The following is a 60,948-nucleotide window of genomic DNA, read 5'->3' on the forward strand; positions in this document are numbered from 1 at the left end:
TCTACCTCCACTTTTTGGTTAGTTCTTAAACATCAGTTTACTTCCCTGAGTCTAAGTTTCTTCATCCCAAACATGGGAAGAAAAAAACTCCGCTTTCTAAACCACAATGGTATTGTTAGGGTGAAATAAAATAATATACACCAAAGTATTTTGAAAATATAAAAATGATACAAATATAAGGTGTGTTTAAGTATATTTGTATACTACAGGTATAAAGTATTGAGATAAAATACATTTTTAATATTATAAGCAATAAGCAAAGATCAGGACTTGAATTTCTTGGCACTCTCTCTTTTGTTACCATATGACAAATGGCGTTAATTCAAGAACTAACTTTCCTAAAGACATACTATATACGTGGCTATTACTTTGGTAACTTTTCCTCAGAAGATCATAAACCACCACCTTCAGAAATGCCTAAAACCGATGTACTCAGTTGCTTCAGACTGATGTGGCCTGAGGTAACTCGTAAAGCCTTTCATGTCCAAAGCTCCCTCCTTAAAATAATTCACAATGTATTCGACAGCGTCCTGACTGCTTCCTTCTCTGTGTGCTGAGAGAAGTGGGGGAGGGAAGCAGCACTGATTAAATTTCACTTGGTCCCAGCGTCTGTGCATGATACATGTGTGCCGTGCATGTACAGATCATGCTGTTCACTTTAGCCTAAAGCTGCCTCCTTACACGTTTTAGGTTCTGCCTAAAGGTTGCTTCATACAAAGTGAAGTGTGACTTACTTGGATGTGTCCACAGGCCACCACCTGCTCCTGGAACATGTAGCTGAGCCCCAGCCAATCCCAGCAGCCGCCCCTCAACCGCTCACAGCGGCCACTGTTCAAACTATTCAAAAAGGCAAACACTAGGCTAGGCGCGGTGCCTCACTTTGGGAGGCCGAGGCAGGCGGATCACTTGAGGTCAGGAGTTCGAGACCAGCCTGGCCAACATGACGAAACCCCATCTCTACTAAAAATACAAAAATTAGCCAGACATGTTCGCAGGTTCCTGTAATCCCAGTGTCTCAGGAGGCTGAGGTAGGAGAATCGCTTCGAACCCAGGAGGCGGAGGTTGCAGTGAGCCGAGATCGCATCATTGCACTCCAGCCTGGGCGAAAGGGCAAGACTCTGTCTCAAGGAAAAAACAAAAAAACAAAAAAACAGGCAAACACAGAGCTGGAACCAGTCCTGCTGTTTCTGGATGTCACTTACATTTCCATTCCCCCCATTGCCACTTTTCTGTCCATACCCGTGGCAGCCCCAGAGTCACACCTCAGAACCTGTTGTGGGTCCTGGGAGCTGCCTGATGCGTGACCCATTCTTTTCTCAATTAAACTGTGTTATACTTAATTTGTCTGAAGTTTTTCTTTGAACGACGCAATGAGGAAGCTGAGGCTTAGAGAGCTCCTCTCTCGCCCACCTCCTAACCTGGCGAGTGACCGAGTGCAGACTGGAAGCCGAGGTTGCATCTCTTCAAGCACGCTGACTCCCAAGACCAGAAACAGGTAGGTGTTTAAAATAGCACCAATTTATACAACGCCGTAGCACTTGTATCATTCAGTTTGCTTTTCTCAGTTACCTTCATCTTTTTTCCCTGCTAGGATTCTTTTATATATGGGGCCACCCCCCAAATAGTCCTAAATCTAAACATTTTGCTTATTGTCCAAATAAATAAAAATAACCCAGAAATCCATTTTTTTTTAAATTAAGCATTTCTTGCCTAGACTACCTTATACAGGACATGTCACAAAGATTCTTTGTCACTCCATCTTCACGAAAGTGGGATGATTCCCAATTGATGTGAGAATTAGGAGCCTCAAAGGTTATCCCGCTCCTGCCCACTTTTCCTCAGGCGGCAGAGCCCTTCAGTTTGCCCTGTATGTTGGTAACTGGCTGACCAGAGGCCAGGGACCTTGGCCAGCCGAGAGGCTGGGGTGACAGTAGCTGGATGAGAAACCGGGCTCCCCCTGAGCCCTCCCAGTCCCCAGAGGCCCAGATGAAGCAACCAGAGAGAGGGAATCAGGGTTTCCACTACAGAACCAACTCGCTTCCTACATCGAAGAGGGGTAGCTGCCTGTCTCCTAGCTGGAGGGATTGCATTTCCTGGTTCTGATCTTGGAGATTAAACAGTGAGACCACCATTTTTATTTTACCCGATGGGGAGCCTACCAAAAAGGTTCTTCTAGGTTAACAAACAAATTTCTCCATTTAACAACGAAGCTTTAGCTAATGTTATTGCCACTAGCAACATGCCATCTTTTGAACTTAAATTTAAAACTTTGATACCTTTTTATGAAATAGCTTCCACATAAAACATAATTACTGTAATGAAGATGCATTGCTTCTCATTGAGGATTGCTGGCAACGATTTTGTTCAATTTGCTGAGGAATGTCAGGATGAAATGACAGGGGTAACCCCTGAAGAGAAACTACCAAAGATAATTCTTAAGGAGAGTAGATGAAACAAAGTAGGATGGTAGGCAATTATCTGTTGCAGTTAAGTATCATACATTTCTAAGACGGAAGCACAATGCCATCAGTCAGCTGAACTGGACATCTATCAAAGACAGCATTTTACTTTCCATCCTATTAATGGTGTCTCATAATAAAATAATAATTTGCATTTCTATTTTGCCTTTCATCTCATACGATTTTATAGATGCTAAATTATTTAGCTTTATAACAACTCAGAGAGGTACTATTTCTTGAGATGCTAACCTGAGGCGTTGATAAACTGAATGACCTCCCCAAGGGCACAGCTCCGAACAGATCCTGAAGAACAGCTTAATCCTGTCTCCCGGGGGCATTTCTGCTGCCTCATATTTTATGGTTAAGCTCATCTGAGCACTTTTCTCACCCACACAGATGTTTCTTTTGAAACTCCAATCAAAATCACCCCATCATTATGTGACATAAAGAATTATAGCCAAGTATATCCCTTCAGAACATAGCTTAGTCTCTGCCTTTTTTTTTCATTATTAGTGACCGGATCATCTGACAAGCGTTGAGGAACTGGCAGAGAATCTGGGATCTTTTAGAGGGACACCCTTCCACGTGCTGCACGAATATGTCGTCTCCTTTGCATGGTGCATAGCTGGGCTTCGCTTATGAGAGTACTTCAGGATTTTGTGCTAAATTTTGTAGTCTCTATATCGATAACGGAATAATAATGGCAGACATAATTTTGTATTCAGCCTTCTTGATTTAGATCACCCCAATTGAGCCTGGACGTAGAATCTGTGAAGCCAGGGAGAAAACGAGATTAGGATGGAGAAAGAGGGTAATGAATCATTTCCCAGGCTACAGAGGCTGAAGAAGAAATAAAATTGGGTGGGCATAAGAACATAAAACTGAGGACTGAAGACCTCTTCCTATGCACGAGCCACATCCCGTGTTAAATAATTAACTGGTTGGCCATTGGGCTGAGGCACTCCAGGGCCCTGGGCTGCTACATAGGCAAGTAAAATCCAACTCAGTCTAAATAGTAACCCAAAACTGAAGCTTGACCAATCAGAAGCCGCCAAATCCTCACCAAGTGGAGACTTTACCAATCAGAAACCGCTAAGGAACCTCTCTAGCTGGGGACTTTCCACTTTAACCAATCACGTTTTCTTTGTCCTGCTTCCAGAGACACCTTGTAAACGTTTTCCCTCCCTCCCTCTTAGAACCTTGTGGATTCATGAATCACTGTCAGCTCAAATAAACTTGTCAAATTTTTCATGTACCTAAATTTATCTTTTAACATCCCCCAAATATGTAAGCCTTGTTTGCATTAAGGATGAGAAACAGATTTCTATTTTCTAATCTAAACTTTTCTCCGTGAAACATTCTAGAATGTCTTCAAAAAATGATTTGTACTTAGATAATATTTCTGAAAAACAAACATAGACTCTTAATTGGTGCGCACCACATCCCAGTTTCTTACAGTGATTTTTTGGTTGTGAATTGGATTTTGGTGGGGGAGGTTGGAATGTGGAAGGAGATATTACAACAATCACTGTTCCTTTAGTTGTCTGGGAAGGTACTGTTAACTAACAGTGGCCACCCAAAAGACAGTGGTTACCCCATTGTGACCTAAAAGACAGTGGTAACCCCAAGGACAGCAGTCACCAGAAACACTGATTTGTGTTGGGGCAAAGGCAGACACACTATCCTGGGGTCCTGTGGGGTCCTGAAGTCAGTGTTCTCAGGGCACAGGAAAGTGGCCAGGGGTGCACTGAGCCAATATTAACTGCTGCAGGGATTGTAGTTCACACTGGTGTAATTGATATTGTGCGTAAGGACCTTCCCTCCCCTCTCCTCCCCTCCCCTCCTCTCCCCTTCCCTTTCCTTCCCTTCCCTTCCCGAGACAGAGTCTCACTCTGTTGCCCAGGCTGGAGTACAGTGGCTCTATCTCTGCTCACTGCAACCTCCGCCTCCCGGGTTCAAGTGATTCTTCTGCCTCAGTCTCCCAAGTAGCTAGGATTACAGGCACATGCCACCACACTCAGCTAATTTTTGTATTTTTGGTAGAGACGTGTTTTCACCGTGTTGGTCAGGCTGGTCTTGAACTCCTGACCTCAGGAGATCTGCCCTCCTCGGCCTCCTAAAGTGCTGGGATTACAGGCGTGAGCCACAGCACCCAGCCAGGACATTTTCTTTTCTGCTTTTAAAACATTATACTTATCTCAAAACACTCAATATAGAAAAAAAAAAAAAAAGAGGGAAACATCCCAAAGCATCTGGCCCTCCCTCTTCATCTTTCCTCCTTGCCACCCTTTTAATCAAATCATCCAGACACGGACCAGGGTCATTGGGCCTACACAGTTCTGTGCGGTGGTAACAGGAAATCACTTTGTTTAGAACAAAAAATCACTTGTGGTCACATCGCTTTGCTTGCTGGACAAAAATGCTTTAAAGATGATGTAATTAAATGTGTTTAAATAAACTCTTTACACGAGTGTGAACTATTTTTACATGAAAACAATTTTTTAACTGATCTCTCCTTCCTCTGTGCACACTTTCAGAACTCTTACCTACTTTCTATTTTTATAACAATTGAACCTGCTACCTAGCAGGATAGAATTGGTCTAGTGCTATCTCCTGAAATGTAATTACATATAGGAGGAAAAAGGCTGCTAGGCGTAGTATGGGAGATGCTGCTTCTTTTCAACACCATCACCGTCAGAGAACACACTGTAAAACTTGTTTTTCTACCATTTTCAGATTTCTTTTTGCTAGTTGCAGTATCTGAATTTGCTTTATTATTTACAAAGCTTGACGGTTTAAAACATGGTTTTCACCGACATGCCCTTGTACTTGTGTGGTGAGGTTATTGTCCCTGCAGTAAATTCAGGATTCAATTGTCCTGAGGCAGTTTAGCCAACATCCGATCAACACACTCACAGACAGCTTTCTAATCTCCAGGAAGGAAATGGCCCCAGGGCTGTTCGGGTTTATTTCTCTTTCTGAGCACTACCCTTTCAGTGCTTCACCCAGTTTTCTTTATCATAGCCAATGTTCCCTACGGGCAGGAGTTCCGTGACAGTGGGGTGTGAAAGCTTTGTATCCTAGCGTGGACATGAATCCTGCACCAGGGGAGCAACAACAGTGAAGGGAAGTGGGCCAGTTTGAGCAACATATTGACTGCACAAAAATCACAGTCAGGGAGTTTACAGGGGATGGAATCTCATCCAGCTAACCTGTTCCCGACACTGAAAACGCACACACACACGCATGCACACACACGGGCACGCACACTCACCACGCACACACGCGTGCACATGCACACTCATCACGCACACACATGCACACACGCTTGCGCATGCACACACACACGCATGCACATATGTGCACACATGGGCGCGCACGCACGCGCACGCACACACACGCACACGCACGCACGCACACGCACACACACGCACGCACACGCACGCGCGCACGCACACACACGCCACTGAAGGCCCGCCAGCTCCAAGGGTGTCTGGAGCCTGTGATCATCAGCACCAGAGGTCCAGAGACAAAACCAGCAGCCACAGCCAGGCCTCCAGGCTTCTTGTGGCTCCGCCCAGCACAGCGCTGTATCTGATGTGTCGGGCGGAAGCATCGTTGAAGACAAACATCCATTGTTAATTTCTGAGCAGTATCTGTTCGGCAGATGTGAGGTTATGGTCGGTCAGCGATGGCTGTCCACACATCGGCACGCCTCTGGACCCGCTGAATCAGACACCCTGGGGCCAGGCTCTGCGATCTCTGTCTTCCAAGCCCTGCAGGTGACGCTGGCTCACACTCCAGTTGAGAATGAAGGGATGGAAATTACTTTCAACTGAAAACTCCTGAGCAGCCAGCAGCCGCAGAAAGAAACTCCACCTCCACTTAAGCCGCTGCCCCAGGAAGCAGAGCTGCATTGATCCCCTCTGGGGGCACTTCCTGCTTGGAGGAAGACTGAACCCCTCCCCCACACTGAGCAGTGCAGTACAGGCCGGCCACAGTGCTCACGCCTGTCATCCCAGAGCTGGCCGGGGCTGAGGATCATCTGAGGTTGGGGGTTCGAGACCAGCCTGGCCAACATGGTAAAACCCCGTCTTTACTAAAAATACAAAAATTAGCCAGGTGTGGTGGCTCACTCCTGTAATCGCAGCTACTCGGGAGGTTGAGGCAGGAGAATCTCTTGAACCTGAGAGGCAGAAGTAGCAGTGAGCCAAGATCACACCATTGCCTGTCAGCCTGGGCGACAGGACAGACTCCATCTCAAAACAAAACCAGTTCAGATCAGCTGCCCATTAGTATCAAGACCAAAAGGACTTTCCACACTGCCCGTGATGCCTGAGTCCCTGTTTTTATTGTGTTTGCTGGTATATAAACCCTTTCCTCATTACTGGGTCTTCACGTATATGTGCATGAGCACAGACGGATGGACCTGCTCTCCCTCCTGTCCACCTGTCTGCTGTCAGTTCACTCGCAGATCCCAGACGTTTCAAGCTACGACAGCAGAGAAAAAAGCCAACAAGAACTGTTGCTCTCAGGCTGCTCGCCTGCACCATGGTTCCCACCAGCACTCCTGTTGTAAGTGACAGATGAAAACTCATGTGGAAGATGACCGCAGAGCCAACATTCCTGGAAGGACGCAGCCCTGGGGGCTGCGCTGGGGGCTTCACGTGGAATATCTCATCTTCCCCATACAATGACTTCGCAAGATGGAAATCATTCATCCACCCCAGCTGATCGATGGGGACAGGTTTGGAGAAAGCAGAGCCAAGGCAGGTGCTGATGACAACACGTGGGGAAGAGGGTGAGTGAGCTTGGCACCTGGGGCATGCAGGGAAGAGAGCGAGTGAGCTCGGTGCTGGGGGGCATGCAGGGCAAACACCGGGCTCATCAGGTGAGGGGGACACAGCAGACACGCTGCTGGGGGTAGAATTTTCTTTTGGTCTCAGATCTGATTTTGTGAAATGGGAACATGAGCAGCACCTCAGGTTTCTGTGCTAAGTGAAGCAATTCCTGTAGCGTCTGGCATGTTGGGGGGCTCCACACCTCAGAGTCCTCCTGCTGACCCTGAGGTCATTTCTCTCCCCTGCTCAGGGGAGCCCAGGGGACCTTCAGTCCAGACCTGACCTGCCCCTCACCTGCTGAGTAAGTTCAGGTAAACGATTTACTAGCTTTCTCTCTGGGCTTCCCTTAACTATAAAAAACAGGCATTGCGGGTGTTTGGGTGGAGGCCTATGCATCTCCCATTCTCTTTAGATTTGAGGCCTCAGTCAACAAAGACTTAGTGAGCACCTACTAGGTGCACGGCACTGTGCGCGGAATTCGGGATCTAACACTGAAGCAGGAAGACATGAGCTCAGTCTTGGGGCTGACAGTTTATAGGGGGAGAAACACAATCGTCAAAAAATCACAAAGCCAACATTTGATTACAAACTGTGATAGGTTTGCTCTGGTTACCATACCAATCTCTCACAGACTGGGTGGCTTAAATCACAGCCATTCAGTTTTTCACAGTTTCAGAGTCCGAAAGTCCAAGATCAAGGGACGAGAGGGTTGGCTTCTGGAGACAGCTCTTCTCTTGGGCTGCAAATAGCTGCCTTCTCACCATGCCCTCCCATAGCAGAGGGGAGGGAGGGAGAGATGGAGGGAGAGAGAAAAAGAGAAGGGGAAGGAGAGAAAGAGAGAGGAAGGGAGAGAGAAAGAGGGGGAGAGAGGAGAGGAGAAGAAAGGGAGCTCACTCTCTGGTATCTTTTCTTTGAAGGAAACTAATCCTATTGGATTAGGGCCCTGCCCTTGTGACCCAACATAACCTTAATTACCTCCCTACCCCACATACACCCACTCTGGGGGTGAGCACTTCGGTCTGTGAATTATGGGAGGACACATACATTCAGCCTGTAACTGGTGGTATGAGGCAAGTTCATCGTTCTGTGTCAGGACCAATCTAGTTTATCAGGGCTCAGTAATTCAAACAACTTTACTGTGATTTGAGGAAAATCTGAGTGACTGAAAAAGAGCACTTAGGCAAACTGGGTGATTTATTTGCCATCTGTCTATAATATCAACTGAGCTTAGAAACCCCATACTCTGGTATCTAATAACTCGGTTCTGGGCATCTCTACAGACCTTTAATATGTCCATGTTTCCAAGCCGAGGCAGAATGTAGAGGAGAGAGGTGTGGGAGGTCGTGAGGGCTGAAGTTCATGGGCAGAGGAGACAAACAGGGCATTGCCCTTTCACAGTCATTGTGGTGTCTGTGAGTGACAGATGTGTGGCCCAGTATCAGCGTATGTGACAGACTCAGATCTGAAACAGACAGCCCCCAATTAGGTTTCAACTCCATCTCTCACTGTCTCTGAGACTTTGAGAAGTTTCCCTAACCTAGAAAACCTCTCCCTCCGTATTTACAGAATGGGAGAAAGGCCAGTGCCATGAGGTTGCTTTTAGAATTAATTGGAGTAGCACATGCAAGCCCTCGGCTTTGGGGCTGCTCCGCTGTGTGGCTCCCAGCACATTCCGGTCACCTGTCTGCAGCACGGCTCAGATTCCTGTCCTGAGCCGGTCAGAGTGGCACTCCGGGGTGGACTGTCCCCACAGGGCCTTCAGCCAGCAGCAGCTGGAATGGGCCCCATCAGTGAGACGGAGGACGGAAAGGGAGAGTTGCATTTCCAACCCTGACAGCTAAAGAGCAAAAGATGACAGGGTCCCAGAGACCTGTAAGCACAGACCTGCCAGCTCTTTCCTTCCTGGGCTGTGGGCTTTCTATTTTTGACAAGCTAAGAGAACGATATTGGGCTTCCCCACAAGTGACTGATTTTCTATGAAGGCAAACCCACCAGATTAACACCTAACACATGCACTCAATCATCTGGCAACTGGACCAGACCCGAGCAGAGGTTTTGTCCGTAAGATTTCAGGGCAGCTTTTTTATGGTCAGAGTCTTGCAGAGGCGATGAATTGCAGTGGCCACTTAGAAAATTTCCAAATCAGTAAATCCTAATTGTTTCAGGGTCAGTGAGGCCTTTTCTCACCTGAACTGGGATCAGATTAGCAGCAACAACAATGAATGAGTGATGGAGACGGCATCCAGCACCCACAGTACACACAGAATGGTTATGTTTATCTTCCATCTCCTATGCCAGCTTACTGACATGGGGCACTGCAGTTACCAGAGCAAACCTGGTGAGTGGCAGAAGCCTAGAGGCTGCAGACCTGCCTTGTAAATGGGGACATCCCCAGCGCTGTGAGAGTGGTTTTTCTCACACCACCTGGCTCAGCCATCTGGGTTGAAGTCCGCTGTGCATCACCACCTTCCCAGGCATCTCCCTGTGATGTGCTCTGATGTGGGCGGGAAGGAAGGCTCACCCGTGAGCATGAGCACTCAGAGGCGCATTGCTTCCATCAGTGACAAGACAAACCATTCCCTATGTTATTTTTCTGGCCCGGGAGAGCATGAAAAATAATAGCTCATCAGAATTTAAGTACACAGGGTCCTGACGTGACATTGTACAGTCACGTTTGTCCCTTCCCATACAGGACTTGTCCCCTGATGAGCACATGGGACAATTGTCCAAGCAGAATGAAACCAGTTGGGAGAAGCCACCACACATCCCCTTCAGAAAGAGCAACTCTCTCCCATGCCTGACTGACTTCCTGGTGTCTGGAAATCCTCTGAGTGGAGCAACTCAATTGACTGAGATTATCTCCATAAAGTCCAGGTGAAGGTGAAAATAACAATCTCACCATTTACTGATGGTCAGTTTCCTGTCCAATAAGAAAAGAATAAGACTTCAGGGAGGCAGGGCAGGCAACAGGCAGGTCTGAGTCCATTTCTCAGCTGAAATCTACAAGAAACTGAGGACCTCAGTCCCCCAACCGTGATACAATGCAGTCCTGCCGGTATGCTTGTAGGTGTGCTTGGAAGTAGACCCTTCCCCAGCTGAGTCTTCAGATGAGCCCTCACCCCTTGCCAGTACCTGAGTGTGGACCTGTGAGTGAGCCAAGTCAGCCATGCCACACAAAGATTCCTGACCCACAGAAACTGTGGGATGATAAATGTGCATTGTTTCAAGCTGCCAAGTTTGGAGGCAACTTGTTACATAGCAGGAGATAACTACTACACCACCACCACCATGATCTGTTTTTTGGTCTTTGAACGTATCTCATTTATTCTTTTTTTAAATTCTGTTTTCCCTTCCAAGATTGCCACCCAGTGTCTGTCCAATTCCTCACCCACAAGTCAGTTTCTACTTTCCCTCTGAGCCCTTCTGATTATTTCCACTCATGATGATTTTTCTCTTCCACAAGACGCAGAATTTGTTGTCTCAGCTGTGCCATTCCAAGATCAGGGTTTCTTTAAGCATTCCCCCTGGCCTTGAAATACCACAGCTCAAAACAAGATACAAATGGGATTTACTTATATTTATTTTTTTTCTGTGCTTCTTATCACTATATTACATCCCCTTTCACTCTTTTTTCTTTTATTTTTGAAAATATAATAATTGTTATCAACTAAAGTCACCATGCTGTACAATAATATCTTGAATTTCTTTTTTTTTTTTTTTTTTTTTTTTTTGAGACGGAGTCTCGCTGTGTCGCCCAGGCTGGAGTGCAGTGGCTGGATCTCAGCTCATTGCAAGCTCCGCCTCCCGGGTTTTTACGCCATTCTCCTGCCTCAGCCTCCCGAGTAGCTGGGACTACAGGCGCCCACCACCTCGCCCGGCTAGTTTTTTGTATTTTTTAGTAGAGACGGGGTTTCACCGTGTTAGCCAGGATGGTCTCGAACTCCTGACCTCGTGATCCGCCCGTCTCGGCCTCCCAAAGTGCTGGGATTACAGGCTTGAGCCGCCGCGCCCGGCCCCCAATATCTTGAATTTCTTTCTCCTGTCCAATTGAAATTTTGTATCCTTTGATCAACATTTCCCCAACCTCCAACTCCCCCATTGCCAGCCCTTAGTAACCACTATTCTTCTCTCTGCTTCAGTGAGTTCAGCTTTTTAAAATTTTCCACAGATAAGTGAGGTCATATGGTGTTTGTCTTTCTGTGCCTGGCTTATTTCAGTTAATATAACATCTTCCAGGTTCATCCATGTTGTTGCAAATGACAGGATTTTCCTCTTTTTTAAAGCTGAATAGTATTCTGTTGTACGTATGTACATGTTGTCTTTATTTGTTCATGCCTTGTTGGACACTTAACTTGATTCCATATCTTGGCTAGTGTGGAGAATGCTGCAGTAAACATAAGACTACAGAGATGTCTTTTAACATACTGATTTCAAATCCTTTAGATATAAACCAAGAAGTGGAATGAATGGATCCAGATGGGACTGAATACCAGACAGACAGGTCATCAACACTAGTAGCATTTGCATTTCTTTAGAAGCAAAGCTGGAGAATATTGGAGGTTAGGACTTGGATCAGCATTGGTTGTCCAAATAAAGTAAGCATGAGCACGAGAGTCTGGTGAAAGGGAGGAATAGCCACTGGGAAGGGTCCATGAGAGGGAAGCAAGTGTGAGTGAGGGCTGTAGACTGCTGGGGATGGGGTGGGGGGTGTGCTGACACCTGTGATATGTGTGTGTGTGTGTGTGTGTGTGTATAACATTCCCTCTAAATCTCTAAGTTACCCATGGCTTCCCAAGAACCTGGTAACCTAGTGGAATGCAACGCTTTAAATTCACTCAGTACATATTCATTGAACCAGTGTATGAAGCTAGAATCCCTGTTCATCCCTTTCTTTCTTTGCAATCTTTAAAAGCAAAAAGACATATATTATTAACAGCTCATTTATAGAGTCAATTCTATTTCTAAAGAGCTAGAGCACATTTTAAATGTGTTACTTTTTTTAATGTTTATTTCTATGGGTATTTAGGCTTAGTTTATATTCAATTTAACAGGGAAAAACAGAACAAATTCAATAGCAATGCAAAGGTAATGTAAATAGTCTAATAACAAGGTATTATTTTCATTTGGCCCATATTAAAACTAGATTTAGAGGAACCATGCAGATTCACACTTAATAACAAATATATGTGTATATTAATTTTCCATTTAGAAACACAAAATGCTTTCTAGGTAAGGTATTTCACTGCCTGATATAAGGCATAGTTCTAATTACATGAAGGTTTAGGAAAATCAGGCCTAGTCAAGTAATATCAACATATTCAAACGGCTTTAACTAAATTAATTGAGTATAATAGACTAGAATTGTATAAAAATTGATATTTGGAGTTTTTATTGTTGCTGCTGTAATTTTAAAAATGCCAGGCAACTGGTTTGACGAAAGTTCTCACTGCTTTGGTTATAGCCAAACTATAGGGGGGAAATGTCCATTTTAACTGTTAGTTGTTACAGGCTAATGGTTCATCACGTCCTTAATAGAATTAGACCCAGATGTTTTAGAGAAAAGCATACCATTTATTCACACTATATCCACATTAAAAGAAGAGAAATAGCAATTTAGTAATAGTCAGAATTATTTTACCAACGCAAGCAATCAGTTTGGAGCATTTGCTACCACCAGAGTCCTTAGGAGATTAAATCATCAGTTCTGCAACCACTGCAATGATATTTGATCATCTCTAACATCTACTATACTCTCTGCTTGCAATTCTTTTCCAAATTAATTAATTTAGCCAAAAATCTCAGGAAAAAAAAAATTTAGCCTGAATGTAATCCTCTATTTTCCCATAATGAAAAAGATAGAGAACTAGTCTAAAACAGAAAAAATAAACACACGCAAAACACTCGCTTTTATACGTGGAAAGTTAAGCTAAGAATATTTGGGGGAAATTGGCAGACCTTAAGTCTTGAATTTTCTGGGACCTTCCCTCTATTCTTTCCACTTTCAGCTAGCATCTTCCATGCGGTGGTATATACAGCTTGATGGGGTTTGAACTACACATGTTGCTCCTCTTATTATAAATGCCTAGTCCTTAGTTGAAACTATTTGTCACAATAATATCCTGTAGTGAAGACTTTTACAAGATAATTACATGGTGAGTAAACAAGGCAGTGTTGTCTTTTATCTGTTCTAAATGGGATGTCTTCTAATTTTATCACCTGCCTTTTGTTCATATATTATCGGGCAGGGTAAATAAGAATCACCGAACAGCCTTTCTAAATCATTTGTTATTATCCACACTACTATTTCTCTAAACTAATGAGCAATATTTAGTGCTTATGATCTTCCCACTTTATAAACATCAGCTTTCATTGTTTCTGCATTAGGTGGAGGAAATATTGAGCCCAGCTTTCCCTTTGAATGCTTACAAGGTTGCTTGCAAAATATTCTTCCGATGACACAGACTGGAGAGAACTGTGTCTTCAACCTATTGCGTTTCACCCAGGGATGCTCACTGCTAGCTGAGGGTGGCCCAAAATGGAGGCCAGAAATGAACTTCTTCTCTACTCTTCTTTCCTTTTATCTTCTCCTTTCCTTTTTCCCTTCCCTTCCCCTTCCCCTTCCCCTTCCCCTTCTCCTTTTTCTTTCCTTTTCTTTCCTTTCTTTTCTTTCATTTTCTTTCTTTTTTTCTTTCTCCTTTCCTCCCTTCTAACATTTATGGAGACATTACCATGAACACACTGAACACTGTTGTTAATTCCATCTTAAAAATAAGGAAAATAAGGTTTTAAGAAGTTAAGCAACTCATCTGATGTTACACATCTGAGAGGTAAGAAAGCTGTATTGAGGCCAGGATCACCTGACCCTCTGATACGGCCTGTCACTCATTCACTTCTTGTCTCTCAGAGACCTCTTCACGAGCCAGTCTCACCGCTCGGAGGAGCACAGAAGTCTCATTGGAGAATATCTGAGTAGTACCAGATAGGGAACCTGTCCTCAGAAAGCCACCTTCCTCGCCCAGAAACCCCTAGGCTACTTGATAGATCACCTGTCACACCCATCACCTGTGCCGGGGGTCAGTGTCTCCCCACACTCGCAGCTGCTCTCAGTGACCAGAGCAAAGTCTGACTTTGAAAGCTTATTTCAGGTGCTATGCAAGTGACAGCGCACCGGCAATGTCTGGCTGGCCCATTCTCCCGTTCCTTCAGGGGTGGTCAGCCTGTTCTGAGAAGGAAGCCCTGCCCCCATTCCTCCATCCCCACACCCCCGTCCTCCTCGGCTCCCAGCTCTGCCCCTCCCTTTCTGGCATGCTGGTGGGTTGAGCATTTTCTGCCTTCTGGGGAACACAGACCTTTTTGAGTTGTTGGAAAGTTTCTGATGGGGTCAGCTCTGGTTCTCATGGGCCATTAAAGTTGGATTGTTGTGGGCTAGAAAGGAGGAGAAAAGTTCATGTCCTAAGTGGAGGTGTGAAGCGTGAATGGGGACCGGACCGTGAAAGGGTGTCCTGAGCAAGCGAGGGGTCTACCAGATGGAAGCCAAGAGGTCCGAGCTGATGTGGAGAACGATGGCCAGGGAGGGGCCGTCCCACCGCTTGTGCAATGGTAAGAAAATGTACAGAGAGAAGGACAAACCCCAGGAGCTTTGCTCAAATACCCAGCCGCCCCGGGACTCCCAGACATGCAGGCCCAGCCTACAGTCAGGCACCCACCAGGCCAAGCTCCCATACCTGGAAGGGGGATTTTGCCCCATTGCTGCTGGAATTTCTCATTGGTGGTTTATTATGATGGAGCTTGGACAAACTTCAAATGGGCACTGGGTATATGTAACACTGTATGTGAATACCATTCATTTTTTTAAAGTATATAATTCAAATAAACATTTTTTAATAATGAAAAAAAGAAATACTATTAAAAGCACCAAAATTGTGTTATACTATTGCATGTACAGTGAGATAAAGGTGAGAGCCTTATTTGGTGTACAAATACTTAACTCTAAAGTCGTGAGTGTAAAAAACAAGAAATACAAAGCCATACAATAACTACAACACAGAGACGTTGCACTAAAGAGCAAAAGGCAACAGTGAAAACAAGGTTTGGAGATTTTATAGCATTTCTGTAATACTGCAAATCCTCAGATTCCCTGCACTGGCTGCCAGGGCCCCTGGCCAGGTGATGACCGTGGTGCTGGGGTGGTGGTTAGATAGCACCTCCAGGCTAGTAGTGGGTATTTGCTAACTATTGGAGTGGAGATGGTTACCAAGCAGGCCTGCCTTTGAAAATCTTGCAGAGGTATTTTCTTTGTACCACAAGGCTAAAATTAAGTTAAGCAGTGCGATGTTTTGTGATATCAAAGTGTGGGTTTCTCGGCCAAAGAGTTTCCTAAAACCGTCACTGCCAGATTTTCCCAGGGACCAGCACTCCGGAGGGTTAGAACAGTTACCCAGCTGCGATTGTCTTTCGAGAGGTCAGCCGTGTGTGTGTGTGTGTGTGTGTGTGTGTGTACACAGATGTGTGTGTCACAGGAGATGTGTTTTTAAACAAGTTATTTGCAGTTCCTATTCCCCTTGAGAAACTTGGCTTCCTAGCAAACTGCAATAGGAGAGGCTGACTAGAATTTCTCTAAGATAAGTTTAGCTCATTAAATGATTATCTTGTTGTAACTACAACCCAGACACTTTGTAGAATATTGCAGAGTTACGTAGAGAAGGGATACCTGCTGTCAACTGAGGGCTTATGTTCCTTCCAAATGCGTGTGTTGAAACCCTTACTTCCAGTGTGACGGTATTGGAGAGGGGGTCTTTGGGAGGTGATTTGTTTATGAGGGTGAAGCTCTTATGAATGGAGCAAGTGTTCTTTCCTTCTCTCTCTGTGCTCTCTGACATCACGTGAGGTCACAGCAGGAGGACGACCGTCTGCAGATCAAGACTCCAGTCCTCCCCGATGCTGAAGCTGCTGGCACCTTAATCTTGGACTTCCAGCCCGCAGAACTGAGAAATCAGCATCTGCTGTGTAAGCCGCCAGTCTGTGAGATTTCGCTATGGCTGCTTGAGCAGACTAAGATCATACCTGCCATCGGTTCCAAATAGGAAGTGCCTTCCCACTCTCAAAATAAACACTTCATGTACATTTAGTGAAATTTCCTCTATCTCAATGTCCATTGGCACCTGCAGGTCCCTTTAGAAATGATTTGAGCCATGCTCCTCGTCTCCCACCCGCCCCGGACTCTGCATCCACACAGACACTTCGAAATGAGAGCAGGGGCTGCAGGCAGAAGCAGGAGGCCACCCCTTCCTCTTGTTGTTGATGTGCTTCAGGTAAGTGTTCTTATCAATACTTTGGCTAAAAGCTTTGTCGTTTATCCAAAGATTTGTGTCAACTATTCCTTCACACATTTCTTCCTTTATTTATGCATTGATTCAACAAATTCTGAGGGTTCTCTGTGTCCTGAACACACGCTTGAGGTACAGGATCTATCTTAATTTTACTCCCCATATGCCATTTGAGAAGACTGAAGTTCAGAGAGGTCATGAAACTCACCTCACGCCCAGTAGTCAATCCTGGAGGAGTCAGGACTTGAACTCAAGTGATTCTGATGCCAAGGTCTATATCCCTACCAGAATAATGACTTCCACAATATCTCAGCCTAACAAGCATAAGTACCTGATGATTACCCACCAGATATTATTTGCTATTTTAAAGAACATTTTATGATAGAACATTTTAAACATACATATATTAGAGAAAACAATTTAGTAAATTTTCGTGCACTCACAACCCATCTTCACCAATTTCCAATATTTTTCTTTCTTCTTTCATCAATCTCTATCAACCTCCACATTTTAAGCTTTAAAACTTTAAAGCAAATCTCAAACAACGTGTCACTTTTTCCACAAATGTTTTATTATATTCCAGAAGATGTTTTTATATTTAACCGCAATGCCATTATCACTCTCAAGAAAATTGGCAACAATTTCTTAATATTGAATGCCCAGTCTGTGTTCAGTTTTCACTGATCGTATCAAAATAAATGTCTTTTCCCCACTGGTTTGTTTATATCAAAATCCCAACGGGGGCCACATTGCATTTGTTGATTTCTTACCTTTCCTATCATCTACAACAGCTTCCATTCCTTAGCTCCACTTTTTTTTTTTTTTTTTTAAAGCATTTGTTTGCTGGGTCTTTGGAAGAAATGAAGAAACCGAGTCATGTATCCTGTGGAATCTCCCACATTCTGGATTTGGCTGTATCCCCGTGGTTCCCTGTCTACAACGTGGTTGAAGTGTGAGTCTGGTGTCTAGGACATATAGAGGCTCCTCTCCGTGGAGAACTCTGCCAGGCATTCCTGTTCCTTTTTCTTTCTTTTCTTTTCTTTTCTTTCTTTCTTTCTTTTTCCTTCCTTCCTTCCTTCCTTTCTTCCTTCCTTTCTTTCTCTTTTCTCTTTCTTTCTTTCTTTCTTGTTTCACAGTTGTCACCCAGGCTGGAGAGCAATGGCATGATCTCGGCTCACTGCAGCCTCTGCCTCCTGGGTTCAAATAATTCTCCCGCTGCAGCCTCCCGAGTAGCTGGGATTACAGACATGTGCCACCATGCCCCATGCCAGCTAATTTTGTATTTTTAGTAGAGACGGGGTTTCTCCATGTTGGTCAGGCACCATGGTCTCAAGTTCCTGACCTTGTGATCTGCCCGCCTCGGCCTCCCAAAGTACTGGGATTACAGGCAAGAGCCACCGTGTCCGGCCGGCATTCCAGTTTCTAAAACCCATGACGCACAATGGATTCCATCTATGTTCTAGCCTGGGCATGCTGTCACTACCTTACGAAGATAAACCCTTTTCTTACTGTGCTTTGACTGGGGCAGTGGATACATAAATGTCACACATTTTCAGTCCTTTAAGCCTAAACAAATAAGTGCAAATAAAATCAAAGTGTTTTCATTTTAAATTCCAGCTTCCACGGTCGGGCTGGAGGATGGAGTAGGTGATAGAGCAATGCAGGATCTCCCTGGAATCAGATGTGAGCCTCTTTTTCTTACGCAGCTTTTCCCTTGGAGATCTTTTCATTTCTTATGCATTCTGCTCTCACCTCCATGGTTGGTCTTTATTTCAGACCTGAATCCACATCAGATCACATCCTTCTCCCTGACTGTTCCATCGCAACTTACACCTAATGTGACTACAATCAAACTCAAGACAATTCTCCCCAAACCAGGTCTCACCCTAAAACTTCCCTTGCTTATCAGTGGCACCATCTACAAAAGGCTCACAACCTTGAAATACTGGTTTTTTTCTTTTGTTTCCACATCCACTCACTCACCATTGTTCAAGTCAGCATTTCTTTGTACATTCAGGAAATGTATGTGCCATGAATGAAGCAAAGACCGATCCAAGAACAGATGAGGCATGTTGTCTTCTCTTCCTATGCCTTCTGAGAATGCCTTGACCAAGGGACGCTCATGGAGATGAGGAAGAACCAGAAAGTCCTGAGGCTGTTGATGAACAAGCAAATCCAAATGCGTCCCTCCCTTTCAGAATTGCCAGCTACCTGATTACTTCAAGAGTTAACACCAAATGATCAAAAATTATTTTCAGAAACCAAATTATTTCCAAGACATAGGCTTTCTAGCATTGAAAAGGATCAGAAGAATATACTAAGTCCTAAAAGCAGTTTCCAAAACAGCTCTAAAGGATTTTGGCTGATTCCTTAGAATAAGCAGATGGCTTGCCAATAGGATGATTGTAAATAACTCTAGTCTGACCTAGTGGTTTTGATTCAAGATTTGGGGCATTTATTACTGAACAAAAATGGTTCTCCAATCCAGAATAGAATGTGGTTGATATGAATGTTAGACTGTTCTACATAGGGAAATCGTTACCTAGGAAACCACTCGTGTTCAAAGACAACCTGACTTTTGTGCATGTTTTTTGAATGTCAATACTACACCTTTGAGTGGTTTCACCTCAGCTATTTGTTTTTGCTTTTCAGAAAAAGTTGGATACCTTTAGGTAAAAGTATACAGCTGTGTAACTATCACCACAATCAAGATAGATAACAGTTTCATTGACCAAAAAGTTACCTGCGTGACTTTGCAATTGATCATCTCCTCCAATCCCTAGCTCCAGGCCAATGCTGGTCTGCTCTCTGACATGATGGTTTTGTGTTTTAGAGAATTTAGTAAGAATGAAACAAGATGGCATGTGCCTTTTTGTGTTTGAATTCCTTAACTTAGCATAATGTCTTTGACATCCATCCATGTTGTGGCAGGTGTTACTATTTCGTTCCTTTCTATTACTGGGTAGTATTCCCTTGTGTGGATACTCCATGGTATTTATGAATTCACCAAAGCTAATGAGAATTTGGATTGCTTCCAGTATTTGGCTAGTAAGAATAATGCTGCTATAGACATGTGTGTACATGTTTGCAAAGACATGTTTCTATTTCTCCTTGAGAAACACCAAGGAGTGAGCTTGTTCGGTCATACAGTAAGTATATGCTAAACCTTCTAAGATTCTGACTAGTTTTTAGAGTAGCTGTACCATTTTTCATTTCCACCAGCAATGAATGAAAGTTCCATTCACTCTGCATCTTCACCAACACTTAGTATTGTCAGCCTTTTTGCATTTAGCCATTTTAGTGGGCACAAAAATATCGCATTTTGGTTTCAGTTTCATTTTCTGAAAGGTAGTGATGTTAAGCATCTTTCCTCTATGTGTTTGCATTCATGTATCTTCTTTGGTGAAGTGTCTACAAATCTTTGAGCACTTTTGACCATTGAGGTCTCTTTTCACTTTATTACTAAGATGTGTGTGTGTGTGTGTACATATTTCCTTTTATATTCTGAATACAAGCCCTTTGTTGAATATATGTTCTGCAAAATTTTGTCTCAGTCTGTGGATTGCCTTTTTGTTGTCTTATCTATATTTTTCAAAGGGCAAAAGTTTTTCACAAACCTTTTCTGGAGTATCCTATAAGGAGCACGCTGTTCCTGTAGGAGCCCTGGCTGATACAGGCTCCATGGAGACTTCGATGCAACGGGGAACAGTAGGCCTTATATTTTCAACCGTTATCCAGAAGGTGGCAATACGAGTGCTCCCCTTCCAAAATGCCCCACCGTGTACTCGGGCCCTCACAACCAGCCATGCTGACCTCCAGCAACCCCACCTCAGACTCCCCATGGAAACTTCATACAGAGAGCTTGAGTTAACAGAATGGCCCCACCATATACCCGGGCCCTCAATACCAGCCGTCCTAACTTCCACCAACCCCACCGCAGCCTCCCCATAGAAGACTTCCATACAGAGAGCTTGGAGCTTGAGTTAACTAGATGGGAAGGGATCAGTACCTGGAGCTGACAATTACGGTCAAAGTATCTCAGACTCAGGCATACCAAAGAAAGGCCTAACTATGTTTGGTCTTATTTCAAATCATTTTGTATGGTCACATCTAAACAAGGTTAGGAACACAGTGGCCTTTGCTTTGATTTAAAAACATTCTTATCAGGGGCAGATTTACCAGGAAGTTACGGAAGCTTGAACTTCAGGAATCTAGAGTTCCACAGACAGGCCCCTCCTAAGTCCTGGGGAGGGCCTTGCAATGTGTTTATGTTCATTCTAAGCAAATATAAATGTGTCTTCCTTATTGACATTTGTAATTTCGTATTCTTATTTTAGCAAACACCCTGCCTCAAAAGATATGTTTCAAGCACTACAAAGAACCCAGGGACAAGCCAACTAGAGTTATTTGAATGATTTAAGAGTATAAGTGCAAAGACAATGAATGTCCTCTAAATTATGAGAGAGACTGTGTGGTGTGTGCAGGTGTGCATATTCAGACCTTGTATGCATAAGTGTGTAAGGGACTGTATGTGAATGTGTGTGTAAGGGGGGTGCTGTGTGCTGGCATGGAGTCTAGAAGAGGAAGAATAACCATAGGGTTGATAAAATATGTCAGGAAATATCCTCTAACTTATTTGTCTCTGTTTTCTCTGCTTCATTTAAAAGGACAGTTTTAACAAAAACTATGATTTTTTTAATTTTTAATTTTTTTATTTCTACAGAATGTTGGGGGGAACAGGTGGTATTTGGTTACATGAATAAGTTCTTTAGTGGTGATTTGTGAGATTTTGGCTTACCCATCACCGAACAGTGTCCACTATACCCAATGGGTAGTCTTTGATCCCTCACCCCCTCCCACCCTCTCTCCTGAGTCTCCAAAGTCCATTTTATCCTTCTCATGTCTTTGTGTCCTCATAGCTTAGCTCCCACTTATGTGTGAGAACATATGCTGCAACCGGGATGGAAATGGAGACCATTATTCTAAGGGAAGTAATGTGGGAATGGAAAACTATATTGTTTTTAAAACCCTGAATTCCAAGAACAGATAATTGGCATGGAGGTCTGAATCAAGACAAGCTGACAACACATCTCCAAGATCAGCAGAGCACAGTCATAGATGGGGTCCTTGTTGGGATATCCTCAGTTCTTCTCTTCCACCTAGGAATTAGATTTCTTTACAGCCTCTCACATCATACCTTCATTTCCAAACAGGTGCACACGGCTCCGAGATCAAGCTCCATCTGTCTCAAGGACTCCCTAGAATCTTGGGTAGACCACTCGGGAAATTTGTCTATCAGTGAAAGTGAATTCTAGATCACAGTGAACATCTTTTGTAGCTGTAATGCCCCATTAAAAATAACGCCATTACTCTTTACATGTGCTTAAGATCAAAGGTGAAGTAAGTCTTTATTTGTTCAGTGTAGTCTTCCAATCTTTTTCTATAACTTTTCTGGGTTGTATTTGTGGCCTGTCATTTGTGGACGGCGCAGCAACCTCGAACCTACCTCTCTGGCCCCTGAGGGAAATGTAACTGACAAAAGTCCCAGCCACTGTGCCCTGAGACCCATCTCCACGTCCATGCTCAGGCCATGTTTCCCCCGGCCAAGGATAAAGCACGCAGGTTAACTAAGGCAGGTCCATCCCGAAGCATAGACCTCTCTGCTGGTAGCTCTGGATGGGGGAATCCCCACCATCTTCCCAAACTCTCTTAGGAAACTGGAGTCTCAGGTGTCTCCACCACCTCCTCCTCTCCCTCCCTCACCTGACGTCTTTCCACTCACTTCCGCCTCAGCAGCCACTAATTCTGTTTTTGTAGATTTGTCTCTTTTAGCTTTTTCACATAAGCGGGATTTATGTAACATCTGGGCTTGTGTGTCTGGCTCTTTCGCAAAGCATCACATTTTTGAAGTTCATCTATGTTATAGCATGTATCAATATTTCATTCCTCTTTATTGACAAATATTTTATTATATAAATGTGCCACGTTTTATTTACTCATTCATGAGTTGATGAACATTTGGGTTGTTTCTGCTTTGGGTTATTATAAATAATGCACACAAAACTTGTGTGCAAGTTTTTCTGTGGACATATGTTCTCATTTCTCTTGGGTAGACACCTCAGAGCAGAATTGCTGAATCATAGCTACATGCCATGACTGACATTTCTGGAAGATGAAAACTGTTTTCTAAAGCAACTGCACTATTTTATATTCTACCAGAAGTGCATGAGTACTCTGATTTTTCCATGCCCTTCAGTGTGCACCACGCAAACTTGATTTAATAACATCTAAACTTAATCAGTCTATCTACGTTTCTAGAAAACAATACAAGAAACTTAAAATAGATCACCTCAAGTAGATTATTTCCACCTTTCTCATGTGTTCTGGGTGGGTCAGAACCCCCCAAATCAGAACTTACTCTTATTTGTCATAGTCAAAATGTGTTTCAGTTTTACTCACATATTTACTAGTTGCTTTGATTGTAACTTTTTTCCCCTTTCATTCTTATCTTTTTTCTAGAGTCACTTTTTTTTTCCCTTGGTGGTGCTTTCAGCAATGCTCTGTGAGTGGTAACATCTCTGTTTCCTTCTGTCCTTCTTTTTATCCATCTTTCCTTCCTTCCTTCTTTCCCTCCTTCCTTCCTTCCTTCCTTCTCCCTCACTCTCTCCCTCTCTCCCTCCCTCCTTCCCTCCCTCCTTCTTTTCCTTCATTTTTTCCTTCCTTCTTCCTCCTCCCTCCCTCTCTTCTTTTCCCACCCTCCCTCCCTCCTTCCCTCCTTCCCTCCTTCCTTCCTTCCTTCCTATCTTCCTCCCTTCCTTCCTTTCTTCCTTCTTTTCTTTTATTTTCCTCTTCTTGGCCTAAAATATTTTTATTGTACCCTTGTATTGGTCCATTTTGTGCTGCTATAACAAAATATCACAGACTGGGCAATTTATAATAAACAGATATTTAGATCTTATGGTTCTGGAGGCTGGGAAGTCTAAGATGGGGGTACTGGCATCTTGGGGGGCCTCTTTGCCACATCATAACATGGTGGTAGGCATCACATAGGTGAGACAGAGCAAGAGATGGCCAAGCTCATTCTTTGATAAGGACCCCACTCCCATGCTGATGGCATTAATTAAATTAATTAATTCATGACGGCACAGCCTTCATGACCTAATCACCTCTTAAAGATCCCACCACGTAACATTATTGCATCAGTGATTACGTTTGGGGGCACACATTCAAACCCCAGCAACAATAACATAAGAAAATACAGAATTCCAAGTTCACAGCTATTTCTTTTTCTGTTTTGTCCCCTCTCTTCTCCTCCCAGGATTCCATCTCCATTTTGGTAGACATGTTGTCTATGCTTCCTATTACTCTTGCGTATCTTTTAAATGTTCATCATTTCTTCTCTCACAGGTATTTCAAACCTCAGATTGGGAAGAATTCTTTGGAAACAAGCAAAGCCCCGGTCTCTTGCCCAGGCAGCTCTCCAGTTTTAAGCCATTCTTCACAGTTCTCTCGACATGCAGTTTTTTCATTAACCTCCTGTGCTTATTTGCTTTTTGTTTGTGTGTTTGTTGTTGTTGTTGTTGTTGTTGCTGTTGGAGACAAGAGTCTCTCTCTGTCACCCAGGCTGGAATGCAATGGCCCAATCTCGGCTCACTGCAACCTCTGCCTCCCGGGTTCAAGCAATTCTCCTGCCTAAGCCTCCCGAGTAGCTGGGACCACAGGCGCCCGCCACCACGCCCGGCTAATTTTCTTTTTCATATTTTAGTAGAGACGGGGTTTCTCCGTGTTGCCCAGGCGGGTCTCAAACTTCTGAGCTCAGGCAATCCGCCCATCTTGACCTCCCAAAGTGCTGGGATTACAGGCGTGAGCCACTGCACTCGGCCACTTATTTGCTTTTCAAAGCTGATTTCAAGTCATCCCATTCCATAGGCTCCTGGACCCAAGATACTGTGAGTACTACCCTCCAGGGATGTAAGAATTGGTGGGCGTTCAGTTTCAGGTCCACACCTAGGGGATGGGGTCAGATATTCTCTCAGTACAGCCCAAAGCCTTGAGAGTTAGTGAATAGAGAATTGGCTGCTTGATCTCTGGGAGAATTTGCAGCCTCGAGTCTGTCTGTCCGACTTCACCCCTGCCAAAGTTTCACAGCATAAATGATTCTTCATGAGGCAATGAATCAGTGGCATTTACAGGGGCTGTTCTTAAAAATTCTACGTTTTATATAACGTTTGTCTCTTCAGTGGAAATTTAGGTCTTTCCCTAGGACAGTTATAGAGTTGCAGCTAACCAACAAGACTTTATCACTTTTGAAAAGAGAGAATCATTTACCATAATCTCTTCTAAGCTTAAAGTTGGCATCCTAGTTAGTGCTTTATTTAAACAATGATAACAAGGTTCTGAGAATGAGGAGCTGGAGAATGGCAATGCCTAGAATATTCTCTAAAAAAAAAAAAAGGACATTTTCCCTTTAGAAAATGATCGTTCTCCTTGGCATCCACAGCCACAACCCAATCTGTCAGGCAAACATAATTTAAAGGTTCGATTTCTTTTTATTTTCCTAACAAAATTCAAACTAGATAAATATTATTTACTTGTTCTATTGAAAAGAAGAGCCTCCTGTTGACTCAAAACACTGTATTACCTAAATCTTAATAAGTACAATAAGTTATTTAATTTCCTGTTCTTTTATTCTTATTTTCATATTTTTAAAGTGTAGTTCAGTTTATCTCTTTTCTTCTGAAATGTTTCTATTGTGAAACACAAAAGTATGCTTTTGGTAAGTTGAAAAGTGTAATAGAAAACTTGAGCATCTGCTTTGTTAGGATTTGGTGTCAGGGCAGAGAGCCTGCTCAGGTAAAGCACGTGAGTAAGAAGAGGGCAGGTGCTGTCTCCCTGTTTTCTGCAGAAGAATAGAAACTCCTCTTATTTCCTGGGGGGAAAACCTCATCCTTCCTACCTGATATCAGGCCCAAGCAACCCCACTGTTCTTTGCCTCTTTGCCCTGCTCCTGCTGTCACCCATTGTTACACTGACACTCCCGTCTCAGGAGGCAGCTTCCTCCAGCCACAAGCAGGAGTGCGACAGCGTTCCCTGGCACCCCGCTCAGTGTTCCTGACACCCTGGGCAGCACTACGGACAGCATACATGACAGTTGCCTGTCACTGCCTGGGATATCAGGCTGGGGTCCATCCACACCACCACAGCAGGAAATGGAATGGAATAGACCCTTCCTTTTTGCTGGACAATTCATTTAATTGCTGCGGAATTGCTGTATGTCACCAACTACTTTCACACACAGTAGTTTAAAATCACGAGTTCTGCAGATTTCTCATTCTTCTGTATCTGTGCTCAGTGACGCATCAACTTAGCTATGCTGGACCGTCAAGGATGGACACACAGGTGCAGGCCTCCGGGAAGAGGTTTGGTGGCTGGAGCTCCACCTTGCGGGAGAACTGGGGCTTATCCACACAGTGGAGGAAGGTTCCAGAAGAGCTGCAAGAGCAGGGAAGCCTCTGCTTGGGCCTCTCTTCTCCTAATTGTTTTCATAATTGTTTAATAACCCCAACCAACTGGTACCGCGAATGCTGTACAGATTCAACATGCAAACAGATTCAAAGGTGGGGGCGTTCCCCCAACAAGACCAAAGACCTCAGGGTCTGGTATTGGAACTGGGAGTGCAGTGCTCGTGTTTTGGGTGGATTGCTGGGTGTGTGGCATGTCCGAGCTTTGGCCAGCTGTGAACAGAGGAACAGTCACTGTTCCCAGGCAGTAACGTTTGGTTTCAAGCGTTTGGAGTGTCTGGTTTCACGTGTCATGTAATTTCTGAAAGGATGCCAGGTAGGTGGAGCTCCTTGCTGGGCTCCTTCTCCATGTGGGCCACAGTGTCCTTCTCAGGGCTGTTTCTCTGAATCCTGAATAGTGAGTCCCGGCGTCTCTCCTGACATGCCCACATTGTTGATCTCGACCTTTCAGGCCAACTGCAAACGTCTCCTGGGGAAGGGCTGGCACCAGTGGCCCTGAGAGCGGGTGCTGCCAGTGTGCCTGTGTTTAATATCCTGCTGACCAGAGCAACTCCAGCCCAGTTCAAATCTCTGCAAACATCCATCGCAAGTACACTATGGGCTGCACAGAACATGGGCGAGGGTTTGTGAAGGTTTAGGGCCATTGGATGAAACCTACAGCATGAAGGAGTACGGTTGAGATTCTCACACTCCCTGCTCTGTGTGTTTCCAAGGAGAGACGCCGAAGAGAAGGCAGCCTGTCTTCGTCCCTCACTGGCCTCTTCTACAGCCCAGGGTCATGCCTCAAATCTCCTTCTCATTCCCTCATGAAACCCGCGGGGGGTTGGAAACAGTGTCTCTGGGGCCAGGCTGACCACCAGGAAATTCCAACCAACCCACTGGGACCCCCAGGGTGAGCAAAGCCAAGGGTGCAGGGCCGGACAGGGAGACCAGAAACCACCTTATCAGATTTCCCCTTTTATATTATCTATGTTTTACAATAAATCAGGCTGTAATCTTTAATTGGTGAGCCAGGTGAATTAATGTAGGTCTGGTTACAGAGTTAGTGTGGTGTTCATGCAAAATTAAATGTGCATGGCCCCTTTGCGAAAATTAGGATTTTAAGACAGACACAGCACAACTCATGCCAGTTTATCTCCACATGTTACACCATGGCCAGAAGCTGTGGGCAGCATATATGTGTGTGTGTGTGTGTGTGTGTGTGGTGTGTCCTTTGTGTGTGAACATGTGCATGAGTGCACCTCTGCATGTGGACATATCTGTGTGCATGTCAAGGGGAGCTCACCATAATCTCAAAAGACACAATACTGAACCCTGTAATCCTGAATGTGGAGATCCCTAAAGATCAAAATCTGAAAAATATTATTCAAGAAAGAAATAATTTAAAATTCTTTAAAAGGTATATTTATTTACATGTTAAAAGGGGGAGATTCATTTGACCAACCTGACAACACTAACAGGTACTTTACTCAATAAGATAGGCAGCAACAGCATTCATATTTTCACAAGCGTACACACCCAGGTACACAAACGTGGTCACACGGGCATGCCAGTTACAAGCAAAACTGAGGGGCCCCATCTAAGAAAGTGGCCCAGAAGCTCACTCTCTAAGCACGTATCACTGAGGTGGGCAACTGTGCACCCAGCTGTATAACCACCATCTTCTGCCACACTGCGACGGACATTCCAAGTCTTTTGATGAGACGGATCAAAAACCACGCGTATGCCACGGTTTGGTGAAATGTTCTCGCTCACGATGCAGATGTGGGAAAGGGACATCTCTTTGTTTACTGAGGAAGTCACACGCACAGCGCTCATGCACAGTGAAAACACAGGCGAGAACATAGTCTACAGAGCTGCGTTTGCAGAAAATGCACTGGACAAATTAGAACTCTCTCAAGCCCTCCACACAAGGTAAACCTCCAGTATTGAAAATGATGCAAAGATGAAATACACCACAGAGCAAATGTTTTTTTAAAAAAATGCTGGCGATATAAAATAGTGAAAAATAAGTAAAAACAGAAAAAGAGACTAAGCTAAATTAAAAGAAAAAAATTGACATTTGAAAAAGTGTCTTACAGAGATAGATTATGGGCAACTATGGGAGATGGGCTGTAAGAGCCTGCTGTTCATAATTATTAACTGTATTTTGAAGTCTTTCATCGAAATCAATAGCTGCTTTTTTTTTTCTTTTATGACGTGGTTCTCCTTGGAGAATACATTCACGTGCATTTTCCGCGTGGTGCTGCTCCAGTTGGAATTCCTCTATGAGTTGACATGCGCGGCCGTGGGTATTTCTTACTAAGTTTTCCCGTCTTCTGTGCTGCGCTCCTGTGTAGTTTTGGGCATGCAGAAACCCACTCTGGGTGCACTCATGCGCGGACCACAGATGTGTCAAATAAGCCTGAACAGCCACACTGTTGCCTGAGTGTCTTCCTATCCTACCTCACTCGTGATTATTTTCCAACCAGCCAGAAGCCTCGTGGACTCCTTCAGGCAAAGGCAGTTTTGAATCATTAAAGCTCCTGGAATGTCATCAGCTGGAGGGAACGGGACTGCCGACAGTGGCACATTTTAAATTGAAGTTTTCCTTGTCATACCTCGTGGCCAATCCTCTCATCTGAATTTTTCACCTAATGCATTGGGATGTATGAAAACGAAATAAATGTTATTGGAAATACCTTGAAATTCACCGGTAGAAACGTTGGTTGCACCAAATTTCAAGTCTGTCATTATGGTTTGGAGATTCCATTGGAATTCATAGTATTCTGAATAAAGAAAGACAACAAGGTGATAGTTCCTCCTAATGCCATGCAACTATCCTGTGATTGTGATTTGGGGGGTTTTAGTTGTTCAGGATTTTAGACTTCGGGGATTTTGATCTCTTGAGATTGTCTTCCGGGGTTATGATTCAAGCCTGGGCATGTGCTCCATCTGTCCATTCCTTCAGGGTGGTTTTACATGAAATTACGGGAGATGGTGAGGACCATGCCATGCCTGTCCCTCCCTGAGAGGCCCACAGAGGAGCGCCACCCATCGGAGTGGGTGGGGTTCTGCAGGAGAAGGCACCGAAGCCCACGCGCTCAGAGTCACTTTGCTGTCTCCCCTGCGCCACTGAAGAAACGCCCCCAGGCAACATTAGGTGTCAGATGCAGTGACACAGTCGTGAGGGCCTGAGTTCCTGTGAGGCGTTCCTAATACAGTTCGCTAAGGAAAATCACAGGGAAGCAGACAGCGCAGAGCTTATCAAGGAGGGTGGTAATAAGGGCAGTGTTGGTGGCTACACACCAGAATATCAGCCAGTCTGGAAGGTCCGGGGAGCAATTCCTAAAGGACTAGAGAAAGAGGGGCAGAGAGAAGGAGAGAGAGGGAGGGACTAAGAGAGAAGGAGTCAGAGAGAGAGGGGGAGAGAGAGAGAGAGAGAACAGCAGCAGGACAGGCAGGTCTGCGCTTCTGCTAGGAGCTGTCCTCCAGGAGCCAGAGCCTCTACACAACTGTGTGTGGATGCCCGGGCAGGGGAGCAGTGAGTGAGGTCAGCAGTGACCTACGGTAGTGGTCCCCATTTGTCATCTGAAGTTTTTAGGGATGTCTTCATCATCATGCTTGTAAGTGGGGAAAGTTTGTACCAAGCAGGAATCTTTCCTAGTTTCATGGTAAAAGTTTGATATATAAAAAGAATGATATTTATCCTACATATAAGCAGGAATTCTTTTCCTCCACTTCCCTCCTGATCAGGCTCTGCTGCACAGATCTCTCTGTGGGCCCTTGAATGCCCTTCTCTCTTACTGGGCTTCTCAGAAAATCTCACGCCTCCGTCCTGCCTGAGCAGACGCACGTCCAGTTTCTGCCCTCTCGCTCCAGCACCCACTGGGTTCCGCTGAGTGCAAGTCCAGTGTTTTGGCAGCAGTCAAAGCCTTTAGTTTCATCCCTCTTTTTGGCCTCATTAAGGAAATAATTTGCCTCACAAGGGAATGTAGTTTAAGAGTCCTAAGGCTGAAATTGCTCCTATCTGGTGAGGATGCAATGTAAAGAACAGCCTGCAGGCCCGTACCCAGTTGTATATGACTTATTAACCATGAATCCCTCTGTGTTAAAATTCTGGTTTTATCCAGCGGAAGACGTTGGTACTCACTTGAATAATGACATCTTCAGTAAATGTCAGCCATGCTAATTTTTTGAAATATTATCTACCGGTAGCTTACGCTGGTTTCACAAACAGTTTTTCGCTTCTTCTACTGAAGAATGGGAGATGATCAACACACTGAATGATTTTCTCTTTAACATGGAGTAATCTATCTGCTTCTGTATAAACTGCGTTCCATTTTTCTTGGCATAATGGCTTCCTCTTTTGATGAAACGAGCCTTTTGCATTTATGAAAAATACGTGTGGCCGGGCGCGGTGGCTCAAGCCTGTAATCCCAGCACTTTGGGAGGCCGAGGCGGGTGGATCACGAGGTCAGGAGATCGAGACCATCCTGGCTAACATGGTGAAACCCCGTCTCTACTAAAAATACAAAAAAAAAAAACTAGCCGGGCGTGGTGGCGGGCGCCTGTAGTCCCAGCTACTTGGAGGCTGAGGCAGGAGAATGGCGTGAACCCGGGAGGCGGAGCTTGCAGTGAGCCGAGATCGCGCCACTGCACTCCAGCCTGGGCGACAGAGCGAGACTCCGTCTCAAAAAAAAAAAAAAAAAAAAAAAAAAAGAAAAATAAGTGTAATGTTGGCTTCTGGCTGAGATAACTTAACAATTTCCTGAATTCAGATATTGGTAGAGTGCATGTAACAGCAACTAGTAATTAAGGCGGTATTGATTGGTTCAGCCTGGTCTAATCATAGACTGTATAATAAATCATAAGGCGTTTTGCAATTAGGAAAATCCATACTAAATAACAAAGTACTGTTATCTTAGTAGCCTTAATAAGTATGGAGTCATGCATTATGGAATAATTGCTACAACAGAATGTACCTGTTTCGAATCACTCTCCATTCATCACACGCAACAAACCTCTTGTTTTCCTGGAAACTGCTGTTCTGGGTAAAAGGCACTGGTGAAATACTCCACTAATATCCCCTGAACGCTTGTTTCTCCTCTAGGAATTTTCCATATCTTCAAATGCTAGGAGAGCCTTCTCCCTCCATCCCCACCCAGGGAGTGATTAAGGGCTCCATTACTTCAGTGGTACCCACTAGGACCGCAACATTTATAGTGCTTTCAGCATTTCCATTACAGACCCCTAATAAATGACCAGCTATAAAGCAAAATTGAACCAGCTGGGAACAAAGTTGGCATAAAGAGATTTCAGCCTGAGAGTAGGTATTCTTTTTTATGAAGATTTTTCCATTTAGTTTTAAAATATATAGAAGACTTTTATTTACATTTGCCATCTATTTCGCAGAAAAAAGTACAAAAGAGAATTGTATTACTTTAAAAATTCGAGCTTATATTGCTTCTAAAAAAAGACACTGTAAACAACTTTTATCTGGATTCCTGTGTAGTTTTAATAGAGTCCTTTTTTCTTCCATGACATGGTTCAATTTATAGCTATGAAAAGTTAAAAGGCTATGAACTCTGTGGTTATCATCATTTGACTGAACCGTGTTTCGAAAAGACTCTACGTGTTTTAGAGCTGCAAGGGATCATGAGATTATTTAATGCAATAGTCATTTGTGAGAGGAAGGAGCTGAGGACACACGGAACTTCCCAAGGTTATACTGACCATGTGAATTACAGAGTTGAGGTTCTAACGCAAGGCCTAGGAACTAAACCTCCACACCCAGATCTGCATCCAAAGGGCAGCTGCCATCCAGTGTCATCCCCAGTTCCCAGCACCAGGGCCCACGGCTGAACTGAGATTGCCCAGTTCTAATCTCTCATGACCCTTCACTGCTCTGCACTTAGCAGAGCCTTCGCGCTTACTCGGTTGTGATGAGACCTAAAGTCAGACATGTTCTGTGGGACTTCCAAAGGCACATGGCAGCCCCAACAATGGGTCAACCCTGCCATCCCCGTCGCCCTCATTACTAATACTGATGGAGCAATGCCACTGCTGAGGACCCCTGGAGACACTGTGCGTGTATCATTGACGCTCACGCCATCAGGAGGGTGCTCTGATTGATGCAAACCACAGACCAGAGAAGGAACCTGGGTGACTGTCCAGATGGCAGTTGATCAAGCGGTGGGCCTTGTCTGGGAATCCAGCCTGGGGCTCAAACCCTAGACACACTAGACCAACTGGGATGAAAGCATTTTGCTTTGAAAATTATGCATTTTGAAAATGGTAAAGTGTTTGTTTACATTAAATTATACAGTTCTCTTAGTGATCTATGGGCTCCAATTTTTTTTTTTTTTTTTTTTTTTTTTTTTGAAAATGTGTTCCTTTTGTGATTCTGATTTGTTACAAATGAAGCCACTTTTGCAAGATGATGACAGTGAGAGATGTCTGGCCTGGCCAGCTCCCTCTTGATTCTAGCCTAACAGGCTGGCTGTCTTCCCTCATTCCTGGGCATAGGCCAAGCTAACCGTGGGAGAAATTTAGTTCATAGTTTAATTGTGAAGCAAGAATGATTATAAGTTCCTCCCTAAAACTGGTTCCTTCCTTGTCTGGGGCTGAAACTGACTTTGTAAGACTAATGCAAGGGTACAAGATTAGGATTTTGTGATGGGCCTGGATTCTGCTATAATGTAGGAATAGTTTGTATAATCTCTCCCTGCTCAGGAGTCAAGTGGCCAGAGATCACAAGATTTGTGACTTCCTCAGTTGCTCTTATAGGTAACAAGACTATTGTAGAACCTAAAATTGGTCTTTTGAGATGTTTTTCAAACTTTTTTAAAATTATTATTATACCTTGAGTTCTGAGATACATGTGCAGGACATGCAGGTTTGTTACATAGGTATACACGTGCCATGGTGGTTTGCTGCACCCATTAACCCATCACCTACATTAGGTATTTCTCCTAATGCTCTCCCTTCCCTAGCCCTCCACCCCCCAATATGTCCTGGTGTGTGATGTTCCCCTCCCTGTGTCCATGAATTCTCATTGTTCAACTCCCACCTATGAGTGAGAACATGTGGTGTTTGGTTTTCTGTTCCTATGTCAGTTTGCTGAGAATGATGGTTTCCAGCTTCATCCATGTCCCTGCAAAGGACATGAACTCATCCTTTTTTATGGCTGCATAGTATTCCATGGTGTATATGCACCACATTTTCTTTATCCAGTCTCTCATTGATGGACATTTGGGTTGGTTCCAAACTTTTGCATTCTAGCAACTGACTGAGCCCACCCGGATTCACGACTGGTGACTCAACCGGTTCCCTGGACCTCACCAAGAGGTGGACTCAGAGCATGAGGACTGCACTCAATGCTCCTGTGATTACATCCCCAACCAACCAGCAGCACCCATTCCCTAGCCCCCTGCCTACCAAACTGTCCTTAAAAAGCCCCAACCTTCAAGCCTTTGAGGAGACTGATTTGAGTAATAACTGTCTTCCATGTGGCCAGCCCCATCTTAGTTAAACTCTTTCTTTACTGCAATCCCACGGTCTCAGTGAACCAGTTTCGTCTGTGCAGTGGACAGAGAGAACCCATCAGGCGATGACATGTAGACCCAGTCGTTGACACTGAGGCCGATGGAAGAGCAGGAAGCCCCACATTGTTCATTTATTCACAACACACGTGTATTTTTCCAACTACAGCATACAATATAGTAATTGATTTAAGCTCATCTATTAAAAATGCTATACAACATGGTGACTGTAGTTAATAATAATGTATCGTATACTTGAAAATCACTGAGTAGATTTTCAGTGTTCTCACCACCCACACAAAAATAAGTATATGAGGTAATGCACGTGTTAATTAGATCAAGTTAGCCGTTTTACAATGTATACATATTTCAGAATACCATGTTGCATGCCATAAATATATAGAATTTTTGTTTGCCAATTAAAAATAAATTAAAAGAGCATGGAAAGTGAGAAAATGCTATGCCCAAGAGGAATCTAAGGAAATTAGACAACTGAGTATAACAGGATCTCCTGGATAGGTTCCTGAAACAGAAAAAGGGCATTATGTAAACACTAAGGAAATGTGAAGAAAGTATGGCAACAGCAATGTACAATATTGGTTAATCAATTGTGAGAAATGTACTTTACTAATAGAAGGTATTAATAATTGGGGAATTGACCATAGGTTGCAGAGGAACTCTTAGTATTATCATTCCAACTTTTCTACGAATCTAAAACTAAAGTAAAAAGTTTGTTAAAAAACAAAAACATTATGCTAAATAAAAGAAGTCAAGCACAAAAGACCACGTCATATGATTCCATTTCTTTGAAATGTCCATAACAGGGAAATCTAAGAGACACAGAAGAGACCAGTGCTTCCTGAGGACTGGCAGTGGGGTGGGGTGGGGGCGGGGAGGTGGAGGGGAGTGCGGTGACAGGTAACAGACATCAGCTTTCTTAGATAATGAGAATACTCATGTTCTACAAGTTGATTGGTGATGGTTGCACATATCTGTGAATATATTTAAAACCATTACATTGTACACTTTCATTGGGCAAATTGTATGGTATGAGAATTATATGTCGATAAAGCTTACTAATTTAAAACATGCTATAAACTAAGAAGTCATAGGGAGCTGTTGAAATTTACAGGGTCAGTAATGAGCCCTTTTCAGACGAGTGCTTTCAAAGGGCCAATAAAATAAACACTAAATATCAGTCTTCATTAGACATCAATATTCAAAGACATAAATTTTATTAAAAATATGGTCATTCAGATCTGTTGAATTAAACTCTGTGTAAATTTAGAAACCTCATAAAAAGGAAATCTATCTTTCTATATATGTATACAGATATATCTTTTAAGTGTAAACGGCTGAATTAAAACACTTTTATTGTGAGGGTTTACAGAAAAATACAGTGCACATAAAAAACATGTATTATTTATTAAACTAAAGAATAGACCCTCTGACTGTTAATATGGAAGGCTTAGCAATAATTGTATTCACAAAGCACAAAGGTTTAACAGTCAGCAGATTCGATCTGTGAATCACGGCTATTGAGCCAACCACTTCTTTTTGTTTTTTAATTTTATTTTATTTTATTGATACAGAGTTTTGCTCTTGTTGCCCAGGCTGGAGTGCAGTGGTGCGATCTCAGCTCACTGCAACCTCCGCCTCCCGGGTTCTCCTGCCTCAGCCTCCTGAGTAGATGGGATTACAGGTGCCTGCCACCAAGCCTGGCTAACTTTTTTGTATTTTTAGTAGAGACGGGCTTTCACCATGTTGGGCAGGCTAGTCTCAAACTGCTGACCTCAGGCCATTCACCTGCCTTGGCCTCCCAAAGTGCTGGGATTACAGGCGTGAGCCACCGTGCCCAGCCTGAGCCAACCATTTCTAAAGGCAGGAGATGTGAGAAGGGACAAAGGCTCTCTGGGTGATTCCCCATGAACAAGCTTCCGACTTTGCACCTCGGCTAATCCCAAAGCTCGTGTTTTGCGTTTCCCTAACATTCCAGAGGTTTTCTTGGTTTGCATCCTGGCTTTTCCTTTCTCCACTTAGAGAGGCTTCCTCACCTCCCCGGCCTCTCCAGGCACCCTTGTCTTCGTCCCTTCCTTGGCTCTATTCACTTCCTTTTCCAACCTCCCAAATGTCTGCTTTCATTTTTTTGTTTTTTTGAGATGGAGTCTCGCTCTGTCGCCCCGGCTGGAGTGCAGTGGCACCATCTCGGCTCACTGCAAGCTCCGCCTCCCGTCTTCACACCATTCTCCTGCCTCAGCCTCCCGAGTAGCTGGCACTACAGGCACCACCATGCCCGGGTAATTTTTTGTATTTTTAGTAGAGACGGGCTTTCACCATGTCAGCCAGGATGGTCTCAATCTCCCGACCTCGTAATCCGCCCGCCTCGGCCTCCCGAAGTGCTAGGATTACAGGCTATGGGACATTATTTAGCATGTATCATGTTTATTGGTTAAAATGTGTTCCCCCACCCTGGTTAAAAACAGCTGGGTTGAGTTTCCTGTTTATTTCTACAAGATAGTGCTTCTGAATGTGGGGCCGGGGCTGGCATCACAGGAGAACTTGTCAGAACTGCAAATTCTCAAGCCCCTCAATCCCCCCAGGCCTACGCCTCTGGAAGCTCTGAGATGGGACCCAGAAGCTGGGCCTTAACAAGCCCTCCCAGTGTTTCTGAGGCATGTTCAGGTTTGGGAACCACAGGTCTAAAAGAAACAAAACCCATTCGAGGACATTTGGGTTCTCTCGTTCCCGACCCTCACCGTCTGCTTTGTGTACACTAAAGGACAAACGGCACTGCATTGTGAAATGCATGCTAAGGCGGTGGAGGGGAGGAGGCCCGATGATTCCACTACCTCAAAAGAGCATTCAGACTTGATGTTGCATCAGAATCACCTGGAGAACTTGTTCAAAAACTCCTATTTGGTGGATCTGAAATGGGCCCAGGGCCTGCATTTGTACCAAGCTCTCATGGGATGGGCCCAGGATCTGCATTTTTGCCAAGCTCCCATGAAAGCTGATGTGACTAATCCAGGAACCACACGGGTGTCAAAGAACACACTGATTTACTCCTTGGTTGATCTGGTTAATTGCTGTAAGGGGAAAGAGTCCCAAATAACACACGGTGGTGCCACTGTGACGATAAATAAAGAGGAGAAGAATGTTCCCGACAAGCTCGTGCTGGAGTCATTCCACTGTGCTTATCTCTAATAACCAGAAGGGAGAAGACATCAGGCCTGAGAGATGCTCTTCCTCTCCAGCCAGCTGACCACGGCTGCTGTCCCCACCACTTCCCCAGGCTTCCCTTGCCTCTTCGGATTTAACGGAAGTATTGATAAGGCCAACATTCAAATTACCTGTAGTCAGTTCTACATTCTTCCCACCTTGCAGCACTTTTAGAACTTTTCGGAAAGTCACTTCTTATGTGTGTAGCAAGACGGAAAAATAAGCCAGTCCTATCAACTAGGAAGGCTGATTGATCAAGAAGCTTTCAGATAACATTATTAGCTTGTCACTATTGTGCTAATGAGAATGAACAATGTAACTCCCAATGACATCTTGCCTGATTCAGTGTTGTTTTCATGGTTGAGTGAGATGATACCTGTAAAGACATTTAATAATGTGCTGGATATGTCTTCCCATATGACTCCTGTAAGTTACCCTGTATCGTTTCACAATGGTCTTCATTATCTTTGTGGTAGAGATTGATTTGCTTTGTTTCCTGTATTGCTGTGCTGGTGTGGCCTGTTATTATTTAGTGAACTAATATTTGCAAAGTTTGTTTGTTTATGAAAAGAAATCTAGGAAAACTATTTGACTGTCACTTCCAACCTCTGGATAAGATTTGCAATGTCAGATTTATTCCCTGTAATACAATCAGCAAACTAATAGTAACTCTGTATAAAAATAATGATTTTTCGGCTGGGTACAGTGGCTCACGTCTATAATTCCAGCACTTTGGCAGGCTGAGGCAGGTGGATCACCTGAGGTCGGGAGTTTGAGAACAGCCTGGCCAACAGAGTGAAACCCATCTCTACTAAAAATACAAAAAAGTAGTCAGGTGTGGTAGCAGATGCCTGTAACCCCAGCTACTCCAGAGGCTGAGGCAGGGTGAGATGCTATCTCAAACTAATAATAATAATAATAATAGTAATAATCTTTACAAAAAAACGTGTGGTCTACATTTAATTTTTGAAAATAGTTTCACTCCTCTTATTTCATCTTCAGGATACCTCCTGAGATAAGTATGTTCCCCTCAATAATAATAGTAACTATTATTATTGGGTACTAGAGAACGAGAGAGGAGATAACAATAGATCCCAATAATAATAAACATATTAAATGATATAAATATATAATGTAGATATATTATATAATAAATATTATTACTGGGTTTTACTGTGTCCTCCAATAGAACTAATAATAAATTATAATTTATTTATTAAATAAATTATAAATTATGTATTATTTATAATTATCTGTAATACATAATTTATTACAATAATAAATTATGATCAAGAGAATTTGAGATAACACAAATATTTGTTGTGGGAACTAGAACTAAAACCTGCCTTCCCGGCTCACTGTTTCTTATTCTTCAGTAAGATCATCATCGTTTCTTTTTCCTCCTGAGACCAGAGACCCACTCAACGCCACCATTCGGAAACTCATATATGGATTACTTGCATTTTTTCTAATTAAGAACTTTAGCAAACTTAGTAGATTCTAACCTTAAATATGTTAAATCTGCTACTCAGAAATGAAATAGTCACCGGGCGCAGTGGCTCACGCCCGTAATCCCAGCAGTTTGGGAGGCCGAGACGGGCGGATCACGAGGTCGGGAGATCGAGACCATCCTGGCTAACACAGTGAAACCCCGTCTCTACTAAAAATACAAAAAACTAGCCGGGCGAGGTGGCGGCGCCTGTAGTCCCAGCTACTCGGGAGGCTGAGGCAGGAGAATGGCGTGAACTCGGGAGGCGGAGCTTGCAGTGAGCCGAGATCACGCCACTGCACTCCAGCCTGGGCAACTGAGCAAGACTCCATCTCAAAAAAAAAGAAGGGGAAAAAAAAAAAAAAGAAATGAAATAGTCAATCTGTAAATAGAATTAAACAAAAACCAAGTCGTTATTTTCCCACCGCTCATTTTTGTAAGCATGTATCTTGCTAAATTTTGCAATCTGTTTCTTACTATGCTAGACACTGTTGAGGACACAAAAGTGACCACAGAAGGGTTTCTCATTGGAAATGATTGTGATCCGGGTGGATGAGATGAGGACAGGAAAGAGGGGACCAAGCTTACCGTCAAGCTGTGAATCTACGCGCGTTAATGAACATATCTACAAGCTGCATTATTCATTTAATTAAGAACAAGGTTTACTCTTTTCTCACAGGTTAAAAAGCTTCAAGTTAAATAATATTGCTGATGTGCTATAGGGAGTTGGTATTACAGTTTTATCTCTCTACTCCGGGGTCCATTATACCCTCACACGGTACACATGGCTCCATTTAATGGTAATGGAAGTCACACTTGGGTATTGGAAAGATAATTTTCCCCTCTAGAATTTGCACAAGACAATCCTTGAGGGAATAATATTTTTTACAGCCCAGTCATTGCCCTATCTGGACCCAACAAGTAACTCTGCACAGTAATTAAATAAGCACAACAGGCAAATTCAAATTTCAAGAGTCTGAGTTTTATGGTTACAGATGTTCTTCCCAACATAGTCTATTCAGCAGTTCCTTGGGTCATAAATGTTTAATTTTTAATCTATTTTTTATCGGTTTTGTGCAATGCAGGCTGCTAGTATACCAAAAGAATTTTCACTAGTGCATTTTACATGCAGGAAGTTTGCAGTAATAAAAGTTTTAACAAAATAAAATCAAGTATGTTCCCTTAAGAGAGTGAACATTGCTTTAGCTGAAAACACAGGTCAATGTCCTTATTCTAGAACAGGGACTCCACAGATCTCACTTACAATATTGTTTGTGAGTAGCAGTCTATTTGCAGACTTAATATCATCCAGGAATCACACGACTTAACTTGCAGATGTGTTATTGAAAACACATAGAGTTACATCATCTATTTGCATGGCAAATGTCCTTTGAAATGATTCACAGACTCGAAACAATAGTCATTTCAGGATATATTTATCTTTTATGACTCAAACACCTGCCCCACTTTTCAGGGGATCTTATGGTATAGACAATACGTGCAGATAAAAGGTAAATTGTTGTTAAAATACCACAAAAAGGAACTGACAAAAATCATAGCTGACATCACATGTTTGCATATTTATCGGCAGCTATCAACTTGATTTTTAGTTGCCCTGAACACATATTAATTATTACATTATACTGTGGGTGCAGGAGTGAAATCTTCTGTTGAGTTTGCTTGTTTTTGTAACATACAACACAGCACAGGGCCTGACAATTTACAAATGATCACTGAACCTCCCACTGACTTTGACATACCCAGAACCTTATCTCAATCCCTCCTTCGGGTAGACCTGCCCAATACACCAGAAGACAGGGTGAGTTAATCAGCACATTTCGGCAAAGAGACTTACTGAAAGTGAAAGGGGGCAGGCTCTTCAGTCAAAAGGGGAACTGGCAAAGGAACTAATGGGTACCACTGAGACCAAGACATAAAGGCCAAGACAGAGAGGAGACGGGGGCCGAGCTCGTGCTCTCCCACTGCACCTAATTCCATTGTCCTTACAGCTCAGAGCCTCCCTGAACAGCAAAGACGCTGCCTGGCTGCCTTCTCTCCTGCACTGGGTCTCCCTGTCAATTCCAGAGTTGCTGTTGTTATAACACACAGAATAATCTTGCTTCATACCAACAACACCCTACTTCCCCCAGTGTTCCTAACACCAAAACATCATCTGTCCTTCCATGACGAATGTTCCTAACACCAAAACATTGTCTGTTCTTCCATGACGAATGTGAATTTTCGACTGCACTTTGCCCTTTCTGATGACAAGGTTACAGCCCCTGGCTCATTTAAGGGAAGGCAAAGCTCCCATGGCTGTAGGACTCTCTGAGAAGCTCACATGCCTCCGGCAAATTAAACACCGTGATCTGTTCTCTGCAGAGTCCTTCCAGAGCTGGCTTTTCCTCCTGCTCAGTGGCTCCCAGAGGGGGCTGCTTTTTCAAACCAAGTAGCCTATGGAAATATTAAAGACGCTATGAGTAATGATGCTTGTTCTTCATTATTGTGTTTATTTTCGTTTCTAGCACTTCGGTTAGTTTATAACTTTGTTTACAGTACTTGATCAACTTAAAATTCACAAATAACCCTTTCGACTCTGGAGGGAGGACTGAGGTTCCAAAGATCTCCACCTGAATTCCAGCGATCTGTTTGTTGGACAAGAGCAGGTTATTTGCTGGGTCTCTGGTTTTCCTTTCTTCTCCCACAGTAAAGTGTATATTAATAAAAGTACCTAGAACATAGGCTGGGCACAGTGGCTCATGCCTATAATCCCAGCACTTTGGGAGGCCAAGGTGGGCAGATCACCTGAGGTCAGGAGTTTGAGTCCAGCCTGACCAATATGATGATACCCCATCTCTACTAAAAATTAAAAAATTAGCCGGGTGTGGTGGGTGCCTGTAATCCCATCTACTCGGGAGGCTGAGACAGGAGAATTGCTTGAACCTGGGAGGCAGAGGTTGCAGTGAGCCGTGATTGTGCCATTGCACTCCAGCCTGGGCAACAAGAGCATAACTCCATCTCAAAAATAATAATAATAATAATACCTAGAACAGAGGTCAGTCTCAGAACAAGTGGAATCTGGGGTTTCATCTACTGCCCCAGCTAAGGAATGGTGGTGGTCAGGTAAACCCAAACAGCACCGATAATCTCACCAGTGGCTCTGGGAGGGGGAAAAAAATGAAGGTTTATCAACTACAGGAGAGAAAGGTATGAGAGTTGGAGAAGACAAAGATATTGAATTCAAATTACCTTCACTTAACGAACCAGGACATTAAGTGTTCAATACCCACAGGTTTCCATGGTAGCTGTCCGTCCTGACTCAGATTTCACAGTAACAGAGGTGAGGAATTCGTCTGAGAGTCCCCATTGTCACAGAGAAAGAGTGTGTGGGCTCATCAATCTTGTGAGAGTGTACATCAGCCTCTCCAAACAAACACAATTAAAAAATAAAGGGAGGAAAGCTGTCACTTGAGGGCCTTGAGTGTACTTGGTGGATAAAATACTTTGTTCCTCGTGGAATAAATCTCTCCACTGACAGATTCAGAGTATCATTCCCTATTATTGCTAACGAGAGTTAAATGCCTATTTCCTATGCTCTGATTGGAATATTTCCTCTGTGTGCTTCTAGAAAGACTTGTTCTAATCAGATATGTATTTGGGAAAAGGGATACAATTGGAGTTAACTAACTCTTTCACTGACTTGAGTTTTGTAGAGCAATGGCACATTGATCAACTGGAACAAGACATTCGTCAACACCAGCCCCATACACAGTGTTCTTTGTTGTGAATATGTTTTCGATTTGCCTTGCAATGCAGAAGTGTTCAATGCTAAATTCAGGGTACACCCCTGTATTAGTTTGTTCTTACACTGCTAATAAAGACATACCCAAGACTGGGTAATTTATTTAAAAAAATAAGTTTAATGCACTCGCAGTTCCGCATGGCTGGTGAGGCCTCACATTCATGGTGGAAGGTGAAGGGGGAGCAAAGGCAGATCAGACTGTGCCATGGCTCCTATTAGCCACAGCTGGAGTGGTTGGAAGGCAGGGCACCAAGTCCTTTGACTGCATACAGCAAGGGGCCCCTGAGCCTGGCCCAGGAAACCATTTTTTCCTCCTAGGCCTCTGGGCCTGTGATATCAGAGAGCTGCCACAAAGGTCTCTGACATGCCCTGGAGACGTTTTCCCCATTGTCTTGGTGACTAACATTTGGCTCTTTGTTACGTCTGCAAATTTCTGCAGCAGGCTTGAATTTCTCCCAAGAAAATGGGTTTTTCTTTTCTGTCACATTGTCAGGCTGAAAATTTTCCAAACTTTTATGCTCTGCTTTCTCTTGAACACTTTGCTGCTTAGAAATGTCTTCTGCCAGATACCCTAAATCATCTCTCTCAAGTTGAAAGTTCTATAGATCTCTAGGGCAAGGGCAAAATGCTGCCAGTCTCTTTGCATAGCAACAGTGACGTTTACTCCACCTCACAACAAGCCCCTCATCTCCATCTGTGACCACTTCGGCCTGGACTTCATTGTCCATATCACTAGAATTTTGGTCAAACCTATTCAACAAGTTTTTAGGAAGTTTCAAACTTTCTTACATCTTTCTGTCTTCTGAGTTCTCCAAGTCTCTAGGAAGTTCCAAACTTTCCCATATTTTCCTGTCATCTTCTGAGCCCTCCAAACTGTTTCAACCTCTGCTTGTTACCTAGGGTCAAAGTCACTTCCACATTTTCAGGTATCTTTACAGCATACCCCACTACCTGGTACCAATTTACTGTATGAGTCTATTCTCATACTGCTAATAAATACTTACTCAAAACTGGCTAATTTATAAAGACAAGGAAGTTTAATGGACACACAGTTTGACATGGCTGGGGAGGCCTCACAATCATGGCGGAAGGTGAATGAGGAGCAAAGTCATGTCTTACATGGTGGCAGGCAAGAGAGAGCTTGTGCAGGGGAACTGTCCTTTATAAAACCATCAGATCCGTGAGACTTATTCACTATCACGAGAACAGCATGGGGAAGACCCACTCCCATGATTCCATTACCTCCCACTGGGCTCCTCCCACAACATATAGAGATTTGGGGAGTTACAATTCAATATGAGATTTGTGTGGGGACACAGCCAAACCATATCAACCCCTAAAACAAACCTGTGAAATAGAAATGTGCATTTCTGTGTGGCCAGCAAAATCAAAGCTCACTCATTTTAAAATCTCTAGTCGCATTTCAGTATAAAGTTTTCTGAAAGCATTTTGTAAAGGTAAAGGAAAGAAGCTAATTTAAGCAGCAACCTTTGAAATAATTCATATTCATTAAACCACAAGTAGAAGGAGGGACCTTGAGCTTGGGAGGCATTCTCATATTAAACTCCTCATCCCAAAAAGGAACTGTCTCTCAGGTAAGAAAAGATAAGGAGTCTAAGCTCTTTCTGAATAGATCCATAGGTAAAAAGTAGAAAATATTAAAACACTGGGAACCCAGAGAAGTCCATACAAGAATCAGGCCTTTAGGAGTAGGACTCTAGCTGAAGCCTGAATTTGGAAAAGCTTTTGGAAACAAGCTCTCCTAGCACAACTTTCTGGGTCAGGGACCTCACCAAAGCAGTTTTCATGACCCGGCCATCAGCCCCCGAGTCCAGTCTGCTACACTGCAGCACATCGGGCTGCTGCTCTAGGATTAAATCCCTTAGCACGTCTGCTGCACTGCAGCATGTCGGGGCTGCTACCCCTTAGCAAGTGCCTGTTTTCCTCAAGTAACTCACACAATTGGCAGCCTGTAGTATGCCCTGTTGTTTAAAGGATGACTGGGAATTTTTTTTAATTAATTAATTTATTATTATTATTATTATTATACTTTAAGTTCTAGGGTACATGTGCATAACGTGCAGGTTTGTTACATTTGTATACTTGTGCCATGTTGCTGTGCTGCACCCATTAACTCGTCAGCACCCCTCCACTCATCATTTACATCAGGTATAACTCCCATTGCAATCCCTCCCCCCTCCCCCCTCCCCATGATAGGCCCCAGTGTGTGATGTTCCCCTTCCCGAGTCCAAGTGATCTCATTGTTCAGTTCCCACCTATGAGTGAGAACATGCGGTGTTTGGTTTTCTGTTCTTGTGATAGTTTGCTAAGAATGATGGTTTCCAGCTGCATCCATGTCCCTACAAAGGACACAAATTCATCCTTTTTTATGGCTGCATAGTATTCCATGGTGTATATGTGCCACATTTTCTTAATCCAGTCTGTCACTGATGGACATTTGGGTTGATTCCAAGTCTTTGCTATTGTGATTAATTAGACCATCAAAGCCCTGGACTAATAGACTATTGCCAATCCCATCTCTATTCCTGCTCATCTCTTCTCCTTCCTTTCCATCCTCTTTTTTTATTGATCTGGTAATTATTTGATTAAAAAAATACACCCTGATCAGTCTATCTCCAGCAGTCTGTCACCATCTAAATAGTTTTTGAGGTCCCAATAATTATGCCAACTAATGGCTTCCTTGATTACCTTCATCCCTAAAATCAGGCAGCATTTAGACAAAAATTACACATAATTTAGTACTTCATCATATTTTGGTATTATTTCTGTAATTTCATGTGTTTTAGCGTTGTCTTTCTAACCTGGGTACAAGATCCATGAAACTTTGATCATTATCCTGCATTCCCCCAAAGAACCTAGAACAGAACACAGCACAGGATCCATTGACTGATGGGCTTATTTACTGATGTGACCCAGAGGTGCTCATAACAAGCTATAAATATGAAATCAAGACATTCACAAAATAAAGAGATCGGCCAGGCGTGACGGCTCATGCCTATAATCCCAGCATTTTGTGAGGCCAAAGCGAGACGATTGTTTGACCCCAGGAGTTTCAGACCAGCCTAGGCAACATGAAAAAAACCATCTCTACAAACAAATAAAATAAAATAAAAATAGCTGAGTGTCATGGCACATGCCTGTAGTCCCAACTACTCAGGAGACTGAGGCAGGAGGATCGCTTGAGCCCAGGAGTTCCAGGCTGCAGTGAGCAATGATTACTCCACTGCACTCCAGCCTGGGTGACAGGGTGAGACCCTGCCTCTCAAATAAAATAAAATAAAAAATGAAAAGATCAACATTACAAGGAGAATAAAGTATTTGGCCCAGCACTGAGGAGATTTTACTTAGGCAGATTTATTTCTTTTAATCAGTAAATATTGCAATCCTTAACAAGAAAGTAGGAGACCCAAAAAGAACCCCAGTTTTATAGACTGGTTAGAAAGAAAGAGTGGACCTAAAGCTTATGGCCAGTAAATATAAATAAATAAATAGCAAAAATTCCAACTGCAATGATATGATTAGCACAAGATTCAGACAATAGAATGAATGGTATTTGACGTCTACATTAAGAAATTTCTACAAAATCAAATAATTGGATCTGTTATGAGTGAACTAAGGTGAAACTCTGTAAAAAGATAACTCAAGAATGTGACATTTCCAAAAAGATAGTACATTTAGAATGTCTGCCGGAATAAAGAGACATAGCTGTTTTATAACTTAGGGTATTAATAGAAAACTTGAGTTGTGGCGAGGCCAGCCACCTGGGAGTCAGCTACCATGGGAAAGGTGGTTTGCTACTCACAGATCCCAAGAGGAAGAGGTGGGCACGGCCCCAGGGCCATGCAGGGAAGCCCAAGGCCAGAGGCAGAGGGAGGGGAAAGCTGGCAAGAGCCTTTATTACGGCTTCCATAGCAAGGCAGGCTTAGCAGGCTTAGGTCTGGCTAGTTAGAATAAATTCTGGGGGCTCTGGGGCATACGGACTGGCCTCAGTTGTCTCGGATCTGGTTGTGAGGTGATTAGGGCAGATGAATAGGGTAGAGGTCTTGAGTGTGAGAGTATGATAAAAAGGTGGTTGAGATGTGGCCCCCGGATGCATCCTAGTGGAAAGCAGAACTTCTTCCAAGAAGAGGAGGTAGGGAGAAGGAGGCCGGAACCATTGCAAGGTGATTCAGGCACATGACAGGGTGGTCCAGAAGATTATGCGTCCAGCATGCCCATATAGAGCAGATGTCAAAGCATCACATTTGCAGAGCTGGAAATGTGATTACTATAGTTGCATGGACACAGCACCTGTTAGGGATACATAAAAAGTAACAAGGGAACATAACCTATGAATTTAACTATTTCACCTTGAACAGGGTGGTATGGTTTCTGTGTCCCCACCCAAATCTCATGTCAAATTGTAATCCTCGGTGTTGGAGGAGGGGCCTGGTGGGAAGTAATCGGCTCACGGGGGCAGATTTCTCTCTTGTTGTTCTCATGATAGTGAGTTTTCACAAGATCTGGTTGTTGAAGATCTTGTGAGATCTTCAAATCTCACTATCTTCAAATCTTCAAATCTACTTCCCCCTTCACTCTATTCCTCCTGCTCTAGCCATGCGGGATATGCCGGCTTCCCCTTCGCCTTCCGTCATCACCGTAAGTTTCCTGAGACCTCCCCAGCCATGCTTCCTGCACAGCCTGCAGAACCACGAGCCAGTTAAACCTTCTTGCCTTATAAATTACCCAGTCTCAGGTAGTTTTTTCTAACAATGCTAGAGTGGACTAATACGACGGGTCTGAGAATCAGGTCACTATTCAAATGGCAGAAAGCTACCTACTATTGAAATATGAAATCAAGCCTACTGCCTGTGCCCTGGCCTCTTCTACCTTTGCAGCAGAAAAGGAAGCCAATTTACAAACAAGATAGAGAAAGCTAACAAGTGACCAAAATAGATTTCGATTGTAAGTGAAATAAACTTAACTACAACATTGAGCCCATAACCTTGGTAGTAAAATAAAATGAAGTGAAAGAAGCGATGCTGTAATAACAATTTAATATTCACCAGATTGTAAAGCGAATCTAGGAGGAATCATTGTTCATGCAAGAAGAAAATTACCACCCAATATAATCTGTGGTGAGACATATTCATGGCCACCCAGAGAGCCCCAAAATCTAAATGGTGATTTTCTTTAAAATGATGGCTGGGCGCTGCTGGTGCTTAATTAATTTCTTCATGCCCTCCAGAGTAGGATGAGCTGTACCTGCTTCAAACACGCCTGAGGATGAGGCTATACCACAGGAACTACCTGGATTGCAGGAGAGAGGGGAGTGGGTGGCCTTCACCAATGGCCACTGAGTGATTGCATACTGGAAAGGCATTGGTCTAAAACTCAGAAGGCCTCAGTTCTCACCAGAGCCCTGCCCATAGGCAGCTGTTTGATCCTGAGCAAGGAATTTAGCTCTTTTCATGTGTTGAAATACTGAGGTTTTTCCATATCTCAGAGAAGTGGGTAGGATTAAAGGATTTTTAAATTTTCTTCCAAAGCAGCCATTACACTGACCCACAGCCATCATGCCTGAGCATAAGAATATGCTGCCATTGCCTAGACCATTACCCCTTCTCCTGTGTTGTTGGCCAGAAATGCCCCAGACACTTCATGGTACCTTAAAACTTATTTAGAACATCCACAAGCAACTCTTTAGGGACACCCTTACCCTTTAGGTATATAAATGCAGGCTGTTACTAATAGGAAAGTCTTAGTATTGGATCACCATGAACACACAATGGCATTCAAGGTATTGTGCAAAGTTGTTTCTTTTTTTTTTGAGGCGAGTCTCTTCACTTGTCACCAGGCTGGAGTGCAGTGGCACCATCTCGCCTTCACTGCAAGCCTGGCCTGGTTCAGTGTACATTCTTTCCTGCCTTAGCCCCGAGTAGTTGATCATAGGCCACACCGCTTCCGCCATTTTTTTTTGTATTTTAGTAGAGACGGGTTTCACCTGTTAGCTAGGATGGTCTGACCTCCTGACTCGGTGATCCGCCTCGGCCTCGGCCTCCCAAAGTGTAGGGATTACAGGCGAGCCATCACACTGCCAACAAAGTTTTTTGAGACGGAGTCTCGCTTCTGTCGCTTCAGGCTAGGAGGCAGTGGCTGATCTCGGCTCACTGTAAGCTCCACCTCCTTGGTTCACGCCATTCTCCCGCCTCAGCCTCCGAGTAGCTGGGACTACAGGCGCCCGCCACCACGCCCGGCTAGTTTTTTGTATTTTTAGTAGAGACGGGGTTTCACCATGTTAGCCAGGATGGTCTCGATCTCCTGACCTCGTGATCCACCCGCCTCGGCCTCCCAAAGTGCTGGGATTACAGGCTTGAGCCACCGCGCCCGGCCAACAAAGTTGTTTCTTATTTTACTTGTTAGCCCATTCAGAACTAACCTCATGTGCACCTCCAGGAGTCCCTCTTCTCTCCCATTACAATCACTCAAAGTTATTCCCTGGATCTCGGACCTTCTTCCAGCATCCTGGCTTCAAACTGGAAAAGCAACACTAACTATTGCATAATACCAGTCTTGTACACTTCTGAAGACTTCAGGTTCTTTAGAATTCCATTCTATTAAAGGTTCCCACCCTGAAAGGGGCTAGAGAACAGGAAGGAAGGAAGGAAGGAGGGAAGGAAGGAAGGGAGGGAAGGAGGGAGAGGAGGGGAGAGGAGGGGAGAGGAGGGGAGAGGAGGGGAGAGGAGGGGAGGGAAGGAAGGAAAGGAAGGAGGGAAGGAAGGAGAGGAAGGGAGAAAGGAGAGGAAGGGAGAAAGAAGAGGAAGGGAGAAGGGGTCGCTCTCTAGGTTATTAAGGCAACTTTGTTGAGAAACTATGCTTGCGTTTAAATATGAGATTGTCCTAATATTTGGGTTTTCATAACTCAGAGCTTCAGTCAGGTACATCACCGGGCTCAGCCAGATATACGAATCATCTGCTCCTGGGTCTAATAGGTAATGTACTTGGCCACAATCTTAGTTTTCTCATAAAGAAACTTCATCTTCTAGGCTTCCCCAGTAGGATTCTGTAAAATCTGTTTATCCCTGCCCCTAGTAAACGTGTGAGCATATTATTCCTTCCCCTTCTCGTGTCTGCATTAGCACAGCTCATTTCAGTAAGGCCATTCTTTAAATACAGCAAATAAAAGACCACTTGTTCTTCAGCTTTAAAACTCTTTTCTATTATAAGCACATATTGCAGAATTCTATACCTTTTGTGTCCTTGACAAACTACTAGAGAACTTCTGAACATTGGTTCCCACAGAAAGACGGGGCCTCTTCTCAACATAGCAACACCACCCTCCGCCTACGGCCGGGCCTTCAGCTATACTGACACCCAGGTCCCTCCACCCTGGGCCTCCAGCAATACACACACCCAGGTCCCCCAACCCTGGGCTTTCAGCTATACCCCTCCCAGCTCCCCAAAACCCTGGGCCTTCAGCTATGCCCACACCTGGGTCCCCCCCCCCCCCCCCTGGGCCTTCAGCTATGCCCACACCTGGGTCCCCCCCCACCCCACCTGGGCCTTCAGCTATGCCCATACCTGTGTCCCAGTAAACACCTCTTGGCTCATGTCCCTCAATTTTCGATTCTCATTCTGACGTTGCTGTTACCAAATGATCCTCTTCCTCTGTCCAAAGTAAGCTTAATTATTTTGAATGGTTTGCTGTTTTTCTCCCAGACCACCCCTGTCACTCCCAATGCCACATGCACCAGGGTTCCCCTGAGCCCACGCTCCAATCATGAGACAGCAGCTCTGCCCTCTTCCTACTCCCAAGCGTTTGCAAGCGTCTATGGTTTCATTTCTGTGACTGTGAATATCTATGAGATGAGATCTTTGTTTATTAATATCTATATACTCCGACATACCTGACTCTTGGATGTTTCCAGATAAACGTTTATCGAATTGATGCAAATTACTCCTGAGACTGTGGCAGCATCCCTGGTGGTGACCCTTCTGTGTTCTCAGCGCGGTGTCCTCCTTTCCACTCTGACTCTTAGCACTCCCTGCCTGACTCCATCTCTGACGGCAGTGGGGGTGGCTGGCGTGGAAAACAAAAAAGCTCTAGAGACCTGAGCTGTAGTCCTCGCTCTGTCACTCGCGGGCCATAGCGCCTTAGACACATATTGTGCCTATCTGTAAAATCAGGGCTTGGCCTTGCTGGGTAGTTTCCAGCAGCATTCTCTGAAGGAGACCTGGAGCCCACCCTGGAGGCAGAGGGAGCCAGAGGAAGGTGCAGCCAGTCTCCCCTAGCCCCAGGCCCAGCAGATCACCCACCACTGTGCTGCTTCTACAAAAATCTCACAAGGCTGTAGAAGGCTGTGTATTAGTCTGTTCTCATGCTGCTATGAAGAAATACCCAAGACTGGGTAATTTATAAAGGAAAGAGGTTTAACTGACTCACTGTTCTGCAGGGCTGGGGAGATCTCAGGAAACTCGCAATCATGGCGGAAGGGGAAGCAAATATGTCCTTCTTCACATGATGGCAGCAACAAGAAGTGCAGAGAGAAAGGGGAAAGCCCCTTATAAAACCATCAGATCTCGTGAGAACTCACTCACTACCAAGAGAACAGCATGGAGGTAACTGCCACCCAGCCCCATGATTCAATTACTTACCACTGGGTCCCTCCCACAACACGTGGGGATTATAGGAGCTACAATTCAACATGAGATTTGAGTGGGTACACAATCAAACCATATCAGCTGGTCTAGGTGATCCCTCAAGTTTCCCTCAGCTTCCCGGCATGAATATTCCTATTCATGACCACACTTCCTGCTGCAGCAACAGCCATCCAAGCCAAAGCAGACACAGAGTTAAAAGCCCAGATGCATGAAAACATGCTGAATCCCACTAGCCATTATGAAAATGCAAATCAAAACCACAATGAGATACCACTTCACAGCCACTAGGCTGACGGCTATAAAGACAAAAAGCAAAAGATAAAGTTTTGTAGGATGTAGGGAAATTGGAATTCTTGTGCTGGTGGGAATGTGAAATGCTACAGCCACTGTATAAAAATAGCATAGCCATTTCTCAACAAAGTAAACATGGAATTAGCTTACGATCCAGCAATTCCACTTCTGGGTATATGCCCGAAAAAATTGAAAGCAGGAACTCAGATGTCCTAACAGGCACGCTCACGGCAACATTATTCACAATAGTCAAAATGTGGGAACCTCCCCATTGTCCATCAACAGACAAATAAGCAAAACATCGTGTATCCATTTACAGTGGAATATTATTCTGCTTGAAAAGGAAGCATAGACACGTGCCAGAACATGGATGAAGCTTGCAGATAGCATGCTAAGTGAAACAAGCCAGACACAAAAGGACTAATACTGTATGATTCCACTCCTAGGATGTCCCTCAAGTCATCCCATTTCATGGAGACAGAAAGTGGAAGCGGGGTGGCCAGGGGTTGAGGAAGGGATAATGGGGAGTCAGTGTTTGATGGGGACAGAGTTTCAATTAGGGAAAGATGTACACTTTCCAGACATGGATGGTGTTGATTTTGTTGCACAACAATGTGAATGTACTTAATGCCCCTGAAGCGCACACCTAACAATGGCTGAAATGGTAAACTTTATGTTATGTTTTCTAGTTACCACACTAGAAAACCCTCTGGATCCCGGTTCCAGGAAGGATAACCTGTCAGATAGGAATGAGAAAACGCATCCTGGAACAACAGCTGGGACTGTCTAGCTGGTGATATTTACTGACCAGACTTGTGCATGTTTCCTCTTTGGCAGCAGAGCCCCCAGCACCGCGGTGGCCAGGCTGTGGAGAATAAAAATAGAGCCTCTGCTTTTAGCAGTGTCTTTCATAAGTTGCAAGCACTGACACTTTCATGCAAAAAGCAACACTTTCTTTTTGTGCCCTCGGAAGGGGAGTCACTCCATATAAAATTGCTCTTGACACGTCGGACTATATGCCTAGTTAGTAGCACTGGGTTCCTGCCACTTCCCTAGAACCTCTTTTTCAAAATGCATTTTAACCACAAAGCTGCCCCAGAAGCAAACTCCGTGAGTCTGATGCTGCCAGTGCACCTACCTGCGCGCACACAGCTTCAGTGACTTTTCTGACACTGGCTGGAGCTTCGCCTTTCCAGCTGGATTGAGGATTCAACAGGGTTACCTGAATGTCAACCAACTTTTGCTTTTTAGGGGCAAACATGGTTTGCTGGTGTTCTAGAAGTATACCCTATTCATTGCAAAAACCGTGCGTGTATGTGATGTTTTACGAGTCTACTCAGTCAATCGCACGACCTAGCTACACACCTTCAGATAGAAGTTCCCTGAGGACAGGCCCCTTATCAGTGTTTTTCAACTCTGTGCCACCAGCACATGGTTCACAAGAGAAGCTCAAGCAGTCAGCACAGTGACATGACGTCCATGGTCCCAGGCACGTTTTCTTTGGGACAGAGGGGGGTGGTTCCTCTATATAAATGCTAAGATACATTTTTAAATGAGTTGATACAAACATGAATATGATCCAAGAGGAATTCATTATTACTATAATCATTTCTCTCTTCTGATTTTCAAAGAAATGAGACCTAGGTGGGCGGATCACAAGGTCAGGTGTTTGAGACCAGCCTGGCCAACATCATGAAACCCTGTCTCTACTAAAAATACAAAAATTAGCAGGGCGTGGTGGCGGGCACCTGTAGTCCCAGCTACTAGTGAGGCTGAGGCAGGAGAAGTGCTTGAACCTGGGAGGTGGAGGTTGCAGTGAGCCGAGATCGCACCACTGCACTCCAGCCTGGGTGACAGAGCGAGACTCCATCTCAAAAACAAAAACAAACAAAAAAAAGAAACGAGAGTTGAACGATTTCCAGGGGTTCCTGGCAGCATCTTGGCCTAGGCCCTGTGCCTCCAGTAGCCCAGGCAGGAGCTGCTCTGCACACAGCTGGATGAGCATGAAGCAGGGGGAGAGAGCAACGCCCCCACCCTGCCGCCCCCTCCTTGGTGGTTTTGAACCTCGAGGAGACAAGTTAGCAGCAGATGGTGACCAGCAGAACCTTGCAGGCACATGACCGGCCCATCCACCCATTTCCATGCATTTTTTACAGGTAAGAAACCTTAAGGCTGCAGTGGCCAAACTTCTCCAAGGTCACACAACAGGTGAGTGGAAGAACAAGGACCAGAACCAGCAAGTCAGCCCTTCCCACCCCCAGAATCATGTCTTGTGTTCCTGAGGTGAGCCTCGGGGTCTTCTGCCTTCAGCCTAATCTTTAAAACTATTTCCTACCTCTCCAAAATCCTGTACTAGCCAAATTTCCCACCTTTTCAAAATATACCCCTGCACATAGCACCAAATCCTCACACAGTTACTGCTGCAGTCAGGCATCGAGATGAGGAGGAGGAGATGAAAACGCGCAAGACATAGAGTCCGGTTTTAAGGAGCTCACAGCCTTCCATGTCTTTGCTCCTGTCCGGCATTTATAACCTCTCAGAAGTTTCTGGAATGTTCCTCAAGACTGTTTCCACCTTTTAAATCCTAGTCTTTCAAAAGTGACTCAAATTATGTCTTCTTTATGAAGCCTTTTCTGAAGCAGACATAATTAGTCTTTCTCTTCTGTCGGCTCCCAGATTATTTATGATAGGGTGGCCATTCTGTTTTGTATAAGAGAAAATTGCAAAGAGTTTATCTTCTCTTTTATATTGCAAATTCCTTGAGACAAAGGCTGAATTTAATTAATTAATTAGAGTACCTCAACATGGGCCTTGCATTCATTCACTTATCCATTTATCCATTCATTCATTTTTTTTCTCTAATGACATATTTATTAAAGGTCTACAATATTTTAGGTGTACAAAAACAGAAAAAAAAATAATTAAATTTTCAACTTCCACATCTGACTGCGGTTCACAGAGCAGTAGCTGAAACTAGAGAGGAGAAGCTGCTTTCTGGTGTCTTTCTTTAGAGTCATTGATTCCTTCAGATTTTTCATATGCGGCACTAAACTGTACATAACGTAAATACAAACCATGTAGAAGAGATGAGAGGCAGTGTTTGGACTGGAGTTGTCTAAGATGTCAAGAAGACATGATGATTTGCCCAGGCTGAATGGGGAGGATTGAGGAGAGTGTTCACTTCACGGGGTGGGGGTGTGGAGGAGGGGGGTGGAACGGCTGATCAAATGCACCAGCTCGTGGTTGTGAGGAGAGGAACAGGAAACCAGGAAGACAGGAGGAGGGGTCCCCATTGGCAAGATGCCTAAAATGAATTTGTGTAGGAAGAACCGGGACCAGATTGAGAACTTGGAAAGAGGCGGACATGCTGCATTTTAACAGGGAGAAACCCTAAGCTGAGGTATGGACTCTCCAAGGTGGACACTCAGGCCATGGCTTGGTCATCTCACTCTCTGCACTGGGAGTTGAGACTTGGCGCCAGAGAATTCAATGGCCCCATCTCAGTTCTTTTTATTTTTAAGCCTCCTTCCAGAGCATTGCAAAAAAAAAAAGGGCAAAAGGGAAGCACACGGCTTCGCAAGGGATATCCCTGCTGCCCCTGAGACCCTTGCACACTCCTGAGCTCAGCATGTGGATTCAATGTGGAGACACTGGTTTGACAGATCAAACAAGCAAAGAGAAGGAAACCTCAGTCATTTAGTGATTCTGTCTTCATCCTCCCTTTCCCAAGCCAGCACAGAACTAAGAGAGAGTGTTCTTATCCCCATCTCTTTCCCTCTTTCGAGAGCCACATAGCCACCAAGAGGCACCTCAACCCGTCTGGCCTCCCCTGGGAGGAGTGAGTTCCATCCCACACAGGAGGCAGGTGGGGAGCCGAAAGGCAAATGAACCGCAGTGCCCAGGCTCACCCACTGGAGGTGCAAGTCAAGTCCGAGGGGCTTGGCAGCTCCAGCTCTCCGAAACCACGCACCCTGCGCGCCTCTCTCCCCATCGCGGATGCAAAGCCCCTTTGCTTTCGCAGCTGCACTTTCTTTTGGAGCCTGTTGCGAGTGTTGGAATCGATGACCTCTGAAGTCACCACCAGCCACATACTTCCTTTTTTTCTTTCTTCTTCTTTGTTATTCCAAAGTACCAGGGCATGCTAGTACAAGGAGGGATCCGTGTGGAACCCTTTTTTTTTTTTTTTTTGAGACAGTCTCTCTCTGTCATCCAGACTGGAGTGCTGTGGCATGATCTCGGCTCACTGAAGCCTCCACCTCCCGGGTTCAAACGATCCTCCTGTCTCAGCCTCCAGAGTAGCTGGGACTGCAGGCTCACACCACTGTGCCCGGCTAAGTTTTTTGTATTTTTAGTAGAGACAGGGTTTTGCCATGTTGACCAGGCTGGTCTCAAACTCCTCAGCTCAGGCAATCCGCCCGCCTCAGCCTCCCAAAGTGCTGGGATTACAGGTGTGAGTCACCGTGCATGGCCCAGAGTGTGGATTTGGAACAAAAAACAGTTATGGCCAATGAAGGCTGGCAGAAGGAAAGATTTTGTGGATTTTTTTTTCTCACATCACTGAAGATAATAAAAGCAGGTAAGAGTTGTGGAATTAAAGGAGCATTGCTTTCCTTTTTTTTTTTTTTTTTTCCATACAGTTGACTTATAATGAAAATTCTGAGCTTCAGCCCTAAGAGAAATAAAGTTACAAGACATAAGGTTTAAAATGCCGGTTCCTTACAGTATGACATAGATATTTTTAAAATAATCATAACATTTTCTTTCTGATTAAAAAAACCCACTAATTTATTCTAGTAATCCAGAATCCTTGTGGGTGGTGATATGAAATTCTATTATTGTTCAGTTAATGTACTACAGTTGTTTCCATAATTTAGAAAATTAAATTTCCGTGAAACTTGTTCTAAAGAATTTTCATAAAGTAACAGTGTGATTCTTTTACCATAGCTATAAGGAATATATTTATATATTTTTTCACTTAGATTATTTTTTGCCTTGGTTTTCTGTGACAATTTTCTTGCCTGGCACTGTCTTGAGAAAGCAATTCTCTTCTATTGCTTAAGAAAAAAAAAAAAAAAAAAACTGTTACAGGCAGTGCACAATTATATTTATTTAGATTCTTTACCTAAATCCTATTTTAAAATTTGTATTACTAAAGCAGAACCTACCAGCAAAATGGAAAGCAAAGAGTATAATACTACGTTTATAGAATATATTTCTAATTTAGGAAGCATTCTTCTGTGTTCTGAAATCTTAATGTGGATGATTTTATATTTAACTGGGTTCAACTATTAAGAGTAGACTTCTAATATCATATGAAGCTGGGTTCCCCAACTTTAAATCGCAAACAGTCTCCTTTAGAATAGGCATCAATTGGGACCCTCTGAAGCAGTGGTGCCACAGAAGGAGTATGTCACTGTGAGTATAATATGATGAAAAGGTAAACCCAGTTATGGAGTGAAATGCAGGGGGAGATTTGAGTCATCGATGCACGTACTGCTGTGGCTCTGACTCTGCTAGTTTTTATCTTACAGCTTCGTTTGTCTGGTGATTACCACTGTTGCCTGTGAATTGCAGGGTTCCCACTTAATGAGGCTGAACATCCATCGCAGGCCCCCATTCATATACCTCCAGGAACGTGTTACATCGTAAAATGAGCATCCAGCTACATTAGTTGGGATCATGTATCCTTGTTAATATTCATTCACAGGAACGTAAATGTATGTTCTCAATGTATAAAATGGACAGTTTTTTTTTTCCCCATTGCTGAATTCACATTTGAACCTCCCAGTGGAAAGATTTGAAGACAGGTAGTCTTAGACAGGCGGGGATACTCACTGCTATACTAACTACGGAGACAGGTAAACTTAGAAGCCCATAAACAATCATGCAACTTTAAGAATTAGTAAAAATCAAAACCGTCTAGGGGAAGGGAAGGGTTGCAGACACATCTGAAGATTGTAAATGAATATTTTGTTATGGCTCGGGGAATTCTTAAGATACATTAGTCGGCTAACATCAGGTACAAGGTTGGCCCCAGACTGAATGAACTTTGCTTATGTTGAATATACCAAAATCCATGGAATTAGCCAAATATCTGCTAATTTGAAGCACCTGGGATCTCTCCTGTTTGTATGTTTTCACTTAAGGGTCAATTTGCTCTAGAAGAGCTCAAATAAAAGTTCTAAAACATATTGCTACAATATCACGCTTAACCAATTGGCATGCACTTAAGCTGTACGCAGACATTTCCAGTGATATGTGTACATCCTGTATGAACAGTGTCAGCTGTTAACAAATAAGGCGATTGGGTTCGGGCGGAAAGCAGGCGAACATGCCGCATTGGCTGTGTCTGGGTTAGTGGAGAGGGAAAATGCACAGCGCTCAGGGCTCAGAGCAACAAGAGCTGCACGAAAGCGCCTTGTTTAAATGGCAATCGTGTTCTGGGCACCAAAGCTTCTCAGATTTGATTCCTCATCTGTAAAGAAGTCATCATACCGATGGAGGATGGCTCCTAGTTGCTTGTAACTTTATCCCTCCTGTCTCTTAGGTGCCCAGATGAGAGGAGGTACTTTGCAGTGTCGTTGCTGGCATTCTACCAGCGGCTCGAGGCCCCTTCAGTCTAAAGAACGCTGGCGACAATAGCTGCATTGTGGCAGTCCCATGCTTACCGTGCAGGGCGGCCTTCACACTTCAAATGAGGGATCAACATGAGCATAACTAATGGAGCCATCAAAGACATGAGTTTAAAGTCCCCATCTGAAAACACCCACACATTGCACATTCCTCCTCAGGGCTTTTCCCAGGGGAAAAAAATGGCCTGGAAAGGCAAATGGGACACAGCCAAGAAGGTGGTGGGCTTCTCTGTGCCAGGTCGCCCTCTCCGAACTCACATCTCGCTGTGTTGTCCCAGCGGGTCCTGGAGATTCCCGGGATAGGGAAGGAGGCTGCAGAGTTGGGGTTTCTCACATGTCCCACTGCGCACGGTGACAGGGAGCATCCCAGGGCACTGCGCCCGATGAGAGTGGGCCACGAGGCTCAGGTTGGCATCCCCGTGGTGCCAAGACAGGGCCGTGGCGTAGAATGGGCCATACAGTGGGAGAATGTGGTCAAGATGAAAAGCAGCTTGCATTCAAAGAGGAAATCGCGTGCACTGTGGGCTTGGGTGCCGGATTCCCACCCCATGCAAATGTGTGGAATCGGCTTCGGAAGAAAGGAGCAGTAACCATGGTGTTTGCAGGAACTTTAAAAATCTGGACCAAGAAGCCCAACCCTGGAGAGAGTTCTAGAAAGCGTGGAGGCACATTTATCCAGCAGCATTCACAGAGTCCCTTGTGAGTCCGAGCAAGGGGTAAGAATGGTAAAATCCAATTTTAACAAGAACCCACGGGGTCAGAATGGATCAAGAGACATCTGTCACTTATAGACAAATTGAAATGACATCAAAAGACAGACATGATGCTTTTATGACATTTTTGCAGCTTCTTAAAGAAATAACCCGAGAATTTTGGTAACAGATCAAATCATTAACAAACTGGAGAATTCCTTAGGGATATCCTGCTTCACTGCAAACCTCCTCCAGTGAATTAAACTAAATGAATTTAGCAGAGTTTTCTGCATGAGCTGCAAGTCAGGGATGTCATGTGTTTTGCTAGATGGCAATTCCAGATAACTTAACTCCACTGTGCTATGATGTCTTATTTGTGGTTTCTGTACATAGGTGCCTGCATATGTTTTTGCTTCTGTTTTTGTTTTGAGACAGAGTTTCTTTCTTCTTGCCCAGGTTGGAGTGCAACGGTGCAATCTCAGCTCACTGCAATCTCTGCCTCCTAGGTACAAGTGATTCTCCTGCCTCAGCCTTCCGAGTAGCTGGGATTACCAGCGCCTGCCACCACACCTGGCTAATTTTTTTGTATTTTTAGTAGAGAAGGGGTTTCACCATATTGGCCAGACTTGTCTCAAACGCCTGACTTCAAGTGATCCGCCCACCTCAGCCTCCCAAAGTGCTGGAATTACAGGTGTGAGCCACTGTGCTTGGCCGCGTGCATTTTTTAAATGCAAAGTGAGAAGAGTCGATGTCGTATTCTCTGGTTTTCCTCCTATTTTCATTTTTTTTGCCATTCGCTGAACAGCTGGGTCATAAGGGAGGGTGCAGTGCTCAAGATACTCTCTCCTTCCACCAGAGAGAGAGAAGCAGCCATGACCTCCAGGACCTAGACTGGACCATCAGGTGAGCCCTGATACTGTCCCCATGGATACAAAGAGTTTCATACACCATCAACCTCAGGCAAGACCATTCTGAGACAAGGATAGATCAAGACAAAGACAAGGCCTTTCTGTAATGATTTCTGAACACAAACAAAATATGCACACGGTGGTGCACACCTGTCATCCCAGCTACTCAGGAGGCAGAGGCAGGAACATTTCTTAAGCCCGGGAGTTTCAGGCTGCAGTGAGCTGTGATCACACCACTGCACTCCAGCGTGGCTGATGGAGTGAGACTCTGTCCCTAAACATATACAAATGGATTGCTTTATGTAGTCTTTAACTTTTTATATAAAAACTAATATTTTATTTTAATATTTGAAGAAGTAATAAGGTAGAATGTATTGTATTGACACAATGGCAATTTCCAGGCCTTGAGTAATTTTGGTTAATAAGTGATTTCTGGGTCTTGCTGGTCCCTAACACCCTGTGTTATTTTCTGTTTTGTTTGTGTTTTCAGACGGATCCTGAAGTTCTCACACCTGTGATCCTCTGAAGAACAATCATGGGGCTGGAGCACACCATGGTCACAATGGAGCTGGAAACAGAAACCAAGGGGGAAAAAATAAAATGAAAGAGAAGGAAACTCCGTAAGGGAGTCTGCTGAAAATCGTTTCAGAAGCTATTGGTTTGGATCACAAGACCATCAGCACATGTGGCTGTTCCCTGGTTGTTAGCCACGGACAGTGTGGGAGGAGAGACCAATGCCAGTGCACAGACTCCGGGAGGCAGAGGACCCTGGGAGGCGGAAATGACCCACCATCCATTATCTGGGCTAATAAGAGGGAGGGACTGCTATTTCTTTACCAATTATTGCCTGGTCTTGCTATAGTCTGCTCAACTTTGAGATAAGACAGATTAAGACCCCCCCAGTCCGGGAATGAGCCCAGCTTCCCGACAGCACCCTGTCCACAGAGTCCCCACTTTCTTCAATCACCCCCAAACCACCTAACCCAAGCCCAGTTTCCACCGTCCTTCCTGACAACCCTCTTGCTGTGACGCTTCACACTCCTCAGGGCATGTGTTCTCCCGGGCTGCGACTTCTTCCACCCCGGGATGTCCTGCAGTCACTGGTGACATGGACACCCACCCTCCCCACAGGCATGCTGGATCATGGCTGGAGCTTCAGTTCTTGTCCTTGGGAAGACAGGTTGCCAATCTGTACCTCTAGCACTAGTCTCTCATTTGGATTAGAAGCCAATTTTCAAATGCCTGCTGAATATTCCCGGATGCTATGCTGCTGGAAACTCAAATTCAATTTGCCCCAAATGAAACTCATCATCTTTCTACTTCCCTGCAGCTCCCATCCACATAATGGCACGGACGAATGTTTAATCTTTCAGGCTTTCAACAGGAAAGAGAACCTATAGAAAGTTAAAAGTTGCTAGGTAAGGTATTAGAAATTCTTTTGATTCTCGACTGGGTGTGAAATGGTACTTGAGTAATGTCAAAGAAAAAATTACTCTGACCCTTGTTAAAGACAGGAAGGAAGGCATTTTGTGAAAGGACTTCCCAATGGGGTTTCGCAGTAGGGAGAGAGAGCTGGGGATCAAC

At 44.1% G+C, this 60,948-nt stretch overlaps 1 long non-coding RNA gene across 1 annotated transcript; it reads right to left on the minus strand.

Moving 5' to 3' along the window:
• Nucleotides 1-27,532: 27,532 nt before the first annotated feature.
• On the minus strand, nt 27,533-50,615 carry LOC110744062. Its single transcript, XR_002524142.2, has 2 exons — nt 50,088-50,615; nt 27,533-28,915 (listed from the first exon to the last, which is right to left on the minus strand). It is a non-coding gene; the product is annotated as an uncharacterized LOC110744062 (long non-coding RNA).
• Nucleotides 50,616-60,948: the final 10,333 nt, after the last annotated feature.

This window comes from Papio anubis, chromosome 11 (assembly GCF_008728515.1).
Source record: "Papio anubis isolate 15944 chromosome 11, Panubis1.0, whole genome shotgun sequence".
NCBI classification, from domain to species: domain Eukaryota; kingdom Metazoa; phylum Chordata; class Mammalia; order Primates; family Cercopithecidae; genus Papio; species Papio anubis.